This window comes from Pristiophorus japonicus, chromosome 5 (assembly GCF_044704955.1).
Source record: "Pristiophorus japonicus isolate sPriJap1 chromosome 5, sPriJap1.hap1, whole genome shotgun sequence".
In the NCBI taxonomy this organism is placed as follows: domain Eukaryota; kingdom Metazoa; phylum Chordata; class Chondrichthyes; family Pristiophoridae; genus Pristiophorus; species Pristiophorus japonicus.
Window position 1 is genome coordinate 163,405,619 of NC_091981.1, and position 72,089 is coordinate 163,477,707.

The window sequence follows — 72,089 nt, forward strand, 5'->3', positions numbered from 1 at the left end:
GGGTCACCGGGAGTTACCAGGTTGGCAGTGAGGCGCTGGCTGAATAGGGCTTTCTTAGCAGGATATTTGAATGTCCCAGCGTTGATTTTCCTGCGGCATTGTTTCTGCTGCCGGCGCTGCTTTGGGGCTACATTAATGTTGATGACAGAACGGATGAAGCGGTGGTCCATCCAGCATTCGTCAGCTCCTGTCATGGCACGGATGATGCGCACAAGGGGAACAACGGACATGATCTTTGCAGCATGACAACTGCAGGAAAAATGCAGGGAGCAGCACCAGCCCTTATACATGGCCTTTTTCAACCTTACAAAGGCCTTTGACACTGTCGATCGTGAGGGCTTATGGAGCATCCTCCTCCGTTTTGGGTGCCCCCAAAAGTTTGTCAACGTCCTTCGCCTGTTCCACAATGACATGCAGGCTGTGATCCTTACCAGTGGATTCATTACAGGCCCATTCCACGTCCAAACTGGGGTCAAACAGGGCTGCGTCATTGCTCCAATCCTCTTTTCAATCTTCCTTGCTGCCATGCTCCACCTCACTGTCAACAAGCTCCCTGCCAGAGTGGAACTAAACTACAGAACCAGTGGGAAACTGTTTAACCTGCGCCGCTTCCAGGCCAGGTCCAAGACCACCCAAATCTCTGTCGTTGAACTGCAGTACATGGACGATGCCTGTATCTGCGCACATTCAGAGACTGAACTCCAGGATATAGTCAATGTATTCACCGAGGCATATGAAAGCATGGGCCTTACGCTTAACATCCAAAAGACAAAGGTCCGACACCAACCTGTCTTCGCCGCACAGCACTGCCCCTCAGTCATCAAGATTCACGGCGTGGCTCTCGACAACGTGGACCATTTCCCATACCTCGGGAGCCTCTTGTCAACAAAGGCAGACATTGATGCGGTGATTCAACATCGCCTCCAGTGCGCCAGTACAGCCTTTGGCCGTCTGAGAAAAAGAGTGTTCGAAGACCAAGCCCTCAAACCTACCACCAAACTCATGGTCTACAGTAATTCCCGCCCTCCTATATAGGTCAGAGAGATGAACGACTTACAGAAGACACATCAAGTCACTGGAGATATATCACCAACCTCTGTCTCCGCAAGATCCTTCAAATCCCCTGGGAGGGCAGATGCACCAACATCAGTGTCCTCACCCAGGCTAACATCCCCAGCAGTGAAGCACTGACCATGCTAGATCAGCTTTGTTGGGCAGGCCACTTAGTTCGCATGCCAGACATGAGACTCCCTAAACAACTGCTATATGCAGAGCTCTTTCATGGCAAATGAGCCAACGAGCCAAAGGTGGGCAGCGGAAACTGTTATATATGAATAAAGAGTCTGACTGGATACTGTGAACCCAAAGTAAAGTGTGACAGTCTTTTATTGCAGGTCTCCAGAGTGCCTCTCCAGCCTGTGAGGCCTCCTTAAGTACCTGTGCTCCCAAGGGATTGTGAGGTCCCTTGGGACTCCGGGGATGAGCCCTCTGGTGACTGTACAAGGTATATGCAAGTTTACATACAAAACAATACTCCCCCTAAAGTCAACAGTGTAACTATTTACAAGGTGAGTCGATCTGGGGCGTTTCTTTCCCTGGTTGATCATCTCGGTGCAAATGCTGGTTTTGGTGAATTGTTTGTTGGGCCCTCGCTGGGCTGCTGTGCAACTGGCCTTGCTGGGCTGACTGGTGTGGTGAGTCCTGCTGGGCTGCTGCAGGTGATGGGTTCTGCTTCATGGCCAACCGTGGTGTCGGTTGCCACTGGTGTGTATGTTGGGGGGTCAAAGAAGGTAGGGTCCAAAGTGGGTTGCTCAGGATAGTCTGTGAATCTGAGTTTGATTTGGTCCAAGTGTTTCCGGTGAAAGAGTCCATTTGAAAATTTGACCTGAAACACCCTGCTCCCCTCTTTGGCCATAATAGTGCCAGGAAGCCACTTGGGACCTTGTCCATAATTCAATACAAATACAGGATCATTGATTTCAATTTTGCGTGACACATTTATGCTATCATGATATGTTTGTTGAAGCCGCCTGCTCTTTACCTGTTCATATAGATCAGGTGAACTAATAGGATCAAATATGTTACATCTGCCCCGTTCAAAACCAGCATTTGCACCGAGACGATCTACCAGGGAAAGAAAGGCTCCAGATCGACTCACCTTGTAAATAGTTACATTGTTGACTTGGGGGGGACGGGGGAAGTGTTGTTATGTATGTAAACTTATATATACAAGTTGACTATTTACAAGGTGAGTCGATATGTAAACTTGTATATACCTTGTACAGCCACCAGAGGGCTCATCCCCTGGAGTCCCAAGGGATCCCACAATTCCTTGGGAGCGCAGGTATTTAAGGAGACCTCACAGGCTTGAGAGGCATTCTGGAGACCTGCAATAAAAGACTAAGGTCACACTTTATTTGAGCTCACAATATCCAGTCAGACTCTTTATTCAAACATAACAATTGGCGATGAGATACAGATGATGAACCCAATGATGCAGAGAACAGTGGGCATCCTGGAGACATTTTTGGAGGGAGATGATTGGGAAACCTTCATGGAGCGACTCGACCAATACTTCGTGGCCAATGGGCTGGAAGGAGGAGCGAACGCTGCCAAACGAAGGTTGATTCTCCTCACCGTCTGTGGGGCACCAACGTATGGCCTCATGAAAAATCTGCTTGCTCCAGCGAAACCCACAGAGAAATCATATGATGATTTGTGCACACTGGTCCGAGAGCATCTGAACCCGAAAGAAAGCATTCTGATGGCAAGGTACCGGTTTTACACCTACAATTGTCTGAAGGCAAAGATGTGGCGAGTTATGTCGCTGAGCAAAAATGCCTTGCAGGACATTGTGAATTTGAAGGACATTTGGAGCACATGCTCAGAGACTTTTTTGTACTTGGCATTGGCCATGAAGTGATACTTTGCAAACTTTTGACTGTAGAGACCCCAACCTTGAGTAAGGCCATAGTGATAGCCCAGCCATTCATTGCCACTAGTGACAAATACTAAGCAAATCTCTCAGCACGAGCGCTGCTCCAAGTTTACACACATAACAGAAATGGTACAACGACACCCTCAAAGCCTCCCTGGTGAAGTGCGACATCACCACTGATGCCTGGGAGACCCTGGCCTAAGACCGCCCTAGGTGGAGAAAGTGCATCCAGGAGGGCGTTGAGCTCTTCGGATCTCACGCTGCGAGCGTGAAGAGATCAGGTGCAGACAGCGGAAGGAGCTTGTGGTAAATCAGTGCCACCCCCAGCCTTCCCCCGACGAATATCTGTCCCACCTGTGACAGGGTCTGTGGCTCTCATGTTGGACTGTTCAGCCACCAAAGAATTCACTTTAGGAGTGGAAGCAAGTCTTCCTCGATTTTGAGGGACTGCATATGATGATGGATGTGCACATCCTTGCGGTCCTCGCTCGGACGATGACATAGTCGAGCAGATGCTATGCTTGGAGCAAGGGTGTGGCCATGAAGCCTTGTACTTATCTCTCTGATGGAACAAGGTGTTGGTGATGACAAGGCCATGTTCTCTGCATTTTGTCAGGAGCAGAGTATCGTTGGAGTTGAAAACCCACCACAAATGCACTGACTTCCGTTTTAAAGCGGGCGGTTTAGGGTCAGCCGAGTAACCCGGTCTACAGAGGCGGGTCGATAACCATAATATTTAAATGAGGCAGTGGTCCTCAGATTTTGTCATCAATTTAAATTTAACGTTGGCAGGCTGGGTTTCCTAAGATTTCCCAGGGCTTAGGAAACCCGGCAGTTAATGGGAGGCGGGAGCTGCCGACTGCAGCAGGTAAGTGATTTTCCAGCACTGCTTCATGAGAGGCTCGGGCGGTGCATGGAGGAGTGGCCTATAAAAGGCCCAACGTCGCTGAGGCTCGGGAGTTCGTGAGAGGTGCGCTTTTGCAGCTGCAGCTGGGTGAGAAGGCAAAATAGAAGCAGAAAGAAATCGAAAGGTGACATCACAGCCAAGGGGTTAAGTGATTGGCTGGTGATTGGTGAGTAGATTTTCTTTTTCTTTTCGATATCAGTAAGTAACCTTTAGCATTGTTGTTGCCAATTTAAGTTGTCTAGGGATTAAGTCATGGCAAGAGAGTTCGGACACGTGTTATGCTCCTCCTGTACTATGTGGGAAGTCAGGGACGCCTCCGGTGTCCCTGACGACTATGTGTGCGGGAAGTGTGTCTGCCTCCAGCTCCTGACGGACTGCATTGTGGAACTGGAGCAGCGGGTGGATTCATTCTGGAGCATGCACGATGCTGAGAATGACGTGAATAGCACATTTAGTGAGTTGATCTTAACGCAGGTAAAGGGTCCACAGCCAGATAGGGACTGGAAGACCAACAGGAAGAGCAGTGCAAGGAAGGTAGTGCAGGGGTCCCCTGCGGTCATCCCCTGCAAAACAGGTACACCGCTTTGAGTACCGTTGAGGGGGATGGCACTTCAGGGGAGAGCAGCAGCAGCCAAGTTCATGGCACCGTGGCTGGATCTGCTGCACAGGTGGGCAGGAAAAAGAGTGGGAGAGTGATAGTGATAGAGGATTCAATTGTAAGGGGAATAGATAGGCGTTTCTGCGGCTGCAACCGAGACTCCAGGATGGTATGTTGCCTCTCTGGTGCAAGGGTCAAGGATGTCTCAGAACAGGTGCAGGACATTCTGAAAAGGGAGGGTGAATAGCCAGTTGTTGTGGTACGATATAGGATGAGGTCCTACGAGATGAATTTAAGGAGCTAGGAGTTAAATTAAAAAGTAGGACCTCAAAAGTAGTAATCTCAGGATTGCTACCAGTGCCACGTGCTAGCCAGAGTAGGAATCGCAGGATAGCTCAGATGAATACGTGGCTTGAGCAGTGGTGCAGAAGGGAGGGATTCGAATTCCTGCGGCATTGGAACTGGTTCTGGGGGAGGTGGGACCAGTACAAACTGGATGGTCTGCACCTGGGCAGGACCGGAACCAATGTCCTCGGGGGAGTGTTTGCTAGTGCTGTTGGGGAGGAGTTAAACTAATATGGCAGGGGGATGGGAACCTATGCAGGGAGACAGAGGGAAACAAAATGGGGTCAGAAGCAAAAGATAGAAAGGAGAATAGTAAAAATGGAGGGCAGAGAAACCCAAGGCAAAAAACAAAAAGGGCCACATTACACCAAAATTCTAAAGGGGCAAAGTGTGTTAGAAAGACAAGCCTGAAGGCTCTGTGCCTCAATGCGAGCAGTATTCGGAATAAGGTGGGAAAATTAACTGCGCAGATAGCAGTTAACAGGTATGATGTCATTGGCATCACGGAGATATGGCTCCAGGGTGACCAACGCTGGGAACTCAACATCCAAGGGTATTCAGCATTTAGGAAGGAAAGACAGAAAGGAAAAGGAGGCGGGGTGGCGTTGCTGGTTAAAGAGGATATTATTGCAATAGTAAGGAGGGACATTAGCCTGGATGATGTTGAATCGGTATGGGTGGAGCTACAGAATTCCAAAGGGCAGAAAATGCTAGTGGGAGTTGTGTACAGACCACCAAACAGTAGTAGTGAGGTTGGGGACAGCATCAAACAAGAAATAAGGGATGTGTGCAATAAAGGTACAGCAGTTATCATGGGCGACTTTAATCTACATATTGATTGGGCGAACCAAACTGGTAGCAATGCAGTGGAGGAGGATTTCCTGGAGTGTATTAGGGATGGTTTCTCGACCATTATGTCAAGGAACCAACTAGAGAGCTGGCCGTCCTAGATTTGGTGATGTGTAATGAGAAGGGACTAATTAGCAAACTTATTGTGCGAAGCCCCTTGGGGAAGAGTGACCATAATATGGTAGAATTCTTTATTAAGATGGAGAGTGACACAGTTAATTCGGAAACTAGGGTCCTGAACTTAAGGAAAGGTAACTTCGACGGTATGAGGCGTGAATTGGCTAGAATAGACTGGCAAAGGATACTTAAAGGATTGATGGTGGATAAGCAATGGCAAACATTTAAAGATCACATGAATGACCTTCAGCAATTGTACATCCCTGTCTGGAGTAAAATTAAAACGCAGAAGGTGGCTCAACCATGGATAACAAGGGAAATTAAGGATAGTGTTAAAGCCATGGAAGAGGCATATAATTTGGCTAGAAAAAACAACAAACCTGAGGACTGGGAGAAATTTAGAATTCAACAGAGGAAAACTAAGGGTTTGATTAAGAGGGGGAAAATAGAGTACGAGAGGAAGCTTGCAGGGAACGTAAAAACTGACTGCAAAAGCTCCAATAAATATGGGAAGAGAAAAAGATTAGTGAAGACAAACATAGGTTCCTTGCAGTTGGATTCAGGTGAATTTATAATGGGGAACAAAGAAATGGCAGACCAACTGAACAAATACTTCGGTTCTGTCTTTGCAAAAGAAGACACAAATAACCTTCCGATTGTACTAGGGGACAGTAGGTCTTGTGAGAAGGAGGTACTGAAGGATATCCTATTAGGCAGGAAATTGTGTTAGGGAAATTGATGGGATTGAATGCCAATAAATCCCCGGGGCCTGATAGTCTGCATCCTAGAGTACTTAAGGAAGTGGCCCTAGAAATAGTGGATACATTGGTGATCATTTTCCAACAGTCTATCAACTCTGGATCAGTTCCTATGGACTGGAGGGTAGCTAATGTAACGCCACTTTTTAAAAAAGGAGGGAGAGAGAAAACGGGTAATTATAGACTGGTTAGCCTGACATCAGTAGTGGGGAAAATGTTGTAATCAATTAGTAAGGATGAAATAGCAGCGCATTTGGAAAGCAGTGACAGGATCGGACCAAGTCAGCATGGATTTATGAAAGGGAAATCATGCTTGACGAATCTTTTGGACTTTTTTGAGGATGTAACTAGCAGAGTGGACAAGGGAGAACCAGTGGATGTGGTGTATTTGGACTTTCAAAAGGCTTTTGACAAGGTCCCGCACAAGAGATTGGTGTGCAAAATCAAAGCGCGTGGTATTGGGGGTAATGTACTGGTGTGGATAGAGAACTGGTTGGCAGACAGGAAACAGAGAGTCAGATAAACGGGTCCTTTTCAGAATGGCAGACAGTGACTAGTGGAGCGCTGCAGGGCTCAGTGCTGGGACTCCAGCTCTTTACAATATACATTAACGATTTAGATGAAGGAATTGAGTGTAATATTTCCAAGTTTGCAGTTAACACTAAACTTGGTGGCGGTGTGAGCTGTGAGGAGGACGCTAAGAGGCTGCAGGGTGACTTGGACAGGTTTGGTGAGTGGGCAAATGCATGGCAGATGCAGTATAATGTGAAAAATGTGAGGTTATCCATTTTGGGGGCAAAAACACGAAGGCAGAATATTATCTGGATGGCGGCAGATTAGAAAAAGGGGAGGTGCAACGAGACCTGGGTGTCATGGTACATCAGTCGTTAAAAGTTGGCATACAGGTACAGCAGGCAGTGAAGAAGGCAAATGGTATGTTGGCCTTCATAGCTAGGGGATTTGAGTATCGGAGCAGGGAGGTCTTACTGCAGTTGTACAGGGCCTTGGTGAGGCCTCACCTGGAATATTGTGCACAGTTTTGGTCTCCTAATCTGAGGAAGGACATTCTTGCTATTGAGGGAGTGCAGCGAAGGGTCACCAAACTGATTCCAGGAATGGCTGGACTGTCATATGAGGAGAGACTGGATCAACTGGGCCTTTATTCACTGGAGTTTAGAAGGATGAGAGGGGATCTCATAGAAACGTATAAGATTCTGATGGGACTGGACAGGTTAGATGTGGGAAGAATGTTCCCAATGTTGGGGAAGTCCCGAACCAGGGAACATAGTCTTAGGATAAGGGGAAGGCCATTTAGGACTGAGATGAGGAGAAACTTCTTCACTCAGAGAGTTGTTAACCTATGGAATTCCCTGCCGCAGAGAGTTGTTGATGCCAGTTCATTGGATATATTCAAGAGGGAGTTAGATATGGCCCTTAGGGCTAAGGGGATCAAGGGGTATGGAGAGAAAGCAGGAAAGGGGTACTGACGGAATGATCAGCCATGATCTTATTGAATGGTGGTGCAGGCTCGAAGGGCCGAATGGCCTACTGCTGCTCCTATTGTCTATGTTTCTATGTTTCTGGGCCAGGAGAAGTGCTTCCCCAGCCCCTCAAGCACACCTGCAGTGATTTCTCCCTTCCACAGGATCGTCCGAGATTAAAAACCATAAATAACACAGAAAAATGCAAATTTGGAGCTTATAAAATGGAATGATCAGAGAATTTGAATGAAGTGATTTTGAATCAAGAGTGGAATGTATAAAGATAGTAAAGAGTAACAAAACTAAGTGTGTATAATAAAACAAGGAGTTTTATTTCCATTCGGAAATGCAAACAAGACAATACAGAATGAGACTGAAGATTTAACAGCTTTTAGTAGATTTTTTGATATAAAATTGTTGTATTTTTCTGAACAAGTACAGATATTTAGCTAAAATTTGTCAATTTAGTTTTGTTTTAAATATATTGAGCTCCAGCTTGTTATGAAAATCATCAAATATTTGGGCTAGACTTTCGGCATCCATCTGCCCATTTTCCGTCCATTTACTGCCCATTTTACCACTGAGAAGCTCTTTACCGCCCATTTGTGTGGTCAAATGAAAACTACCGCCCGTTTACCGCCCATTTATCGCTGGCAGTAAATTCGGCGTTCAATTACTGCCGGCAATGAGCAAAACTGCCTGCTCATTTTTTTTTCTTAAATCTGACGTCATCACTCATGTACCATCCGTTTCGGATGCCCCCAAAAATTTGTCAACATCCTCCGCCTGCTCCACGACGACATGCAGGCCGTGATCCTTACCAACGGATTCATTACCGGCCCAATCCATGTCCGGACCAGGGTCAAACAAGGTTGTGTCATCGCCCCAACCCTCTTCTCAATCTTTCCCGCCACCATGCTCCACCTCACAGTCAACAAGCTCCCCGCTGGAGTGGAACTAAACTACAGAACCAGTGGGAAGCTGTTCAACCTTGGCCGCCTCCAGGCCAGGTCCAAGACCACCCAACCTCTGTCTTCGAGCTACAGTACACGGACGAAGCCTGCATCTGCGCACATTCAGAGACTGAACTCCAGTATATATTACTGAGGCCTTATGCTAAACATCCGTAAGACAAAGGTCTTCCACCAGCCTGTCCTCGCCGCACAGCACTACCCCTCAGTCATCAAGATCCACGGCGCGGCCCTGGACAACGTGGACCATTTTCCATACCTCGGGAGCCACTTATCAACAAAAGCAGACATTGATGAGGATATTCAGCACCGCGTCCAGTGCACCAGTGAAACCTTCTGCCACTTGAGGAAAAGAGTGTTCGAAGACCAGGCCCACAAATCTACCACCAAGCTCATGGTCCACAGGGCAATAGTAATACCCGCCCTCCTGTATGGCTCAGAGACATGGAGTATGTACAGTAGACACCTCAAGTGGCTGGAGAAATACCATCAACGATGCCTCCACAAGATCCTACAAATCCCCTGAGAGGACAGACACACCAACATTAGCGTCCTCGACCAGGCCAACATCCCCAGCATTGAAGCACTGACCACACATGATCAGCTCCGCTGGGCAGGCCACATTGTCCGCATGCCAGACATGAGACTCCCAAAGCAACCGCTCTACTCGGAACTCCTTCATGGCAAATGAGCCAAAGGTGGACAGAGGAAATGTTACAAGGACACCCTCAAAGCCTCCCTGATAAAGTGCAACATCCCCATCGACACCTGGGAGTCCCTGGCCAAAGACCGCTGAGTGGAGGAGGTGCATCCGGGAGAGCGCTGAGCGCCTCGAGTCTCGTCGCCGAGTGCGTGTAGAAAACAAGCGCAGGCAGCGGAAGGAACGTGCGGCAAATCTGTCCCACCCTCCCTTACCCTCAACGACTGTCTGTCCCACTTGTGGCAGAGACTGTGGTTCTCGTATTGGACTGTTCAGCCACCTAAGGACTCATTCCAAGAGTGGAAGCAAGTCTCCCTCGATTCCGAGGGACTGTCTATGATGATGATGACCATCCAGAAGACTATTTATAATGGAAACTACCTCCCAAATACCGCCCAAAATATCGGCGAGTGCTACTTTCGGCAATTCGCCCATATATCGCCCAAATTACCGCCCACCCCAAAAAACGCTCATAAAAAGTTGCACTCACCTGACCTTAACACGACGGTATGGACGCCATGTTATAAATTGGATTAAGTTGAAGAAAAGGCTGCTTAAAGTTGATGGGAGCATTGAAGTAATTTGTGAGTGATTTTAAGGGCGTTTTAAAATCTTGAAAATTATCTGAGCACATTGTGGTCAATTTTGAGTAAATTTGTGGTTGTTTAAGGACAGTTCAAGAATTTTGAAGACAGATTAGTAATGGGGCCTGTAATTTCTCAGCCAGTATTGCTGACTACTCACATGCTGCAGAATAGAGATGGGAGAAGGTTCATTGAAGAGCATTATGTGCCCAATCAAAGAAGTGGCAGACTACAATTTTACTAGGGCTCCTTGATGCCACACTCAGCCAAATGCTGCCTTGGTGACAAGGGCAGTCACTCTCACCTCACCTCTGGAATTCAGCTCTTTTGTCCATGTTTCGACCAAGGCTGTAATGAAGTCTAAAGCCGAGTGGTCCTGCCGGAAACCAAACTGAGCATCAGTGAGAAGGTTGTTGGTGAGTTAGTGCGCCTTGATAGCACTATCGATGTCACCCCCCCCCCCATTACTTTGCTGATGATTAAGAGTAGACTGATGGGGCAGGATGAGATTTGTCCTGCTTTTTGTGGGCAGGACATAACTGGGCAGTTTTCCACATTGTCGGGTAGATGCCAGTGTTGTAGCTGTACTGCTTGGCTAGAGGCATGGGCTAGTTCTGGAGCACATGTCTTCAGCACGACAGCCAGAATATTGTTGGGTGCATAGCCTTTGTTGTATCCAGTGTGTTCAGCCATTTCTTGATATCATGTGGAGTGAATTGAATTGATTGATGACTGGCTTTTGTGATGGTGGGGATCTCTGAAGAAGGCCGATATGGACTATCCACTCAGCACTTCTGGCTGAAAGTGGTTGCAAATGCTTCAGCCTTGTCTTTTGCACTCGCATGCTGGGCTCTGTCATCGTTGAGGATGGGAATATTCATGGATCCTCCTCCTCCCATTAGTTTTCTTATTGTCCATCACCATTCATGACTGGATGTGGCAGGACTGCAGAGTTTTGATCTGATCCATTGATTGTAGGATCGTTTATTTTTGTCTATAACATGCTGCATGTAGTCCTGTGTTGCAGCTTCCCCAGGTTGACACCTCATTTTTAGATACTCCTGTGCTGCTCCTAGCACGCTATTCTGCACTCCTCATTGAACCTGCCTTGATAGTAATGGGAGATTGGTATGCCTGGCCATGAGGTTACAGATTGTGGTGGAATATAATTCTGCTGCTGCTGAGGGCCCACAGATCCTCATGAATGCCCAGTTTTGAGCTGCTAAACCTGTTCTGAATCTCTCCCATTTAGCACGGTGCTATTGCGACAGTGGAGGGTGTCCTCAGTGTGAAGACGGGACTTCATCTCTGTTGTGTATCTGTAAAGCATGCACTCCCATGTTCCGCCAACAGGGAACGCATCCCCTGAAGACCCAAGGGAGCCCAGCATCCCTTGGGAGCACTCTATATAAGCCGGCCCCTAAGGCCTGTTACTCACTCTGGAGTGTCTTAATAAAGACCGAGGTCACTGTCACTTTAACCTCACTGTATGCAGTCTCATCTCTGTTAGGAACACAACAACTGGCGACGAGTAAACGAATCCAACACAAAGATGCAGCAAACTGTGGGCATCCTGGAGAAGTTCTCAGAGGGTGAGGATTGGGAGCCTTATGTCGAATGGTTAGACCAGTACTTTGTAGCCAACGAGCTGGCCGGTGAAGGAAATGCTGCAAAAAGGAGAGCGGTCCTCCTCACGGTCTGCGGGGCACCGACCTACAGCCTCATGAAGAATCTCCTGGCTCTGGTGAAATCCACAGATAAGTCATATGAGGAGCTGTGTACACTGATTCGGGAGCATCTTAACCCGAGGGAGAGTGTGCCGATGGCGAGGTATCGGTTCTACACGTTCCAGCGATCTGAAGGTTAGGAAGCGGCGAGCTACGGCGCCGAGCTAAGGCGACTTGCAGGACAATGTGCGGTTAATGGCTACCTGGAGAAAATGCTCAGAGACTTTTTTGGACTGGGCATTGGCCACGAGGCCATCCGATGAAAACTTTTGACTTTAGAGACACCCACCCTCAGCAAGGCCATTACGAAAGCACAGGTGTTTATGTCCACCAGTGATAACACCAAACAAATCTTTCAGCGCACAAGTGCTAGCAATGTTCATAAATTAACTGGAACTGTGTTTGCGAGCAGAAATGTACAGGGCAGAAACCACGAGTCTGTAACTGCCAGTAGGCCTCAGGTGACCCAAATAACTCAGAGTACGCAACAAAGGATGAATGCAAGGCAATTCACACCTTGTTGGCGTTGTGGAGGCTTCCATTCAGCCTATTTATGCCGCTTCAAAGGGCATGTTTGCAAGAGCCGTGGAACAATGGGGTACCTCCAACGAGCTTGCAGATGAGCTGCAAGCTCTGCAAAACCTGCTAACCACCACGTGGCAGAGGAAGATCGGTCCATGGTGGACCAAAGCAATTTCGAGCCTCAGAGAGAGGAGGCAGATGCTGAAGTACACGGGGTGCACACATTTTCGACAAAATGTCCACGTATAATGCTAAACATAAAATTGATTGGCTTACCCATAGCCATGGAACTGGACACTGGCGCTAGCCAATCCATAATGAGTAAAAAGATATTTGAGACACAGTGGTGCAACAAGGCACTCAGACCAGCCCTGAGCCCCATCCACACGAAACTGAGAACGTACACCAAAGAGCTTATCACTGTCCTGGACAGCGCCATGGTCAAGGTCACCTACGAGGGCACGGTGCACGAACTGCCATTCTGGATTGTCCCAGGTGATGGCACCACACTGTTTGAAAGGAGCAGGCTGGGTAAAATCCGCGGGAACTGGAATGACATCCGAGTGCTATCACATGTCGATGAGGCCTCATGTACCCAGGTTCGTAACAAATTTCCTTCCCTTTTTGAGCCAGGCATTGGAAACTTTTCCGGGTCGAAGGTGTGGATCCACTTGGTCCCAGAGGCACGACCCATTCACCACAAGGCGCGAGCGGTATCTCACATGACGAGGGAGAGAGTGGAAATCGAGCTGGACAGGCTGCAACGCGAGGGCATCATCTCCCCAGCGAGTGGACCAGCCCGATTGTTCCAGTACTCAAAAGTGATGGCACGGTCAGGATTTGTGGCGATTATAAAGTAACTATAAATTGTTTCTCGCCACAGGACCAATACCCGCTACCTAAGGCAGACAACCTATTTGCGACGCTGGCAGGAGACAAGCCGTTCACCAAGCTTGACCTGACTTTGGCCTACATGACGCAGGAGCTGGAAAGTCTTCGAAGGGCCTCACCTGCATCAACACGCACAAGGGACCGTTCATTTACAACAGATGCCCGTTTGGAATTCGGTCGACTGCAGCGATCTTCCAGAGAAACATGGAGAGCCTACGGTGGTTTTTCAGGACGACATATTGGTCACGGGTCAGGACACCGTCGAGCACCTACAAAACCTGGAGGAGGTCCTCCAGCGACTGGATCGCATAGGGCTGCGGCTGAAGAGGTCAAAATGTGATTTGATGGCAACAGAAGTGGAGTTTTTGGGGAGAAAGTTCACGGCGGACGGCATTCGGCCCACAGACACCAAGACAGAGGCTATCAGGAACGCGTCCAGACCACAGAATGTCACGGAGCTGCGATCGTTCCTGGGACTCCTCAACTATTTTGGTAACTTCCTACCGGGGTTAAGCATCCTTTTGGAGCCCTACTTGTGTTACTGCGTAAAGGTGAGAACTGGGTATGAGGAAAAAAAAACAAGTAATTGCTTTTGAGAAAACCAGAAACATTTTATGCTCCAACAAGCTGCTTGTATTGTATATCCCGTGTAAAAGACTCGTGCTAGCATGTGATGCGTCGTTGTACGGAGTCGGGTGTGTATTACAATAACCTAATGTTGCGGGGAAGTTGCAACCTGTCGCCTATGCTTCCAGGAGCTTGTCTACGGCCGAGAAGGCCTGCAGCATGATTGAGAAAGAGGCATTAGCATGTGTGTTCGGGGTAAAGAAAATGTATTGGTGCTTGTTTGGCCTCAAATTTGAGCTGGAAACCGATCACAAGCCCCTCATATCCCTGTTGGCTTAAAACAAGGGGATAAATGCTAATGCTTCGGCCCACATACAAAGGTGGGCACTCACGCTATCAGCGTATAACTATACCATCCGCCACAGGCCAGGCACCGAGAACTGTGCGGATGCTCTCAGTCGGCTACCATTGCCCACCACGGGGGTGGAAATGGCGCAGCCTGCAAACTTGTTGATGGTGGCGCAGCCCGCAGACTTGTTGATGTTCATGAAAGCGTTTGAAAATGATAAATCACCTGTCACAGCCCGCCAGATTAGGACTTGGACCAGCCAAGATCCTCTGCTGTCCCTTGTAAAAAACTGTGTACTGCTTTGGAGCTGGGCCAGCATCCCCGTTGAAATGCAAGAGCTAATCAAGCCATTCCAGCGGTGAAAGATTGAGCTGTCCATTCAGGCAGACTGCCTGTTGTGGGGTAACCGCATAGTGCTACCAAAAAAGGGCAGCGAGATGTTCATCTCGGATGTCCACAGCACACACCCGGGTATAGTAATGATGAAAGCGATAGCCAGATCTCACGTGTGGTGGCCCGGTATCGACTCTGACTTAGAGCCCTGCGTACGGCAATGCAGCGTGTGTGCTCAATTGAGCAATGCGCCCAGAGAGGCACCACTAAGTTTGTGATCCTGGCCCTCCAGACCATGGTCGAGAATCCATGTCGACTATGCGGGCCCGTTTCTCGGTAAAATGTTCCTGGTGGTCGTGGATGCTTTTTCAAAATGGATTGAATGTGAAATAATGTCGGGAAGCACTGCCACCACCACCATTGAAAGCCCGAGGGCCATGTTTGCCACCCATGGCATGCCTGACATACTGGTCAGTGATAACGGCCATGTTTCACCAGTGCTGAATTTAAAGAATTCCTGACCCGCAATGGGATCAAACATATCACCTCGGCCCCGTTTAAACCAGCCTCTAATGGGCAGGCAGAGCGGGCAGTACAAACAATCAAACAGAGCCTCAAAAAAATCCCAGAAGGCTTTCTCCAAACCCGCCTGTCCCGAGTACTGCTCAGCTACCGCATGACACCCCACTCGCTCACAGGGGTGCCCCCAGCTGAGCTACTCATGAAAAGGACACTTACAATCAGACTCTCGCTGTCATGTATTTCACCATCTTGCAATGACAATAGTTATGTAACTGTATCTCATGCACACTGTACCTGTACCCTTGAAATGCACAACCTGACCACAGGGGGTGAGTATGCGGGCAACACTCCTCACCTGGGTTTCCAGGTATAAAAGGGGAGGTCCCACCCAGGGTCAGCACTCCTTGGTCCTGGGAATAAAGTGAAGGTCACTGAGTGACCGTGCCTGATATATACATGCCTCGTGTGAGTTTGTAACGAAGTGCAGAGACACTACATTTGGTGACGAGAAACGGGAATCACCGAACCACGAAGATGGCCATCGGTGGCACAGAGGAACGCTACTGTGTGGGTGAGGACTGGGATGACTTTGTGGAAAGACTCCAACAGAGCTTTGTCACAAAGGACTGGCTGGAAGAGACAGCAGCTGAGAAGCGGAGGGCCCATCTACTGACCAGCTGTGGTCCACAGACATATGCGCTGGTGAAAGACCTGCTCGCACCCCAAAAGCCAGCGGACAAGTCCTTCGACGAGCTCAGCCAGCTGATCAGTGAGCATCTCAAGCCGGCAAGTAGCGTACACATGGCCCGGCACCAGTTCTACGCTCACCGGTCAAAACATCTCGGACTTTGTGGCGGAACTGCGGCGCTTGGCCAGTCTCTGTAAGTTCTCCGATGCCTGCAGGGGGGAGATGTTAAGGAACATTTTCATCGAGGGCATTAATCATGCCGGCATTTTCAGGAAGCTCATGAAGACCAAGGACCTGACTTTAGAAGGGGCGGCATTGATAGCTCAGACCTTTATGGCAGGGGAAGATGAGACCAAGCTAATTTACGCATGCAGCCCTGGTTTTAACGTTGCGATGAACCAGGGAGTTAATGTTGTAAAAATGATACAGAACCCCGCAGGCAGGCATGGGCAATTCGACACCACCCAGGCAGACAGTCAAGGGCAATTCGACACCGCCCAGGCAGCAACAAGCTCCAGGATGGGCCTGCATCAGGGACAATGGAAAGGGGATCGGCAATTCATGCCATCACGAAGAACAATGCATCCCGTGATGGGACCATTAACACCCTCCTGCAGAGTGCTTAGAAACAGCCAAACGGGCCAGGGAATAGTCCTTTTGTTAATAGCACTCTCAGCTCATGCTGGAGGTGTGGGGGTAGACACACTGCCAAAAGCTGCAGGTTCCAGCTTTATACCTGTAGGATTTGTAATGTCAGTGGACACTTGGCCAGGATGTGCAAAAAGGCAGTAGTGAGGCTAGTCTGCAAGACAGAGGAACCAGACGAGGGGTCTGTAATGCAAGATGAGGCCTGGGGAACAACCATGGATGCTGAAGTTCAGAGAGTTCATGTGGCTGACAGCTCGTACACTAAAATGCCACCCATGATGATGAAAGTCTTACTGAATGGCATCCCATTGCACATGGAGCTGGTTATGGGAGCTAGCCAGACACTCATGAGTGCCCAACAATTTGAGAGACTATGGCCACACAGAGCTAGCAGGCCCAAACTGGAACGCATTGAGACGCAGCTACGTAGGTACACCAAAGAGATCATCCCAGTGCTGGGCAGTGCAAACTTGGTGGTAACGCATAATGGATTACAGAACCGGCTGCCACTCTGGATTGTTCCGGGAAATGGCCCCGCGCTTTTGGGGAGGAGTTGGCTAGCTGAGATGAATTGGAAATGAGGATGTGTGCACGCCATTTCATCCGTGGAGTGAAGTTCATGCTCACAGGTATTGCAAAAATTTGAGTCATAGAAACATAGAAACATAGAAAATAGGTGCAGGAGTAGGCCATTCGGCCCTTCTAGCCTGCACCGCCATTCAATGAGTTCATGGCTGAACATTCAACTTCAGTACCCCATTCCTGCTTTCTCGCCATACCCCTTGATCCCCCTAGTAGTAAGGACCTCATCTAACTCCTTTTTGAATATATTTAGTGAATTGGCCTCAACAACTTTCTGTGGTAGAGAATTCCACAGGTTCACCACTCTCTGGGTGAAGAAGTTCCTCCGCATCTCGGTCCTAAATGGCTTACCCCTTTTCCTTAGACTGTGACCTCTGGTTCTGGACTTCCCCAACATTGGGAACATTCTTCCTGCATCTAACCTGTCTAACCCCGTCAGAATTTTAAATGTTTCTATGAGGTCCCCTCTCATTCCACTCTTTCAACCCGGTGTCGGAATGTTCAAGGGCACTAAAGTAGTGATAGGCATCACTCCGGACGCCAGACCAGTGCACCACAAAGCCAGAGCAGTCTCGTATGTGATGCGTGAAAAAATTGAATGTGAACTAGACAGGCTGCTCAGAAAGGGCATAATTTCGGCCGTTGAATTCAGCGACTGGGCAAGTCCCATCGTTCCTGTCCTCAGAACAGATGGCTCGGATAGGATTTTTGGATACTACAAAGCCACCATCAACCGAGTATCGCTGCAAGACCAATACCCGCTTCCGAGAGCGGAGGACCTCTTAGCCACGCTGGCAGGTGGTAAGCTGTTCACGAAGCTGGACCTCACTTCGGCCTACATGACTCAGGAACTGGCTGAAGATTCCAAGCACAAAGGATTATTTGTCTACAACAGGTGCCCGTTTGGCATTCGTTCGGCAGCGACTATCTTTCAGCGAAACATGGAAAGCTTGCTCAAGTCCATCCCTAGAACAGTCGTATTCCAAGACGGCATCCTTATAATGGGTCGAGACACCGAGGAACACCTCCGCAACCTGGAGGAGGTGCTACGCCGATTGGATCGGGTAGGCTTGCGGCTGAAAAAGGCCAAGTGCGTGTTTTTGGCCCCAGAGGTTGAGTTCCTAGACAGGAGGGTTGCCGCAGATGGGATCTGGTCCACTGAATCAAAAACTGAGGCAATTCGCCGGGCACCCAGGCCCGGCAACACTTCGGAGTTGCGATCATTCCTGGGACTTTTGAACTATTTTAGGAACTTTCTGCCGAACTTAAGCACATTGTTGGAGCTGTTACACATGCTCCTCCATAAAGGTTGTGAATGGTTTTGGGGGGATTGTCAAGAACGGGCTTTCAATAAGGCGAGGAACCTGCTGTGTTCCAACAAAATGTTAACTTTGTATGGGCCCTGTAAAAAACTGGTTTTAACATGCGATGCGTCATCCTACGTGGTTGGGTGTGTGTTGCAGCAGGGTAACAATGACGGCCGACTCCAACCAGTGGCTTACGCCTCCAGGTCGCTCTCACAGGCAGAGTGTGGCTACAGCATGGTCGAGAAGGAGGCAATCGCATGTGTGTACGGTGTGAAAAAGATGCACCAGTACCTTTTCGGTAGACAGTTCGAGCTAGAGACGGACCACAAACCATTAACGTCCCTGTTGTCCAACAGCAAGGCTGTCAACGCTAACGCGTCAGCTCGCATACAGCGATGGGCCCTCACGCTGGCTGTGTATGACCACACCATACGGCACTGGCCAGGCACCAAAAATTGCGCTGACGCACTCAGCAGGCTCCCACTGGCCACCACCAAGGGGGCGTCGGAGCAGAGCGCCGAGATGGTCATGGCCGTTGAGGCTTTTGACACATCACAGCCCGACAGATCAAACTCTGGACCAACAGGGACCCCCTCCTATCCATGATAAAGAAATGTGTCCTGACTGGGAATTGGGTGCCCGCACACAGGGCATGCCCCGAGGAAGTCAGGCCGTTTCAGAGACGGATGGACGAACTCTCCATCCAAGCTGACTACCTGTTATGGGGCAGCCGGGTAGTCATGCCCCAGAAAGGAAGGGAAGCGCTCATCAGGAAAATCCACAGCGAGCACCCTGGTATCGTGTTAATAAAGGCCATTGTCCGGTCATATGTATGGTAGCCGGGGATTGACTCAGATCTGGAACACTGGGTTCGCAGGTGCACGACGTGTGCCCAGTTGGGCAATGCCCCCAGAGAGGCTCCACTCAGCCCGTGGTCCTGGTCCACCAGGCCATAGTCACGTATTCACGTAGACTATGCGGGCCCGTTCATGGGGGAAATGTTCCTGATCGTAGTCGATGCATACTTGAAGTGGATCGAGTGCATCATATTGAACTCGTGCATGACATCCATCACAGTGGAGAGTCTGCGCACGGTTTTCGCGACCCACGGCTCGCCGGACATCATGGTCAGTGACAATGGCCCATGTTTTACCAACCATGAATTCCAGGAGTTTATGTCGGGCAATTGGATCAAGCACTTCCGGACATCGCCGTTCAAGCCGGCTTCCAATGGCCAGGCGGAAAGGGCGGTCCAAGTCATAAAGCAGGACATACTACGCATCCAAGGACCCTCCCTGCAGTACCACCTATTGTGCCTCCTGCTGGCCTACAGGTCCTGAGCGCAATCGCTCACGGGAGTCCCGCCAGTGAAACTCTTCATGAAACGCACGCTCAAGACACGGCTGTCCCTCATTCACCCAGACCTGGCAGACATTGTTGAGGGCAAGCGCCAGTACCAAACTGAGCTCCATGATCGAGGTTCAAGGGGGAGGTGTATAGAAATAGATGACCCTGTATTTGTTCTTAACCATGCTTTGGGACCCAAATGGCTTGAGGGCACCGTAATTGGCAAAGAAGAAAACAGGGTCATGATGGGCAGACAAAACAATGGGCAGAAATGCCGCAAACACTTGGACCAAGTAAAGACAAGGTTCAGCATAGACACGGAGGAACCTGAAGAAGAGCATGATGAGATAGCACCCACACCACTACCAGCGTACGAGCAACAAAGGCAGCCCTCAGCATGCACAGTCCCTGCAGCCAGCCTGGAATCACCTCAAGTGACAGAGCCGCGTGCTGAGACTCAGCCACCAGAGCCACAACTGCGGTGCTCCACGAGAGAGCGTCGACCACCCGATAAACTTAACCTCTGAAACTAAAAGACTCAAGGGGGGAGGTGATGTCATGTATTTCACCATCTTGCAATGACAATAGTTATGTAACTGTAACTCATGCACACTGTACCTGTACCCTTGAAATGCACAACCTGACCACAGGGGGTGAGCTTGCGGGAGACACTCCTTACCTGGGTTTCTAGGTATAAAAGGGGAGGTCCCATTCAGGGTCAGCACTCCTTGGTCCTGGGAATAAAGTGAAGGTCACAGAGTGACCGTGTCTGATATATACATGCCTCGTGTGAGTTTGTAACAAGGCACAGAGACACTACAGTCGCTGGTTCACCCCAACCTGCATGATCAGGGAGAGAGCAGGCGGCAGCAACATAATGTAAACGATGGTCGCGCCACTGTGTCACGGAAAATTGATCTGAATGACCCTGTGTATGTGCTAAACTATGGACAAGGTCCCAAGTGGATCATGGGCACGGTGGTAGCTAAAGAAGGGAGCAGGATGTTTGTAGTCAAACTAGACAATGGACAAATTTGCAGAAAGCACCTGGACCAAACGAGGCTGCGGTTCACAGACTGCCCTGAACAACCCACAGCAGACACTACCTTTTTTGAGCCCACAACACACACCCAAAGGATCAACGACATCACGCCGGACCTGGAAATCGAACAGATCACACCCAACAGCCCAGCAAGGCCAGGCTCACCCAGCAGCCCTGCAGGGCCAACAACACGCCAGCCCAGCGAGGGCACAACCAACACACCAGAACAGACATTTGTACCGAGGCAGTCCACCAGGGAAAGAAAGGCGCCCGACTGCCTCACCGTGTAAATAATTTCCACTTTGACTTTGGGGGGAGTGATGTTGTGAATCTGTAAAGCATGCACTCCCACATTCCGCCACCAGGGAGCGCATCTTGTGTATCTGTAAAGCATGCACTCCCATGTTCCACCACCAGGGAGCGCATCCCCTGAAGTCCCAAGGGATCCCAGCATCCCTTGGGAGCACTGTATATAAGCCGGCCCCTAAGGCCTGTTATTCACTCTGGAGTGTCTTAATAAAGACTGAGGTCACTGTTACTTTAACCTCCCCGTGTGCAGCCTCATCTGTGTTAGGAACACATCTGACCTTAACACGACGGTATGGATGCCATGTTGTAAATCGGATTAAGTTGAAGAAAAGGCTGCTTAAAGTTGATGGGAGCATTGAAGTAATTTGTGAGTGATTTTAAGGGCGTTTTAAAATCTTGGAAATTATCTGAGCACATTGTGGTCAATTTTGAGTAAATTTGTGGTTGTTTAAGGACAGTTCAAGAATTTTGAGGACAGATTAGTAATGGGACCTGTAATTTCTCAGCCAGTATTGCTGACTACTCACATGCTGCAGAATAGAGATGGGAGAAGGTTCATTGAAGAGCATTATGTGCCCAATCAAAGAAGTGGCAGACTACAATTTTACTAGGGCTCCTTGATGCCACACTCAGTCAAATGCTGCCTTGGTGACAAGGGCAGTCACTCTCACCTCACCTCTGGAATTCAGCTCTTTTGTCCATGTTTCGACCAAGGCTGTAATGAAGTCTCGAGCAGAGTGGTCCTGCCGGAAACCAAACTGAGCATCGGTGAGAAGGTTGTTGGTGAGTTAGTGCGCCTTGATAGCACTGTTGATGCCACCGCCCCCCCACCCCCCCATTACTTTGTTGATGATTAAGTGTAGACAGATAGGGCAGTAATTGGCTGCTTTTTGTGGACAGGACATAACTGGGCAGTTTTCCACATTGTCGGGTAGATGCCAGTGTTGTAGCTGTACTGCTTGGCTAGAGGTATGGGCTAGTTCTGGAGCACATGTCTTCAGCACGACAGCCAGAATATTGTTGGGTGCATAGCCTTTGTTGTATCCAGTGTGTTCAGCCATTTCTTGAAATCATGTGAAGTGAATTGAATTGATTGATGGCTGGCTTTTGTGATGGTGGGGATCTCCGAAGAAGGCCAATATGGACTATCCAATCAGCACTTCTGGCTGAAAGTGGTTGCAAATGCTTCAGCCTTGTCTTTTGCACTCGCATGCTGGGCTCTGTCATCATTGAGGATGGGAATATTCATGGAGCCTCCTCCTCCCATTAGTTTTTTTTATTGTCCATCACCATTCATGACTGGATGTGGCAGGACTGCAGAGTTTTGATCTGATCCATTGATTGTAGGATTGTTTATCTCTGTCTATAACATGCTGCATGTAGTCCTGTGTTGCAGCTTCCCCAGGTTGGCACCTCATTTTTAGGTACGCCTGTGCTGCTCCTATCATGCTATTCTGCACTCCTCATTGAACCTGGCTTGATAGTAATGGTAGATTGGTATGCCTGGCCATGAGGTTACAGTTTGTGGTGGAATACAATTCTGCTGCTGCTGAGGGCCCACAGATCCTCTTGGATGCCCAGTTTTGAGCTGCTAGACCTGTTCTGAATCTCTCCCATTTAGCATGGTGGTAGTGCGACAGTGGAAGGTGTCCTCAGTGTGAAGACGGGACTTCATCTCCATAATGGCTATGCGATGATCACTGCTACCAATGCTGTCATGGACAGATGCATCTGCAACAGGTAGATTGGTGAGGATGAGTTCAAGTATGTTTTTCCCTCATGTTAGTTCTCTCAACACCTGCCACAGACCCAGTCTGGCAGCTATATCGTTCAGGGTTTGGCAAGCTCAATCAGAAGTGGTGCTACCGAGCCACTCTTGGTGATGGACATGGAAGTCCCCCACCCAGAGTAAATTCTGTGCCCTTGCTACCCTCAGTAGTTTTTAACACGGAGGAGTACTGTTTCATCAGCTGTGGGAGGGCGATAGGTGGTAATCAGCAGGAAGTTTCCTTGCCCATGCTTGACCTGAATCCATGAGACTTCATGGAGTCCAGAGTCAATGTTGAGGATTCCCAGGGCCACATCCTCCCGACATTGATATGAGATATGAATTGGCTAGAATAGACTGGCGAGTGATACTTAAAGGGTTGACAGTGGGTAGGCAATGGCAAACATTTAAGGATCACATGGATGAACTTCAACAATTGTAAATCCTGGTCTGGAGTAAAAATAAAACGGGGAAGGTGGCTCAACCGTGGCTAACAAGAAAAATTAAGGATAGTGTTAAATCCAAGGAAGAGGCATATAAATTGGCCAGAAAAAGCAGCAAACCTGAGGACTGGGAGAAATTTAGAATTCAGCAGAGGAGGACAAAGGGTTTAATTAGGAGGGGGAAAATAGAGTATGAGAGGAAGCTTACTGCAAAAGCTTCTATACATATATGAAGAGAAAAAGATTAGTGAAAACAAACATAGGTCCCTTGCAGTCAGAATCAGGTGAATTTATAATGGGGAACAATGAAATGGCAGACCAATTGAACAAATACTTTGGTTCTGTCTTCACGAAGGAAGACACAAATAACCTTCCGGAAATACTAGGGGAGAGAGTGTCTAGGGAGAAGGAGGAACTGAAGGAAATCCTTATTAGTCAGGAAATTGTATTAGGGAATTGATGGGATTGAAGGCCGATAAATCTCCAGTGCCTGATAGTCTGCATCCCAGAGTACTTAAGGAAGTGCCCCTAGAAATAGTGAATGCATTGGTGATCATTTTCCAGCAGTCTATCAACTCTGGATCAGTTCCTATGGGCTGGAGGGTAGCTAATGTGACTCCACTTTTTAAGAAAGGAGGGAGAGAGAAAACAGGGAATTATAGACTGGTTAGCCTGACATCAGTGGTGGGGAAAATGTTGGAAACAATTATTAAAGATGAAATAACACCGCATTTGGAAAGCAGTGACAGGATCGGTCCAAGTCAGTGTGGATTTATGAAAGGGAAATCATGCTTGACAAATCTTCTAGAATTTTTTGAGGATGTAACTAGTGGAGTGGACAGGGGAGAACCAGTGGATGTGGTGTATTTGGACTTTCAAAAGGATTTTGACAAGGTCCCACACAAGAGATTGGTGTGCAAAATCAAAGCACATGGTATTGGGAGTGATGTATTGACATTGATAGAGAACTGGTTGGCAGAGAGTCAGGATAAACGGGTCCTTTTCAGAATGGCAGGCAGTGACTAGTGAGGTGCCGCAGTGCTCAGTGCTGGGACCCCAGCTATTTACAATATACATCAATGATTTAGATGAAGGAATTGAGTGTAATATCTCTAAGTTTAGAGATGACACTAAACTGGGTGGCGGTGTGAGCTGCGAGGAGGATGCTAATAAGCTGCAGGGTGACTTGGACAGGTTAGGTGAATGGGCAAATGCATGGCAGATGCAATATAATGTGGATGAATGTGAGCTTATCCACTTTGGTGGCAAAAAACACGAAGGCAGAATATTATCTGAATGGCAGCAGATTAGGAAAAGGGGAGGTGCAATGAGATCTGGGTGTTATGCTACATCAGTCATTGAAAGTTGGCATGCAGGCCTTCATAGCTAGGGGATTTGAGTCTAGGAGCAGGGATGTCTTACTGCAGTTGTACAGGGCCTTGGTGAGGCCTCACCTGCAATATTTTCAGTTCCTAATCTGAGAAAGGACGATCTTGCTATTGAGGGAGTGCAGCGAAGGTTCACCAGACTGATTCCCGGGATGGCAGGACTGATATATGAGGAGAGACTGGATCGACTGGGTCTGTATTCACGGGAGTTTAGAAGAATGAGAGGGGATCTCATAGAAACATATAAAATTCTGACGGGACTGGACAGGTTCGATGCAGGAAGAATGTTCCCGATGTTGGGGAAGTCCAGAACCAGGGGACATAGTCTAAGGATAAGGGGGAAGCCATTTAGGACTGAGATGAGGAGAAACTTCTTCATTCAGAGAGTTGTCAACCTGTGGAATTCTCTGCCGCAGAGAGTTGTTGCTGCCAGTTCATTGGATGTATTCAAGAGGGAGTTAGATATGGCCCTTACGGCTGAAGGGATCAAGGGGTATGGAGAGAAAGCAGGGAAGGGGTACTGAGGTGATGATCAGCCATGATCTTATTGAATGCTGGTGCAGGCTCAAAGGGCCGAATGACTTATTGCTGCACCTATTTTCTATGTTTTTATGTTTCTATTATATCTCTGTGCCACCATGCCTGGTGGGTTTGACCTGCCGGTGGGTGATGGACTCTGGGACATTGGCTGAAAGGCATGATTCTCTGAGTATGACTATGTCAGACTATTGCTTGACTAGTCTGTGGGACAGCTCTACCAATTTTGGCTCAAGACCACAGATGTTAGTGAGGAAGACTTTGCAGGGTTGACTGGGCTGGGTCTGCCGTTTTCAGTCCGAAATCGGTGCCTCGGTCGATGCTGGATTTATTCTTCTTAAAGTTTTTCATAGCAGTTTGTTACAATAGAGTGGCTTGGTGGGCCACTTGCTGGACCACCTCAGAGAGCAGATAAGAGTCACCCACATTACTGTCGGTCTGGACCCACATGTAGGCTAGATCAGGTGAGGATGGCAGATTTCTTTCCTTAAAGGATATTAGAGAACCAGATGGGTTCTTACAACAATCTGATAGTTTTCTATAGGCTCCGTTTTTTTTGGAACAACTTGATTTTTCTGGAGTATCTTAAAAATCCACATTTTACACATTCAATTTGCGCCAGTGCAAGTGAGTTAGTTAGGATTTTTTTAATTTAGTTTTTTTTTCAAAAGAGGGCATTACCAGCCACCTATGCCTGTTTTGGCCATTTAGGCTACTTTGGCATGCTAATAGTTACTCCAAACTAACTTAGGCGTATGTGGCCACTTGTGGCCACTTGTGGCCGCTTGTGAAAACCCTCGTGGAGAGTTAAGAAATCAGCGCAGGTAGGTACATCAGAGGCCAGCAGAACTTAATGACTTGACTAAAGAGTGTGAATAGGATCAAACAGCTATACAGGACATCATATGACAAACTTCGCAAAGTTAATTTACTATACAACAGAAGCATTCATGGAAGCTTAAACTACAAAAATAAAAGGAGTAAAGAGACAAAACATATTTACGTAATTTTTTCAAAATATCCAAATAAAAAATAGAAGTAAGTAAATCCTACCCTACTTTCATCTTCAGCCCAGGAACATTACATATTACTATAAACACTGACAGCAGCCAGTGACAATCAATCAAACCAAATGAAGATCCAGAATGGGGATTGCTTCTGAATGAATCCTCCCAGTGACGCAGCAAGTCCAGATTCCAATCCCAAGGATCTTCACTTTGGGATCAGCCTCAGGCCTGGGCTGATGAGTTTGAGGATGATTCTCCTTTTTCAGCACGGTTTGCTGGGCTGTAACCAGATTTCTTCTCTCCTCTCTTCTTCGACATAACGCCACCAATGACTATAGCAATCAGGGCGACGGCAGCAATCACAATTCCAACAATCAAACCGATATTTGTTCCCTTTGGAGATCCTGGAGTCACTCGGAACGTCCCGTCCCAGTCTCGGTTCTTCACTCCTGTGTTGTCACTCCAATCATACTGACAGGAATAGTTGGCTCCATCCGCGGACTCGATCTCAGCCCATCTCGTCAGCTGGTAGGCTCCATCGTGGTGGGGCAGGATGCCAGTGGATCCCATGTCCGATCGGCTCGCGATTTGTCAGGAGGGTGACTTCGATATCACAAGGGTAAAAGCCCGTGATGAGGCAGGAGAGTTGGGTCGGTTTAATATTTAGCCACTCGGCCTGGGGCCTGGGGGCGAGGAGCTACTGCGCATGCACTTACACTCCAACGCGTATGTGCAGATGCCCCGGCACTGTTTTCAGCGCAGGACGCTGGCTCCGCCCCCGACTCGACTGGCCACGCTGCGCAAAGACCCGGGAGAGGCCGGACAGCTGCCAATGTCGGGACTTTTTTTTGTCGCGCTTGGAAACGTAGAAAAGCTGCGCAACTCGGGTGAGTGCGCCAAAAATCAGCATGGACCAATTTTGAGCCCATAGCCACCAATTTTTAATTCCAGATTCTTTTTATTTACTGAAATTTAAATTTGCTAGTTTCTCTAGTCAGATTTGAACTCATGTTTCTGGATCATTGGTCTAGGACTGCTGGATTATTAGTCCAGTAACATAACCACTATGCTACTCATTACTGAGGGAAGTAAAGGTAAAAATTGTGGCAGCTCTGGTCACAATCTTCCAATCCTCCTTAGATATGGGGGATGGTCCCAGAGGACTAGAGGATTGCAAGTGTTACATGTCTTTTTGAAAAAGGGGAGCGGGATAAACCCGGCAGTTACAGGCCAGTCCGCCTAACGTCAGTGATTGGGAAACTTTTAGAGACAATAATCAGGAACAAAATTAATCGGCATTTAGAAAAGTATGGATTAATAAATAAATGTCAGCAAGAATTTGTTAAATTCAAATTGTGGTTAACTAACTTGATTGAGCTTTTTTATAAAATAAGGGGGAGGGTTGATGAGGGTAGTGCAGTTGATGTTGTGTATATGGACTTTCAAAAGGCATTTCACAAAGTGCCACATAATAGACCTGTTAGCAAAATGAAAACCCATGGGATTAAAGGGACAGTGGTAGCGTGGATACAAAATTGGCTAAGGGAGAGTAGTGATGAACAGTTGTTTTTCAGATTGGAAGGAGATATACAGTGGTGGATCGCAGGGGTTGCTATGAGGACCACTTCTCTTTTTGATATATAATAATAACCTGGACTTGAGTATACAGGGCATAATTTCAAAGTTTACAGTGACACAAAGCTCAGAAATATAATAAAGTGGAGGATAGTAACAGATTTCAGGAGGACCTAGACAGACTGGTGAAATGGACAGACACATGGGAGATGAAATTTAACACAAAGAAGTGCAAAGTGATACAGTTATGTCTTGGATAAGGAGTCAGACTAGATACTGCAAGCTCAAAGTAAGTGTGACCGTAGTCCTTTATTACAGACCTCAGAGTGTCTCCAGCCTCCTTATATATAGGTGCTCCCAAGGGATTGTGGGTTAGACATGGTCATTACAGGTTTACATACGTAACAACACTGGCTCCCCCCCCCGCCCCACCCCAAGTCAATAGTGTAACTATTTACAACGTGAGTCAATCTGGGGCCTTCCTTTCCCTGGTTGATCATCTCGGTGCAAATGCTGGTATTGGTGAGTCATTTGTTGGGCCTTCGCTGGGCTGCTGCACAGCTGACCTTGTTGGACTGTTGAGGGTGGTGAGTCTTGCTGGGCTGCTGCGGGTGATGGGTTCTGCTTCGTGGTCAACCGCTGAGTCAGTTGCCACTTGTGTGTGTGTTGGAGGGTCGAAAAAGGTAGAGTCTATTGTGGGTTGTTCTGGATAGTCCGTAAATCTGAGTTTGGTTTCGTCCTAGTGTTTTCTGCAGGTGAGTCCATTTGCGAGTTTGACCACTAATATGTCCTTACTATACAGTACAAATGCACACGAGGCCCATACTAGAGAGAAGGTCACTGTGACCAGTAAACTTTATTAGCCAGCACTGAAGAGGAGAAGATGGGTGGAGCTTCCCCTTTTATACCTGAAAGTCCAGGTTAGAAGTGTCTCCCACAAGTTCACCACCTAGTGTTCTCACGGTGTATAACTTAGGTCAGTTTATACATGGATTACAATGACAGTTGAATACATGACATCACATCCCCCCCAAAGTCTTATTGGGATCACAGGTTAAGTCTCTCTGGTGGTTTACGCTCCCTTGTAGAGCGCCTGAGTTGGGGCTCTGGTTGTTGGGCGCTGGCCTGAGTGTCTGCTATTTGTGGTGCTTCAGGCCTGTCCGGACTGCCCACAGTGACTGGGCTCTCCTCCACTTGGTTCCGGTGTTCGGTCATCTGTTGTGGAGCGAACTCTACATCGTGTTCTTCCTCTGCTTCTTCTATGGGGTTGCTGAACCTCCTTTTTGTTTGATCCACGTGTTTGCGGCAGATTTGTCCATTGGTAAGTTTAACTACCAGAATCCTATTCCCCTCTTTGGCAATCACAGTGCCTGCGAGCCATTTGGGCCCTGCAGCGTAGTTGAGGACAAAGACAGGGTCATTGACATCAATATATCGTGCCCTCGCATTCCTGTCATGGTAGTCACATTGTGACCGGCGCCTGCTCTCAACAATTTATTTCATGGTGGGGTGTATTAGGGATAACCTGGTTTTGAGCGTCCTTTTCATTAGCAGCTCAACGGGTGGAACCCCTGTGAGCGAGTGTGGTCGGGATCTATTGGCCAACAGGAGGCATTATAAGCGGCTTTGTCGGGAACCCCCTTGGATTCTGAGCATCCCCTGTTTGATTATCTGCACTGCTCGTTCCGCCTGGCCGTTTGAGGCCAGCTTGAACGGTGCCGTTCTGACATGGTTGATATCATTTCCTGCCATGAAGTCCTGGAATTCGATGCTTGTAAAGCACGGGCCATTGTCGCTGACCAAGACGTCCAATAGACCATGGGCAGTGAACATTGCCCATAGACTTTCTACCGTGGCAGAGGATGTGCTTGAATTTAAAAATGTCACACTCGATCCATTTGGAGTAGGCGTCTACTACAACCAAAAACATTTTTCCCATGAAAGGACCTGCGTAGTCCACATGGATGCATGACCATGGCTTGGCGGGCCAGGACCAGGGGCTAAGGGGGGCTTCCCTGGGCACATTGCCCAGCTGGGCACACGTGTTGCACCTGCGAACACAAAGTTCCAGGTCTGCATCTATCCCTGGCCACCAAACGTGTGACCTGGCAATTGCCTTCATCATGACAATGCCCAGGTGCTCATTGTGGAGTTCTCATATGAACGCCTCTCTGCCCATCTGGGGCATGACTACTCGGTTTCCCCATAGTAGGCAATCGGCCTGAATCGAGAGTTCATCCTTGCACCTGTGAAATGGTTTAAATTCCTCAGGGCGTGCTCCGTACGTGACTGCCCAGTCCCTATTCAGGACACATTTCTTGATTAAAGACAGTAGCGGGTCTCTATTTGTCCAGACTTTAATCTGACGGGCTGTCATGGGTGAGCCTTCGCTTTCGAAAGCTTCAACAGCCATGATCATCTCAGTAGCATGCTCGGTTGCGCCCTAAGTGGTGGCTGGTGGGAGGCTGCTGAGCCTGGGAGTTTTCAGCGCCCGGTCTGTGCCGAATTGTGTAGACATAGGCGGCTAACGTGAGTGCCCACCTCTGTATATGCGAGCCGATGCATTTGCATTTATAGCCTTGTTGTCGGCTAAAAGGGACGTTAGGGGTTTGTGATCTGTCTCCTGCTCAAATTTCCTACCAAACAGGTAATGGTGCATTTTATTTACTGCATATACACATGCTAGCGCTTCCTTTTCTACTATCCCGTAGCCCCTTTCTGCCTGGGACAGACTTCTGGAGGCATAGGCTACCGGCTGTAACTGACCCTTGGCATTAATATGCTGCAACACACACCCGATCCCATAGGATGACGCATCGCACGTTAAAACAAGTTTCTTACATGGGTCATATAGCATTAACAGATTGTTGGAGCATAACAAATTGCGTGCTCTATCAAAAGCCCTTTCCTGGCTGTCCCCCCAGACCCATTCACGACCTTTGCATAGGAGCACATGTGGCGGCTCTAACAGTGTGTTCAATTTGGGAAGAAAGTTACCAAAATAGTTCAGGAGCCCCAGGAACGAACGCAGCTCCGTCGTGTTACGGGGTCTAGGTGCTCTCTGGATCACTTCCGTTTTGGACGGAGTAGGTCTGATCCCGTCTGCTGCTACCCTCATCCCCAGGAATTCTACCTCTAGAGCTAAGAAGACGCACTTCACCTTTTTCAGTCGCAGCCCTACCCGGTCCAGTCTGCGTAGCACCTCCTCCAGGTCATAGAGGTGTTCTTCAGTATCGCAACCCATGATGAGGATGTCGTCTTGAAAAATCATCGTCCTTGGAATCGACTTGAGGAGACTTTCCATGTTTTGTTGAAAGCTCGCTTTTGCCGAGCGAATCCCGAACCGACATCTGTTATCCTCAAACAACCCCTTGTGTGTCGTGATGGTGGTCAGCTTCTTCGACTCACTCATCAGCTCCTGGGCCATATAAGCTGAGGTCAGGTCCAATTTTGAAAAAAGTTTGCAACCGGATAGCGTCACAAAGAGGTCCTCCGCTCTCGGTAGCGGGTACTGGTCTTGGAGTGACACCCGATTGATGGTGACTTTATAATCACCACATATCCTGACCGACCCATCCGCCTTGAGCACTGGTACAATCGGGCTCGCCTAGTCGTTGAATTCGACTGGCGAGATGATGCCTTCCCTCAGCAGGCGGTCCAATTCGCCTTCTATCCTTTCCCGCATCACGTAAGGCACCGCCCTGGCCTTGTGGTGTACTGACCTGGCGTCCGGGTTTATGTGAATCACTACCTTGGCCCCCATCAAAGTGCCAATGCCGGGTTGAAATAATGAGTCAAATTTGTCCACGACCTGTGAGCATGATATTCGCTCCACAGAAGAAATTGCATTGATAACGCCCTATTTCCAGTTCATGACAGCAAGCCAACACCTCCCCGGCAGTGCGGGACCGTCCCCCGGGACAATCCAAAGTGGCAACCTGGTCTCCGAATCTTTGTGAGTCATGACTACCGTGGCGTTGCCTAGCACCGGAATGATCTGCTTTGTGCATGTCCGTAGCTGTGCGTCAATCGGCAATAATTTTGGCCTCCTGGCCTTGGATGCCCACAACTTGTCGAACCGTTTGATACTTATCAGGGACTGGCTGGCCCCTGTGTCTAGCTCCATTGATACTGGGATGCCATTGAGGAGCACTTTCATCATTATCGGTGGCGTCCTGGTGTATGAACTGTAAATGTGCTCCACATGAACTCGCTGAACTTCAGCTTCCAGCGATTTCCCCCAGTGTCCATTTGGCCTCGTAGGGCTTACATCGGGCCCGTCCTCCTCGTACATCAACCTGACTGCAGGCTTCCTGCACATACGCGCCAAGTGACCGCTGACGTTGCAATTTCTGCAGGTATATTGCTGATACCTGCAAGCTCTGGCTGTGTGTTTGCCTCCACACCTCCAACATGAGCCGTTGTTGGAAATAAAAGGTCCATTATCAGTCAATCGTCTCTGACTGTCTCTGTAACTGTCCTTAAACGCACCATTGATATGTGTTGATGGCCCCATTACTGGCCGCACTGTCCCTTGCGATGGCATGAATTGCCATTCAGCTAGCCATTGTCTCTATTGAATTCCCCCTTTGCATTTGACTACTTGCTCGGGCATGTCCGATTGCCCCTGTCTGCCTGGTGAACTGTGTGCCGTGTTAACAATGTTGACTCTGTCCGTTTGCTGCATTTAAACCAAGATTTTTGTCAAACATCATTCTGGTCTCTTCCTCCCCTGAGATAAATATCTGGGCCATCAAAGCCGCCGTTTCCAGGGTCAAGTCTTTGGTCTCAATCAGTTTCCTGAAAACCCCAGCGTGCCCAATGCCCTCAATAAAAAAGTCTCGCAGCATCTCTGCTCTCATGCATCTGGGAACTTATATAGGCTCGCCAGTCAGCGGAGGTCTGCCACCAAGTCTGGAACGCTTTGCCCTTCTCGCCGCCGGTGCGTGTAAAACCGGTGTCTCGCCATGTGCATGCTGCTCGTCGGTTTAAAGTGTTCCCCGATCAACTTACTGATCTCTTCAAAAGTCTTACCCGCCGGCTTCTCTGGCGCTAGAAGGTCCTTCATCAGGGAGTACGTCCTGGATCCCCAAACCGTCAGGAGATGAGCCCTGCGTTTGTCGGCCGAATCCTGTCCCAGCTATTCCTTAGTGTCGAAACTTTGCTGTAGTCTCTCAATAAAATTGTCCCAATCATGACCAACACAGTACCTCTCATCTGTGCTGCTAGTGGTCATGCTCGCGTAGTTTAAATCCCAGTTTCTCGTCGCCAATAATATGTCCTTACTATACAGTACAAATGGACACGAGGTCCATACTAGAGAGAAGGTCACTCTGACCAGTAACTTTTATTAGCCAGCACTGAAGTGGAGAAGATGGGTGGAGCTTCCCCTTTTATACCTGAAAGTCCAGTTTAGGAGTGTCTCCCACAAGTTCACCACCTAGTGGTCAGTGTTCTCACAGTGTACAACTTAGGTCAGTTTATACATGGATTACAATGACTGTTGAATACATGACAACCACAAACACCCTTCTCCCCTCTTTGGCCAAAACAGTGTCAACAATCCACTTGGGACCTTTTCCATAGTTCAACACAAATATAGGATCATTTACTTTAATTTCGCGTGACACATTTGCATGATCCTGATATGTATTCTGTTGAAGCTGCCTGCTCACCACCTGTTCGTGTAGATCAGGGTGGACTAACAAGAGCCTTGTCTTAAGTGCCCTTTTCATGAGCAGTTCAGCGAGAGGGACCCCAGTGAGCGAGTGGGGTCTTGCGCGATAACTAAGCAGGACTTGGGATAAGCGTGTCTGCACTGAGACTTCAGTTACCCTTTTCAAACTCTGCTTTATTATTTGAACTGCACGTTCTGCCTGACCGTTGGATGTTGGCTTAAATGGGGCAAATGTGACATGTTTGACTCATTGAGGGTCAAGAATTCCTTGAATTCGGCACTGGTAAAGCACGGCCCATTATCACTTACAAGGACACCAGGCAGTCCGTGCGTGGCAAACATGGCCTGTAGGCTTTCAATAGTGGCACCGGATGTGCTTGCCGACATTATCACACATTCAATTGACTTGGAGTATGCATCTACAACACTAAAAACATTTTTCCCAAGAATAGGCCTGCACAGTCGACATGAACCCTAGACCACGGTTTGGAGAGCGATGACCATAAACTTAGTGGCGCCTCCCTGGGTGCATTGCTTAACTGGGAACATGTATTACATTTGTGCTCGCAGGACTCTAAGTCTGCATCGATACCGGGCCACCACAAATGGGATCTGGTTATCGCTTTCATCATTACAATGCCTGGGTGGGTACTGTGGAGATCACTAATGAAAGTGTCCCTGCCCTTTTTTGGCACAACTACCCGATTATCCCACAGGAGGCAGTCTGTCTGTATAGACATTTCATCTTTGCGCAGCTGGTACGGCTTTATTTCTTCCTGCATCTTCTACGGGACACTAGACCAACCCCCTTGGAGCACACAGTTTTTTACTAAGGACAGTAAGGGTTTCTGGCTTGTCCAGGTTCTAATCTGTCGGGCGGTAACAGGTGATCGCTCACTCTCGAATGCTTCCATTACCATAACTAAATCTGCGGGCTGTGCCATCTCCACCCCGGTGGTGGGCAATGGTAGCCTACTGAGAGCATCGGCACAGTTCTGGATGTGGCTGATGCATTCATATTTATCCACTTATTTTCAGAAAAGAGGGATATAAGCGGCTTATGGTCGGTTTCCAATTCAAATTTGAGTCCGAACAGATATTGATGCATTTTATTTACCCTGTAAACACACGTTAACGCTTCTTTTTCAATCATACTGTAGGCCCTCTAGGCCTTTGACAGACTTCTGGATGCATAAGCAACTGGTTGCAATTTCCCAATGTTGCAATACACACCTGACCCCATACGACGACGCATCACATGCTAGTACCAAACGTTTACATGGATCGTACAACACAAGCAATTTGTTTGAACATAACAGCTTCCTAGCTTTCTCAAAGGCATTTTCTTGGCTTTTACCCTATACCCATTCATCTCCTTTATGCAGTAAAGAGTGCAGGGGTTCTAACAATGTGCTCAGACCTGATAAGAAGTTACCAAAATAGTTCAGGAGTTCTAGAAACGACCACAGCTCTGTCACATTCTGTGGTCTTGGTGCGTTTTTGATTGCCTCCATCTTCGAATCGGTGGGCCTGATGCCGTCCGCCGTGATTCCTCTCCCCAGGAACTCCACTTCAGATGCTAGGAAAATGCACTTCTAGTGTTTTAGTCTGAGCCTCACACGATTAAGCTGACTAAGAACCTCCTCCAGGTTTTGCAGGTGCTCGACGGTGTCCCGACGTGTAACCAAGATGTCGTCCTGGAAGACCACGGTGCGTGGGACCAACTTCAGCAAGCTTTCCATGTTCCTCTGGAATATCACTGCGGCTGATCGAATCCCAAATGGGCATCTGTTGTAAATGAAAAGACCTTTGTGCGTGTTGATGCAGGTGAGGCCTTTCAAAGATTCCTCCAGTTCCTGCGTCATGCAGGCCGAGGTCAAGTCCAGCTTCGTGAATGTTTTCCCTTCCACCAGCGTTGCAAATAGGTCATCTGCCTTTGGTAGCGGATATTGATCCTGCAGTGAGAAAAGATTGATAGTTACTTTATAATCACTACAGATTCTGACAGTGCCGCCTCCCTTGAGGACTGGAACAATCAGACTGGCCAACTCGTTGAATTCGATCAGGAAAATGCCCTCTCGTTGCAACCTGTCCAGCTCGATCTTCACCCTCTCTCTCATCATGTAAGGTACCGCTCTCGCCTTGTGATGGATGGGTCACGCCCCCGGAATCAAATGGATCTGCACTTTTATTCCTTGGAACTTCCTGATGCCTGGTTCGAACAGTGAGGGGAACTTGCTTAGGACCTGGGCACATGACGTGTCGTTGATGGACGAAAGCGCTTGGACGTCGTCCCAGTTCCAGCGTATCTTTCCCAGCTAGCTCCGGTCGAACAGCGTGGGGCCATCGCCTGGTGCCACCCAGAGTGATAAATCGTGCATCACTCCATCATAGGAGACCTTTACAGTGGCACTGCCAATGATGGGAATCACTTCCTTTGTGTACCTTCTGAGTTTGTTATGAATGGGAGTCAGGACTGGCCTTGAAGCCTTGTTGCACCAAAACTTATCAAAAGTCTTTTTACTCATTGTGGACTGGCTTGCGCCCGTGGCCAGCTCCATGGACACCGGGAGTCCATTTAATTCAACCTTCAGCATTATCGGGGGACACTTTGTGGTAAATGTGTGCACCCCATATACCTCTGCCTCCTCAGTCTGAGGCTCTGGTTCGTCATGATCCACCGTGGATCTGTTCTCCTCTGCAACATGGTGGTTTGCAGGATTAGCAGTGTTTGCAGCTCGCCTGCACATACGTTGGAGGTGTCCCATTGTTCCACAGTCCTTTCAAACATATCCTTTGAATGAAATGGATGATCGCCCCCGCAACGCCAACAAGGTGTTAATTGCCTTGTATTCATCACCCTTGATGATGGACTCCGAGTCATCTGCGAACGTTCAGCTACTGGCGTGTAAGTCCTGCCCTGTACATTTCGATTCAAAAACAACTTTACTTTGTTCACAGTACTTGCAACAGCACTAGTGTGCTGGGAAATTTGTTTGGTATTGTCTCTGGTGGAGGTAAGCGCCTGGGCTATCGCTATGGCTTTACTCAAGGTTGGGGTCTCTACAGTCAAAAGTTTGCGAAGTATTACTTCATGGCCAATGCCAAGTACAAAGAAGTCCCTGAGCATATACTCCAAGTGTCCTTCAAATTCGCAATGTCCTGCAAGGCGCCTTAGCTCGGCGACGTAGCTCGCCACTTCCTGGCCTTCAGACCTCTTGTACGTGTAGAACCGATACCACGCCATCAGAACGCTTTCCTTCGGGTTTAGATGCTCCCGGACCAGTGTGCACAACTCATCGTACGATTTGTCTGTGGGTTTTGCTGGAGCGAGCAGGTTTTTCATGAGGCCATACGTTGGTGCCCTGCAAACGGTGAGTAGGATCGCCCTTCATTTGGCAGCATTCCCTTCTCCTTCCAGCTCGTTGACCACGAAGTATTGGTCAAGTCACTCCATGAAGGTTTACCAATCATCTCCCTCCAAAAATTTCTCCAGGGTGCCCACAGTTCTCTGCATTGTTGCACTGGGGTTGGTTATCTGTATCTCTTTGCCAGTTGTTATGTCTTGGATAAGGAGTCAGATTAGAAACTGCAAGCTCAAACTAAGTGTGACCGTAGTCCTTTATTACAGATCTCAGAGTGCCTCTCCAGCCTGTGAGGCCTCCTTATATACAGGTGCTCCCAAGGGATTGTGGGATCCCTTGGGACTCTAGGGGATAAGCCATCTGGTGGTTAGACATGGTAATTACAGGTTTACATACATAACAGATACATTTTGGTCGGAAGAATGAGGAGAGGCAATATAAACTAAATGGTACAATTTTAAAGGGTGTGCAGGAACAGATTTGAACTCATATCTCTGGATCATTAGTATGTATGCTGTGAGATGTATGTACACAAATCTTTGAAGATGGTAGGATAAGTTGAGAAGGCTTTTAAAAAACATATGGGATCTTTGGTTTCATTAATAGAGGCATAGAGTACACAAGCAAAGAAGTTGTGCTAATCCTTTATAAAACACTGGTTATAAAAAGCTGGAGTATTGCATTCAATCCTGGGCACACTTTGGGAAGGATGCCAAGGACTTAGAGGAGGTGCAGAAAGGATTTACGGGAATGGGACCAGAGATGAGGATCTTCAGTTATGTAGAGAGACTGGCTACTTTGGGGTTGTTCTCCTTAGAGCAGTGAAGGTTGAGGAAATTTGATAGAGCTGTTCAAAATCCTGAACAGTTTTGATCAAGTAAATAAAGAGAAACTAATTCCAATTGGATTCCGTGATCAGGCCTGAGTTAAAAAGACAGACGGTTTCAATGATGTAATCAGGCCGCAACAAGTATATGTAAAGAAAGACCCTGTTGGCTCCAGGTGCGTATACTTGCTGCCTGCTCAGGAGAGCAGGTTAAAATTGCAGATGTTGCAATCATGGTGCCTTTCAGATAGGTAAGAGCCAGGGCAATTTTAGCTGCCCACTCACTAGGTTTCTGCTGCGCAAGTAGGGTTAAAATTGCCCCTAATTTTCTGTGGCAGAAGAGTCGGTAGCCAGGACATACAGATTTAAGGTGATTGGCAAAAGAACCAAAGGAAACATGAGGAAATATTCTTTTTACAGTTTGTTGAGATTGTGAATGTACTGCCTGAAAGGGTAGAAACATAGAAACATAGAAAATAGGTGCAGGAGTAGGCCATTCGGCCCTTCGAGCCTGCACCGCCACTCAATGAGTTCATGGCTGAACATGCAACTTCAGTACCCCATTCCTGCTTTCTCGCCATACCCCTTGATCCCCCTAGTAGTGAGGACTACATCTAACTCCTTTTTGAATATATTTAGTGAATTGGCCTCAACAACTTTCTGTGGTAGAGAATTCCATAGGTTCACCACTCTCTGGGTGAAGAAGTTTCTCCTCATCTCGGTCCTAAATGGCTTACCCCTTATCCTTAGACTGTGTCCCCTGGTTCTGGACTTCCCCAACATTGGGAACATTCTTCCTGCATCTAACCTGTCTAAACCCGTCAGAATTGTAAACGCTTCTATGAGATCCCCTCTCATTCTTCTGAACTCCAGTGAATACAAGCCCAGTTGATCCAGTCTTTCTTGATATGTCAGTCCCGCCATCCCGGGAATCAGTATAGTGAACCTTTGCTGCACTCCCTCAATAGCAAGAATGTCCTTCCTCAAGTTAGGAGATCAAAACTGTACACAATACTCCAAGTGTGGCCTCACCAAGGCTCTGTACAACTGTAGTAACACCTCCCTACCCCTGTACTCAAATCCCCTCGCTATGAAGGCCAACATGCCATTTGCTTTCTTAACCGCCTGCTGTACCTGCATGCCAAGCTTCAATGACTGATTTACCATGACACCCAGGTCTCATTGCACCTCCCCTGTTCCTAATCTGTCACCATTCAAATAATAGTCTGTCTCTCTGTTTTTACCACCAAAGTGGATAACCTCACATTTATCCACATTATACTTCATCTGCCATGCATTTGCCCACTCACCTAACCTATCCAAGTCACTCTGCAGCCTCATAGCATCCGCCTCGCAGCTCACACTGCCACCCAACTTAGTGTCATCCGCAAATTTGGAGATAATACATTTAATCCCCTCGTCTAAATCATTAATGTACATTGTAAACAGCTGGGGCCCCAGCACAGAACCTTGCGGTACCCCACTAGTCACTGCCTGCCATTCTGAAAAGTCCCCATTTACTCCTACTCTTTGCTTCCTGTCTGCCAACCAGTTCTCAATCCACGTCAGCACACTTACCCCAATCCCATGTGCTTTAACTTTGCACATTAATCTCTTGTGTGGGACCTTGTCGAAAGCCTTCTGAAAGTCCAAATACACCACATCAACTGGTTCTCCCTTGTCCACTCTACTGGAAACATTCTCAAAAAATTCCAGAAGATTTGTCAAGCATGATTTCCCTTTCACAAATCCATGCTGACTTGGACTTATCATGTCACCTCTTTCCAAATGCGCTGCTATGATATCCTTAATAATTGATTCCATCATTTTACCCACTACCGATGTTAGGCTGACCGGTCTATAATTCCCTGTTTTCTCTCTCCCTCCTTTTTTAAAAAGTGGGGTTCCATTGGCTACCCTCCACTCCATATGGAATGTTGGAAAATGACTGTCAATGCATCTGCTATTTCCAAGGCCACCTCCTTAAGTACTCTGGGATGCAGACCATCAGGCCCTGGGGATTTATCAGCCTTCAATCCCATCAACTTCCCCAACACAATTTCCCGACTAATAAGGATTTCCCTCAGTTCCTCCTTCTTACTAGACCCTCTGACCCCTTTTATATCCGGAAGGTTGTTTGTGTCCTCCTTAGTGAATACCGAACCAAAGTACTTGTTCAATTGGTCTGCCATTTCTTTGTTCCCCGTTATGACTTCCCCTGATTCTGACTGCAGGGGACCTACGTTTGTCTTTACTAACCTTTTTCTCTTTACATATCTGTCGAAGCTTTTGCAGTCCGTCTTAATGTTCCCTGCAAGCTTCTTCTCGTACTCCATTTTCCCTTCCCTAATCAAACCCTTTGTCCTCCTCTGCTGAGTTTTAAATTTCTCCCAGTCCCTGGGTTCACTGCTATTTCTGGCCAATTTGTATGCCACTTCCTTGGCTTTAATACTATCCCTGATTTCCCTTGATAGCCACGGTTGAGCCACCTTCCCTTTTTTATTTTTACGCCGGACAGGGATGTACAATTGTTGTAGTTCATCCATGCAGTCTCTAAATGTCTGCCATTGCCCATCCACAGTCAACCCCTTAAGTATCATTCGCCAATCTATCCTAGCCAATTCATGCCTCATACCTTCAAAGTTACCCTTCTTTAAGTTCTGGACCATGGTCTCTGAATTAACTGTTTCATTCTCCATCCTAATGTAGAATTCCACCATATTATGGTCACTCTTCCCCAAGAGGCCTCACACAACGAGATTGCTAATTAATCCTCTCTCATTACACAACACCCAGTCTAAGATGGCCTCCCTCCTAGTTGGTTCCTCGACATATTGGTCTAGAAAACCATCCCTTATGCACTCCAGGAAATCCTTCTCCATCGTATTGCTTCCAGTTTGGTTAGCCCAATCTATATGCATATTGAAGTCACCCATGATAACTGCTGCACCTTTATTGCATGCACCCCTAATTTCCTGTTTGATGCCCTCCCCAACATCACTACTACTGTTTGGAGGTCTGTACACAACTCCCACTAATGTTTTTTGCCCTTTGGTGTTCTGCAGCTCTACCCATATAGATACCACATCATCCAAGCTAATATCCTTTCTAACTATTGCATTAATCTCCTCTTTTACCAGCAATGCTACCCCACCTCCTTTTCCTTTTATTCTATCCTTCCTGAATGTTGAATACCCTTGGATGTTGAGTTCCCAGCCCTGATCATCCTGGAGCCACGTCTCTGTAATCCCAATCACATCATATCTGTTAACATCTATTTGCACAGTTAATTCATCCAACTTATTACGGATACTCCTTGCATTAAGACACAAAGCCTTCAGGCTTGTTATTTTAACACCCTTTGTCCTTTTAGAATTATGATGTCGTGTGGCCCTTTTTGTTTCTTGCCTTTGTTTACTCGGCCTTCCACTATTGCTTTTTACCTTTCTACCGTCTGTTTCTGACTCCATATTACTTCGCCCTGTCTCGCTGCATAGGTTCCCATCCCCCTGCCATATTAGTTTAAGTGATGGACATTGATTCAGCACTAACATTCAAAAGAGAATTGGATAAATACTTGAAGGGAAAAATGAATTACAGGGCGATGGGGTAATAGCAGGGGATTGGGATTAATTGGATAGCTGAACCAAAGAGCCAGAATGGGCACGATGGGCCAAGTGGCTTCCTTCTGTTATGTATCATTCTATGATTCTATGAATCTATGATCTAAAATTCTTAAACTGGTGATGCTGTAATGTCCCCAATCCATTGTAATAAATAGGTACTGTTTTCAAATTGGCTGTTATATTTGCTTACTTAACAATAATAATGTCAAAAGTACTTAATTGGCCATGAAGTACTTTGCGATATTCTGAGGACGTGAAAGATGCTATTTAAGTTCAAGTCTCTCTTTCTTCAACACTGTGATAATAACTGTAACGGCAATGCCTGTAAATATTAGTTTATCCACACGAGGGCACTGTCCTTGGTTGGAGTGGGGCATCTCACAGCATACATACCATGTTAGATTAGTCCTCACCCATCAGCTCAAAAATATTTTGAACTGCAAATTGCTGGAAGTGTAAGCTGATAATGGCGTGGCGAGAACAAGGGGGCATTTAGGACCTTGCAGAATGGGACCAACAGTCTATCTCCTTAACCAATGAGATTTAAGGATTGAGAAAGTAATTGAGGAATGACGGAAAAGTAAATAGGGTCAATTAAAGTTCAATCAGGTACAGAAAAGGGAAATAATGAGAGGAAAAGAAAAGATTTGATTAAATGAGTGAGGAAAAAGAGTTGGAGTAGTAACTTCTCTAAACCTGCTACGACACATACAGGTAAAGGATGTACCATGCCCTATGTGTAACTGTGAACAAGGCCATTGAAAATTCACTAGGAATATATTAAAAGCCTTGAGTTGGTCATATTTTTTTATTGAAATCATTATTTGAAATCATTGGTAACACTGTAATGATAACACCTGTTAGTCTTACTTACACCAAAGGTGGCACTATAAAAACTTATAAATAAACAATGACAAGAAAGCCTAGATGCTTACCCGCTCCGGTTAACAATGTGTAGAGAGCCACTGGTGATTCACTAGTATGTCCGTATGTTTGTCTATCCATACAGCCAATCATACAAACATATGAAAACGTGAGACGGAAAAGGCTGTCCGGTCCATCTAGCTTATCCAATACAGTTATGATGTCTTATGCATCAGGTCAAAAGACTCCTCACCCAGTAGGTGTCATGCAGTCTCCTTGGAGAGGCAAAATCTCAGATCAAAAACCCAAGGCCAATTAGAAAAAATAAATTGGAAAATTCTTCTCCGATCCTTCTAAGCGATCAAAACTAGTCCAGGAGACCAGGACGTATAGTAATCGACAGAGTGACATCTCTCCACATCAGCTCCTCTTCGTACTTACACTAGAAAACCTGGAAGGTCCACTGTGCTGGTGGAAGAGTGGTGGAATGGACCCTAAGTATGATTGAGAGGACAGGCCCAGACCCCATCCCAAATAATAGGGTCATTAGCATACGTGAAGCAGGCACTTTGTGCTGATAAGGGTGCATCAGCGGCACCTATCTTAATGACAGTGGGGCTGTTAGGAAAATTGGAAAGGCATGACACCACACCAAGGACTGAGGAGAAGGCTGAGGAGGACCTAACGGTACTCAAGGTATGTGACTATTCGGTGAAAGAGCGCAACTGGAAAATCTGCTCCCACTGCAAAATGGGAGAACAGCAAACACAAGGCAGAATCCCAGCAAAGCCGCGTCCCGCTCCATTTCCCAGTCCACCTGTGGGTTGATCCACACTTGTTTTGCCTAGGGCCCAATGGGAATTTCGATTCCATCATCTCATCACATTAATTGAAAAGGTGCTTCCAATTGTAGAAAATCTTTCCCCCTTGTCCTTACTACAATTTTTTGCAGCACATACGCAGTTTTACTAAAGTTATCTTTCAAATGCCGTTCAGCTTAGATGAATCAGTGCTACCAAAGTTTATTTTAATGGTTTGGTGGTAAATATTGTGTGGTAACATTTTCAAACAAGGATTTAAGATATATGAAAATAACTCACAGGCATCCAACATTACTTTCATAATGCTCCAAATTATCTGTGCTTATCAACTCTGCAATATTGCTGGGCCTGAATGCCTCAAAAGTGCTTAACTGAAACTGAGAAAAATTGCCTTAATTTGGGGGATCTGGGTAAACTGTTTGAGTAAAACCTGGAGAACTGGGATTTCCACGGGGAGTTTCCCAATCTACCACTCTAACTTCACCAGAAGATTGGGAGAATCCCCAAAGAAATGGCGTAAATGGCTAAAAATGGTTAAAATCAGACGTTTCCACCATTGGCTTCCACCAATCTTCCACTGAAGTTATAGGAGGTCAGGAAAAGCTCATGGAAACTCTCCCCCAGAACATTTAGCCATTTTTTATGACCTGTAAGAAATGAGTCACAATATTCTGAAGTTGGCATTACCATTACTCTTTATCAAAAGGTCTGTGTTTTTTTTCTTTTTGACCCTCAAACTCCTGCCATATTGAGGGTAATTCCTGTTTCCATGGCTTATTGGTTTTGTTTGTTTTCTGCTCATGCATGCAACATTGAAATTAATATTACAAACCTATTGAAACATCAAAATAGCTTTATTACTGCAATATTAACCTTAATTTACTAGAACAAACACTATGGGCTAAACTTTCCATCATTGTGCAGATCACCCAAAAATGGGCGTTATTTCCAGCGTTGCCATTTATTATGGGTTTTGAGATCATCAGATTATCGCCTGTTTCCAAAACCCCAGTTTCCATTTTATAAAATGGACGTTAGCGGGAGCGATGTGAAATGGGCGTTAGCAGTAATTTATTTTTCTTCTGCTGTAAAATGTCGGCATCCATAGCAACACCATAGCAATGGTCTTTTCCCGCATTTCAGGAGATCAGAGGTTATCAATACATGCGCAGAAGAGGAGAGAGAGAGAGCAGAGAGGAACAGAAAGCATGTGTGGGTTTCTTGTCTGGTTCTTTGTCATTTGTTAGGCTGTTGTGGGAGGTAGTAATGATTTTTGTGAGGAGTAAGAAGAAATTAGAGCACTATTTAGTTCGGTGACACAGAAATATTGGCAACAAAAAAAATAATAACATGGAAGGTATGGAGGAGGCGAGACAGCACGATGTGGAGGGGGAGGAGGCTGGTGAGAGCAGTGAAGTTGGAGAGGAAGTGGAGTTGGGAGGATGAAGACGAGCTAGGAGATTCTCCGATGAGGCAAATGCTGCACTCCTGCAGGATGTGGAGTTACGTTGGGGTCAGTTGACCCGGGGTGGGCATGGGTAGCCCAGCCCAAAGGTTTACCAGAAATTTTGGACCGACATAGCTGAGGTGGTCTCGTCGGCGACGCACGAGGTGCGTGAGAGCAACCAATGCCGCTAGTGCTATAACAACCTTGTCGGCTCCGGCAGTGTAAATATTACATTTATTTATATATTTATATAATTAGAATTGTAAGTGTAATGAGTGAATAAATTCAGATCTGATGTATTGCAGTTAGACCGGGAATATTTTACTCAACGCCTACGTTTATGGTGTACGTCTTTAGGTTTATAATGATAATAATAATCATCATAATAAATGTAACATCTGTCGGTTATGTGTAGTATCAGTATCTGTGACAGTACCTAGCAATGACCTTATGCAATGATCTTATGCCATGTCGTGTTGTTGTTACCTTTTGCAGAGTGTAGGGTGTTTGTTTTTTCACTCTACTCTGATTCTTAGGCCTCGGAACTTATAGTGGGAAAGGACAACATGTGGCACAAAATTTTAGGTTTAACCCAGTGTTCGTTTTATTACACAACAAAAACCAACAAAAAACTACAGGACTAGACTGCCGAGAGAAATTGACTTTAGACATACAATCACCATTCCTGGCTGTAGCTATTGTAGGTTCGTGGTCATTGGTGTCATGATCGGTTGGTTCTTCAGTCCGTTCTCTGCAGCTTCTTGCTGTTTCTTTTCCTTCTGTGTCTGCTTGCTGTTTCTTCTTATGTACTTCTTCCTGATTCTGCTTTCTTCCTGTGTTCTCTGCTCTTCTTGCTTGTCTGTGTCCGTATATTTATATCCTGGTTTTGAATAAGTTTCCCACTGTGACAAAATTTGATTATTAGTCCGTTTAATTGTTTGGTGATGAGGTTAAATTGTTCCTGATTTGTATACGGAGTTGACAATGCAAAAGATATTTCCATATGCTGAAATGCTGTTAGCCCAAAAATTTGCACCTTGGGCGGGGTCCTTTGTTATTACAGACTTGATGTCTCCAAATGGCTATTTCGCCTCCCTGGTCAATCAAGTTTGGGGCTTCGTGTAACATTCCATTGTTGTTATGCATGAAGTTATGCATGAAGTCCATTTTTTTGGTTCCTGACCACCAGTTTAATTCCAAATGTCCAGTTTAATTCCAAAGCTTGTATCAATCAATTTTTAGTTCATGGTCTGTGTTTGTTCTGAAGATTAGTAACCTTACAAGAAGAAGCTTTCGAAGAATAGGGCCAAGCAGCGGTGCTAGGGTGGCGGCCCACTAGTGATGTGCGAGCTGACTGACCTTGAGGAGCGGGTGCTGACACTAGTGGGTATCCACCACCGGTCGGTCACACATGCCGCAGTAAAACCAGATGTGATGCCACGTAAGTAAAGTATACACCATTGCGTGGTGTAAAGTCAATAGATGCCACACCCACTCATATCTGAACAATATATGATAGATGATTGATGAAAGTGTTATCTAATTAATGATGGGCTCATGAAAATCATTGTAATGCAGAATTTGGTTATGTTCATTAAATATGATGTCTGTGATTATTTTGAAAGTGGTATTGCAATTCTTGTGCATATGCTGTGTGTAGCGTTTGAATCACCCTGTGACCCTAGTACCCCCTTCTTCTCTATTAACCTCATTTATGTTTTGTAACTCAGCCAAGAGCGCAGTCACAGGCAACACCACCGAGGCATGGCGCAGATCCGACGTCGACATCAGCAGGGCGGGCCCAAGCACTTTGCCGCAGGGCACCCCAAGTGTCTCCATGCAGGCGCCGACCCCATGGAGGTTGGTTTGACGCAGCAGAACTGCTCCACGAGTGGCAGATCTAAGTGGGGACATGGTTCATTTGTCCAGGAGTGTTGACATAGGTCAGCAGATCCTCCAGACAATGGGGGGCATATCCCAACAGCTGACCACCATATCCACGACCATGACAGAGTAGGTGCCACGGATAGCAGTGGCCCTGGAGGTGATAGCCAGGAACACTGGTGCCACAGGGCTACCAGTGTTCCCGGAATGCGGCACTGTACCCCAAGGTGCCGCACCCCCATTGCCAATGACACATGCGAGCCAGGAGGAAGATCTTGCTTCTGGCTCGGAGGAAGTTTTCTCCTCGGGACCGTCCTCTCCAGCATCCGGCCAACCAACGGATCTGCCGACATCCCCCCCAATGAAGCAGCGCCTGAGGAGCAGTGCGGCAAGGCGGCTTGGAGTCGGGAGGGGAAGGGATAGAGCTGGGGAGAAGCGGGGGGGAAAAGGAAAGTGAGGTGCATGGCCGCAGGAGTTGTAGTTGTGAGAGTATTGATGTTGTTGTTGTTGCTATTGAATAAATGTTGGGAGCTTTGGGGAAAGGGGAGAGGGGGGTACCTTGTATTTTTGCACTTGTGTTCTCTGTGTTTGAAGTCTTGTTGGAAATGTTAAAATGTAATAGATGATATAAATGTTCTAAATTTGTTGTGGGGTGGGGTGGGGTGTTTTGTACAGTTATCAGTATGATTTTATGCACATATTATCATTACATTTATTTGATTTAACATAACATTGTTGCGCATTTTCTCAGGTAAGACCGCTTCTCCCGATAAGTGCGTCAGGTGTAAGTTCTCGTCCTCCTCCTCAGTCTGTCACCCCTTTGACTGGGCACATAATGCTCTTCAATATACCTTCTGCCATCTTTAGTCTTCAGCATGTGCGTAGTCATCAAGACAGGCTGAGAAATTACAGGCCCCATTACAATAACTATCAGTATTATACCGATTGTTCACAAACAATAAATTTACCTGCTAAAACAAATAAAATAAATGCAGATCGTCCACAGCATGATAAGATGTTTGTTCAGATGTTCAAATCACCTTAAAATAACTCTAGATTACATCAAAACTCCCCAGAAGTTGAAGCAGCCTTTTATATGAAAAGTCCTCTGATTTACAACATGGCGTTCATACCGCTGGGTTTAGTTCAGGTGAGAGCAACTTTTTCTCAGCGTTTGTTTCAGCGAGCGATGTTTTCGGCGATATGTGGGCGAGAAGCCGAAAGTAACGCGTGGCGATATTATGGGCGTTAGTTTCCATTTTTCTGATTTTTATGGCAGAAAAAAATGGGCGGGCAGTATTATTAATTCTCGGCGTTAACTAAATGCCGAAAGTAACGCTGGGCGATAAGTGAGCGATAAATGGGCGTAAGTTTCCATTTTTTTCCTAAATGGGCAATATCTGGGCGTTAAACTCATCTCAGCGTTAAAATGGACGTTATGTGGGCGGTAGCGATGCAAAACTTATGGAAAGTCTAGCCCATTGTAACTAAAAGTAAAAAGACCCACTCTGGGATAGAATTTCCCCGGAGTTCTCCCAATCATTCTCTGTAACTCCAGAACTTAGGGCCTCCAACAAAATAATAGCATCTGTTTACTCATCCCCAATTTCCACTTCCTCTTTATTTTACAATTCTCTAACTGTCCTGGTGCTTTTTTAAACTTCAATTTTACTTCTGTCAACCTAATGCAAGCTATTCTATCATTTATATTTCTTTTCCCCTAAAATGTTAAATTTAAAATCTTTACATAGAGTTATATTCAACCCAACTGGTTGGTGCTGGTGTTTATGTTCCATATGCCCTACTCCCACCCTACTTAATCTAACCCTATCAGCATATACTTGCCTGTTTCTTCCTTGTGTTCCCAACGTTGGGTGTTGAAAGCAAGTTTTGAAAATTTTCCTTGGCTGAAAACTGCCTTCAAATTCTGCTAACTGTCTTCAGGCAGAGGATTGAGGTGGAGTGATACAACTAATCGTGGCATGGGATCTTTTATATCCATCTGAGTAGGCAGATAAAAAAGGGGAGGTGCAACAAGACCTGGGTGTCATGGTACATCAGTCATTAAAAGTTGACATACAGGTACAGCAGGCGGTGAAGAAGGCAAATGGCATGTTGGCCTTCATAGCAAGAGGTTTTGAGTACAGGAGTACTACAGTTGTACAGGGCCTTAGTGAGGCCACACCTTGAATATTGTGTACAGTTTTAGTCTCCTAATCTGAGGAAGGACATTCTTGCTTGAGGGAGTGCAGTGAAGGTTCACCAGACTGATGCCTGGGATGACAGGACTGACATATGAAGAAAGACTGGATCGACTATATTCAATGGAATTTAGAAGAATGAGAGGGGATCTCATAGAAACATATAAATTCTGACGGGATTGGACAGCTTAGATGCAGGAAGAATGTTCCCGATGTTGGGGAAGTCCAGAACCAGGGGTCACAGTCTAAGGATAAGGGGTAAGCCATTTAGGACCAAGATGAGGAGAAACTTCTTCACTCAGAGAGTTGTGAACCTGTGGAATTCTCTACCACAGAAAGTTGAGGCCAGTTCGTTAGATATATTCAAAAGGGAGTTAGATGTGGCCCTTACGGCTAAAGGGATCAAGGGGTATGGAGAGAAAGCAGGAATGGGGTACTGAAGTACATGGTCAGCCATGATCATATTGAATGATGGTGCAGGCTCGAAAGGCCGAATGGCCTACTCCTGCATCTATTTTCTATGTTTCTATGTTTCATCTGATAGATAGGACCTCTACAGTACAGCACCTCCTCAGTATTACATTGAAGCGTCAGCTTAGATAATATGCTCAAGTCTCTGGAGTGGGACTGAAACCCACAACCAGCTGACTCCAAGATAAGGATGTCACCACTGAGCCAGGGCTGGCACCTCGGAGAACGTCACAGACGAGCTTGTCCTGTTCTCAGATCCCGACTGCTGTCCCGCCAGAGATCAGCTAACTCAGCATGCGGTATTAAAGACTCAGGTCCCGATATTGGTGGCCTTACCACCCACTGCTGCCCACTGCCGCCGACTGCCGCTGAGCTTTGCTGCCATTTTCTTCCCTTCGCCATTTTCCACTTGGGCTGGAGCTGGTGGGAGCAGAGTACCGCAAGGAACGGCCCGCTGACATCCTCTGGCGGCCAAGTAGCGTAAGTGGCCTTCCGCCCGCCATGCTGCTAGATTGGTGTGGTTGGGAGTCGGCGGGAGTCGGCGCCAGCAGGGGGAAGGACCGCTGCGAGGAGGCTGTTCTAACCTCGACGGTAGTTTTGAAGAAGGGAAAAATAAATTAGTGAAAATATTTTAAAACATTTTTTTACAGCGACATATCTGGATGGGGTCCCCTGAAGGTGTTCCGGTGTTTTTTGTTTCCTGTGATTTTTATTTGCAGGTCTTCTACCCTCCCTAGGCCCGACTCCATCCTCGGCGGCACTTAGGCAGCAAAAGCTTTTGCCACCGAGATTGAGAGCTCCCGCAGGCTGCCACCCAGATTGACGGCGTAAGCCATTGTTTGGCCGCTGGGTGGTACTGCCACCTCTTTCAGAGGAATCTTCCTGGCAAAGTACCACCCGGTCTCTCGGCAGCCATCGGCGGTCCTTTGGGCAGCACTTGGGCGGGTCTTGACCTTCATCAATTCCGGCCCCTTAGAAAAACAGCTGTGCAGCACAGTACAATTCAAATACTGTACAATGGAATGGTTAGGCATACGTTTGTGCCTGTGAGTTTCAACTCTAGGATCACTCATCACTCACTCACTCATAGGCAGTCACTCGAAATGAGGATGACTTGCTTTTACGCCAAAAAAGGATGAGTTCACAGGTGTTTCTATGAAGGACCTGAACTACATACTGAAGAGTGGAAGATGCCTGTGCGTGGATTTATTTAACGTGTGGTGGCCGTTGCACACCAGCCACATGGGCTTGACAGAGCTAGGTGTTTGTTATGTATGGAGCAAGAGTCAGACTGAACACTGTGAGCTCAAAGTAAAGTGTGACCTTAGTCTTTTATTGCAGGTCTCCAGAGTGCCTCTCCAACCTGTGAAGTCTCCTTTAATACCTGTGCTCACAAGGGATTATGGGATCCCTTGGGACTCCAGGGGATGAGCTCTCTGGTGGCTGTACAGAGTAAATAAAAGTTTACATATATAACAACATTCCCCCCACCCCCCCCATCCCTGATTTTAATCACTGCACCATTGATAGCCATGCCTTCAACCGCAAAGGCCCTAACCTCTGGAATTCCCTCACTAAACCTCTCCACCGCTCTACCTCTCTTTCCTCCTTTAAGACACTCCTTAAAACCTACCTCTCTGCCCTCATTTCTCCTTATTGGACTCGGTGTCATATTTTGTTTGATTATGCTCATGTGGAGTGCTTTGGGACATTTTACTACATTAAAGGTATTATATAAATACAAGGGGGCCAAAATTGGTTGACATACCACCCGCTACTGCCTGCATACTGTTGACATACTGCCTAAAATGCGATTTTGGTCAAAAATCACCTACATACCGCCGACATACCGCTCGGCGGTATATTCATCATTGACATACCGCTGAGCAGTATGCACATCATCCAGCATGCAGGACCGCCTGCATACCACCCAAAAGGTCCGATTTTCATCGCATACCACCGACATACCACCGGAGCAGCATACCGTCCTGGAAAAGGTGGTTTTACGCGATGGTAAGTGGGCGGGAATGGGTGGTGTGCACGGAGCCGCCATTTTGGAAATTGGGAACTGTCAGCGAAAGCAGCACCTCTGTATCATCTGGACAAAGTGGGACTCAGACTGAAATGCCCGAAGTGCGTCTTCATGGCACCGGAAGTCGAATTCCTGGGAAGGAAAATTGCTGCTGATGGTATCAGGCCTACGGACATGAAAACCAAGGCCATCAACAATGCACCCAAGCCTCAGAATGAAACAGAGCTGCATTCGTTCCTTGGCCTACTCAACTATCTCGGTAATTTCTTACCTAGATTGAGCACCTTATTAGAGCTACTATACATGCTGCTAAGAAAAGGCGACAACTGGGTTTGGGGTGCGTCTCAAGATAGAGCTTTTGAGAAAGCTACTAATCTGCTTTGCTCTAACAAGCTGCTGGTACATTATGATCCGTGTAAGCGCCTAGTATTGGCCTGTGATGCTTCGTCATATGGAGTTGGTTGCGTGCTCCAACAAGCTAATGAGTCGGGCAAATTACAACCTGTTGCATATGCTTCAAAAAGTTTGTCAAAGGCGGAAAGAGCCTACAGCATGGTAGAGAAGGAAGCACTAGCCTGTGTGTATGGGATTAAAAAGATGCATCAGTACCTGTTTGGTCTTCTGTTTGAACTAAAAAAGATCACAAGCCACTCATTTCATTGTTTATGGAAAACAAAGGTATCAATACAAATGCATCATCCCGCATCCAGAGGTGGGCGCTGACATTATCTGCCTATGATTATGTCATTCGCCATAGACCTGGCACTGAGAATTGTGCCGATGCATTGAGCCGTCTGCCTTTGCCAGAACCACCACAACCGACAGACCTACTGTTAGTCATGGATGCTTTTGAAAGTGAAGAAACCCCTGTCACGGCCCAACAAGTTAAGACCTGGATCAGCCAGGACCCGATATTATCGGTTGTGAATTGTTGTATCATTAGTGGTGATTGGTCTGCCATACCCCAGCAAATGTGTGAGGAGAACAAACCTTACATCCGTCGCAAAGACGAACTATCCATTCAATCAGGTTGTATACTGTGGAGTAATCATGTTGTTATGCCCAAGAAAGGCAGAGAGAAATTTGTGCATGATCTACATAGTATGCATCCCGGTATTGTCATGATGAAAGCCATTACTAGGTCTCATGTATGGTGGCCTGGAATTGACTCTGATCTGGAATCATGTGTGGATCAGTGCAACACTTGCATGTAGCTTAGTAAAGCATCAGCGGAATCGCCGCTGAGTCTATGGTCGTGGCCATCTAAACCATGGTCCAGGATCCACGTCGACTTTGCAGGTCCCTTCCTGGGAAAGATGTTCTTAGTTGTGGTGGATGCTTATTCCAAGTGGATAAAGTGTACAATCATGTCATCCAGCACATCCACAGCTACAATTGAGAGACTTAGTGTCATGTTTGCTATGCATGGTCTGCCTGACATAATTGTAAGCGACAACGGAACTTGCTTCACCAGTATGGAGTTTCAAGAGTTCACGAAACTCAATGGTATCAAACATGTGAGGTCAACACCATTCAAACCCGCATCCAATGGACAAGCAGAGTGTGCGGTCCAAACCATCAAGAAGAGTATGAAACGTGTAACTCAAGGTTCACTGCAACCTCGCTTGTCACGCATATTGCTTAGTTACAGGACAAGACCCCATACGCTTAACGGGGTCTCCCCTGCTGAACTATTGATGAAGAGAGGTCTCAAGACCAGGCTCTGTCTTGTCCACCCTGACTTGAATAATCGTGTCGAATACAGACGTCAAAGTCAGCAAGGCTATCATGATCGTGCTACTGTGTCACGCGACATTTCTATCAATGATCCTGTGTAGATACTGAATTATGGTCAAGGTCCCAAATGGATTGTCGGTACTGTTACAGCCAAGGAGGGTAACAGAGTGTTTATCGACAAGCTCAAGAATGGGCAAACATGCAGGAAACATGTCGATCAGATAAAGCTGCGGCACACAGATGAACTGGAACAGTCTGAGGAAGACACAATCAGTGACCAACCAACCTACCCTCAGTCATCAGAGGACTCCGCTGTCATCAATGAATCTGGACTTTCAATCCCTGACGTGGTCATTGCCACTCCCATCAGATCGGCTACCCAGTCCCTAGTCATAACAGACTCAGAACACTCGCCCAAGGCTGGAGTTGAACTGAAACGTTCAACTCGGGAGTGGAAAGCCCCGGACTGTATCAATTTGTAAAAAGACCTTTATTAATATCTTAAAGGGGGATATTGTCATGTATGTATGCTTGGGTTTACTAGCCACCAGGTGGTGCCACTGTCAGAGGTCATTAGGCTGTGCGCACGTGTGTGCAGCTCAGGTATAAAAGGCCAGCCATCTTGTAATGTGATCAATTTGGGCCCTAATAAAGCAGAGCCAGGTTTGTACCTGTGTTAGATTACAGTATTCAGTCTATCGAGTTATTACATACATAACAGCTGACAACCTGTCTAATGGATTAAGCAGATGTGAGGAAGTTTATTTAGCGGAGTTATAAGGGTAATGGAAGAGGTCGCAGAATGATGAAGAGAAGGAGGAGACCTTACCCGCAAAGGATCTTCAGGGAAAAGTTTCACACTGTACAAGAGTGCTTAAATTCAATTCAAACGTTTATGTAAAAATGTAAAAAATATATAATTTTAAAACTTTTTAAAACTTATAACTATAAAACAACTGTAGCAACTTTAATAACAACTTTAACAAAACTTTAAAAACTTTAATAAATGTTTACAAATAAAACTTCAAGTACAACAAAAAGACCCTTCACTTTCCCCGCTCACGCCCTTTGCCCCTTCCACGCCCACGTGATACACCACCCTTAGGACTACTCCCCCCTTTCTTACTCCCGCCCTCTGTTTCCCAGTGCCCGTGGGCATGGACCTCCCCTATTGATACCAAGTCGGCATGCAGTATCGTACCCCAAGTGCCATTGCTGTTATTGTGGGGGGCGGGAGATCAGACATTGCAGGCGCAATAACTGAGGCCTCAGGAGAAGCTCGCAATGTGGAAGGCGAGGCTTCAGGGTTGGGTGATGATGTCAGCTCCTCACCCTCAGGTGCTGTTGACCTCACTACAACGGCATGGGGGGGGTTCTGCGCCCTGTCCCAATCCCGTCAATTGCCGCATGGCTTAGACGGCGTCGGTGGTTTGATCCATCGCGGCGATCCTCCGACTGCCGCTCTAATAGAACCGTGATGTTTGTGGCTATTGCAGTCATGGCTTTGAACAGCTCTCGACCTATGTCGATGCTGGCCTGTGACAGACGACCCATGTCCTAGTACACGCCTACAACAACCGACCTTTCCTGCACCAACCTCCGTCGTTGTGGCAAAGGCTGGGGGTGCCTTGCTGCGCACGGCTTGGTCCGGCAGAATCAGAGGATGTATGGGGACATCCCCTGGATACAGACTCCATGGTGGAGGATGTTCCAACTGTTCCACATGGAGCTGATGCATCCTCCTCCGTCTTCACCCCAGCTCCACCTCCACTCGTTGCCGGATCAACGGCTATTCCTGTTCCTCTTCCCCTTCATCTTCCTCGTCAAGAGAGGGCTGAGTGATGCCAGAGGTAGAGGCAGTGGGTCTGTTGTCTGTATCGTCTGGTCTGAATTATCTGAGTCTGGAAGTACAAAACAATATTTAAAAAAGCTTGGCACCAGGAAAGGGGTCAGGGTTATATTAGTACATAGCACAGTGACTTATTGTAGTCTTACTTAAATGTCCACCACAGCTGCTGTACAGCATTACATAGCACAGACTGAATACATATATGCATTGCATTACATGCTCCCAACATTCCAGCACATCACATGAGGCCACCATTACAGTGCAATAAACTTACATTACGTTACATCAGGCCAACATTACAGTACAATAAACTTACATTACATTACATCAGGCCAACATTACAGTTACAGTTACATTACATGATATGAGAGGACCACAATGCAGAATGCATTTTATTCAATTTACCATCTTCTTGTGTGAGTGGGTCAGCTCCAATGCCGGTGGCACGGTTGCTATCCTCAACCAGGGACAGCGCACGGATCTCAATATCAGTAAGAGGCTCTTGGGTTGTGGGTCGTCCCCCGTGCAATGCTGATCGGCTGCTATTGCAGATGTCCTCTTCTGCAGAAAGTAAAGTAAATCAAAGTAAAAATCTTCAATCCAATTAACATCACATACACACACACACATAAAAAAGCACTGCGTTGATCCTCTTGTCATTGCCTGAAAAGCACGAATACATCGCCATAACCTTAAGATAAATAACATCATCCGTGTGACACTGAACCTACATTTACATGATACATGGTACATGGGAGTGTATAAATAAATATTATTACTTACTCTTGCTACCCTCACCAGGTCGTTCCACCTCTTACGGCATCTTTCCCCGGTGCGTACTATTGTACTTTTAGAGGACACAGCTTCCACGATCTCATCCCATATTTGGTTTTTACTTCTTTGTGGTGGGGGGGGGGCTTTCCACGACCACCCTTGGTTAGCTCAGAGTACCTCTCTGTTATGTGCTCCAGAAGGACAGGTAATTCCATCTCATCGAAGGCAGGCCTCCCCTCCCCTCCCCTCCTGCTTGATGTTCCTGCACTTTGATGTCTTTTTTAACATTGCCATAACCTTTTTACAAGTATGAATTTTGGTTTGTTAAGTATCTCTTCTTGTCTTCAAAGTGAAGAATTATTAGTTGTTAGCAATATATTTCCACTGTGCTGTGTATTTTTAAACTCACTGCCCGTCGACTACCTTGCTGCTCCTTCTCACTCTCTCTCTTTCCTCCTCAATTCACTGCGCATGCGCGGGTGACCCCTGACCCCTGAAATCGCGGGTAAAATGCTTGTGTAAAAAAAAGGGGGAAAAAAATTTGCGCATGTGCAGTTCCGTGCCACACCGCCCATCAAACAGAAAGTCGATCTGGATCGACTACTAAGATACATACCACCCGATGTAGACCATTGACATACCGCCGAAAAAATTATGACCAATTTTGTCCTCATCGGTCTTGGTGGTGTGAAATGACATATCACAGAGAAATGGGCGGACCTTACGTATCAATCAATTTCGGGCCCAAGGTGTTGTGCTTTAATGCCTGTAAGGCTTGTTTTACCTTGCTTTGTCTGGCATTAACGGCCTCACAATGAAGTTGGTAGCCTTACTGCTCTGTTAACCTCAACAATGGGACTGACAACAATGGATGCCCAAAGTGCTTACTTGTTTCAGGCAGTAGGTACCTTTTAATAAATCGGGGGTCACAGGAACACGATTGCCATTTTAGGTTGGATCTGGTCAGAGCATGTCCAACCAGTTCCATGGGTGATAGAGCCGATAGGTCAGCAAAGGTAAGTTTGGAATTATTCTTGTGGGAGGACCTTCCCCCTCTGCGATCGTGACCCCCATCCACCTCCTGTTTACTATGTTGGTGACCAGGGTGGCCAAATATTGACCACATTTAATCCGGCACCTGTTTGGAATGCCACAGTTAGGCAGCCTGATGTAAGTAAAGCCTGGGCCTCAAGATCGCAGCCTCTTCTTCGCTGTGACATGTTCTACTGTTTGGTCAAAATCCACCCCTGTGTTATTGGACCATAAAAGTTCATAGGAAATATTACAGGAATTTGGCCAAGCATTTGTTTCATTAATCACCCACAGAGCACTGTTTAAGTAAACTGATGCTCTGATATAGCATAAAAAAATCACAGAGCTCGAGAATTCAGTTCATAGTTTTTTGCATTTGCATAATTTTTTTTAACTAGCTCTTTACCCTCATGATGCACTTTACATTTTGTGTTATTCTGCATCTAGGCACTTTCGCTTTTTTCATCTATTTTTTGTTTCGCTTCTTCCTGAAATGCTTTGATAGAGTGTTGACATTGCTAACCTTTGACTTGCCTTACCTCAAAAGCCTCTTTTACATTACTGCACAAAAAAAAATTCTTTTATCATTTCTTTTCAACGTTTTAATTAGCTTCAATTTGGTATGGAATAATGGGTATCCAGAATGAATTACAGATGTGTGTGTAGTCCTGAGTTGGTTTGTGGCCAATACGTGCTGTGCATACAAATACAGTTCCAACATACTCCTGTCACATCTCCCATCACCATTCATTATTCTGTACAACGTATATTCAGCTTCATTGCTTATTCAGTTTCTTTTTCTTAAATGGCTGGTATCATGTTGGACAGTCTGCTACCACCCACTGTGAAGATTCCTTGGGTAAAGTATCAGAAGTAACCATTACCCATGGAGTTGGTACTCCATAAAGGAAGTTAATGTATTCAGGAGGCAGTGAAAGGAAAGAAAATTGGAGGAGGAAAATTAGAGCAAAAAAGAGCTCTTTTGATAGTTTTGTGACATGACTGCAATGGTGTCCTGCCACATGCCATGAAGTTGATAGCTATAGTGGATCCACGAATCAGAGGAGCAGATTCATTAATCAGAGGAGCAACCAGGTATAAAGAGTTGTGCGATAACAAAGGCAGTTCAGGGGTTTGAAGTGTGGAGAGAGGGGGCATAGATTTGGGGAGAATTTTGCCTTTAGTCCCCCCCCCCTCCCCAATCTCTGTAGTTATTCCTATGTAATGTAACAAATTAGTTGAGCATTAGTGTTGTGATTTGTGATATCTAATACACCTAGTACACTTCAGAACAACAGCAACAGCAGATTTATAAAGCATATGTACTTACCTATTGTATTTTAAAAATCTTGCATCTAGCACACACCCCTCACATTTTATGGTGTCACAATTTGTTACAAATGTTAAATAATCTTTTTTTAAAAAGAGAATGAATTTGACCTGGGAAATAGTGAAGAATGGCACATCATGGGAGAGCGCGGGCTCCAAGGTTTTCCGACGCTGTACTGGAGGCCTTCATGGAGGAGGTGGAATGGAGGGTTCAAGCTGCACGGACCTGGATGCAGTGCAGTAAGAAGTTCAATGATCTCACATGAGTGGTCAAGGTCAGTGAATGCATCTTCAAATGCCATATTCTACTGAATGCACCACTAGCCTCAGCCACTGTTAAATGCACCACTCTCCCATCACTCACCTACCAACAATCTCTATCAATCAGGACTCATACCTAACCTCATAGCTTCACCTCACCCTCACACACTTAGCACTGCTGCAAGCCTCACACCCACTTCTCACAGATCACACACACTACCAGCTATTCAACCATGACAGCCACATCGCCCAATCAGATTGCATGATGCTCACTGACACACTTCCCTCTATCTTGCAGGAAAAGAGAACGCACAACTGGAGGCAGCAGGAATAACCGGCATGGGACTGCTGTGCCTGCATGTCCTAATCCCCATGTTGAAATGCTGAGGCCATGGATAGCGGCAAGGTTGAAGCCATCGAAGATGATGGTAACCTCACACCTAATCCTCCTTCTCACATCCTACTTCCCCCTCATCCCACAATCTCTTCTGATTTACAAGCTGCAGATGGTGTAAGCATGCACCTCTTACTTTCCCCCCACCACAACCTTACCCATGCCTTTCTCTTTTCAAATAAGAACTGCAACCCGACCAGGCAGTGGTGGAAGAGCAAGAAAACAGTCACGATGAAGACACAACATCACTCGAGTTAACACTCACAGCCACCAGCTCAAATACTGACACTACATGTAATTTAGAGGATAGTATAGAGGCAGAATCTGTACATGTTGAGGCATCAGGTATGAGTGGCCTGCAGCCAGATGTTAACGTTATGGTTTTCTGGCCAATTAACCCTTTCACTCCTAAGTTCCAAAAGATTAGACTTGACCCGTATTGATGACAGTGATTACATTTTATTCAGTCTAAGTGAGACTTGATACATTACAGCATCTGAGCAGTAGTGATACAAGGTGCAATCAAGATCTATATTACCCATTATGACCTGGGTATAATGTCTCACGCATTGTTACTCCCTGAGGTTCAGGTAGGAGAATTGCTCCCTGAACACCCTGGGTGGATAGGGCCTCCTGCTGAGAGCTCTTCTCCCCCTCCTCCTCCTCCACCTTCCAGCAACAAGGCCTGCTTTGCGTGACTTCTGCTCATTCTCCAAGTCATACTGTATTCCAAGGGGAATTCCTGCTAGTGCATCCATGTCTGGCAGAAAGTGTTTTGTGCAGAACCATTGAAGTCAGGAAAAAGTCCTTCAGCACCTGCCACACCACTCCCTGTAGATGTTTGCAACTTGAAGCAGCTATAGAAAGCACCAAACACTTGTAGAATCATACCAACAGGCAGAATAAATCAACCAGCAACTAACCTGTAAGTAATTGATGATCCCTTTAAATAGCATGGTGGGGATTCCTTCCTTCTCTCTGCGAGCATAAGGGAGGGCATTAGCTGGAGCGTTGAGCTCCGAAATGGCGCTGGTGTCAAATCAGCGTACACGTCATGATCTGCCTACTCTTCATACTTCCAGCGGGCATTCACTATGCGCATGCCAACGCCCTCACCAGTATGCGTGCACATCTCGGATGCCATTTTGGACCTCTAAGGGCACTTGTAGCACCCAAAAAACAGGTGCTACAGATCCGAATTTTGCACCAACACTATATATAGTTTTCAGGAATTCAGTAGCTCTGTACTTGTGTGTTATGTTTGTAGGAAAGTAGATCAACATCACCTGAAATGGCTGGGAGACATTAAATGCAATTGTTGGGAGCATTGCTCTTTGAGTCCTGCATGTGCCTGTGATGCTCTCTGCTGACCTTGCACCACATGCACCATTTCAAATGATGCTTTATTTTGCACATGTGGAGATGACTATTGCTTAGTGCATGATGTGTTGGGAGTGCTACGGATTTAGGGTGGGCTATCTGGTACCAACAATACTTAAAGAGCTGCTGATGACCCTTAGATCTGTCCTGCAACTGAAGGGAAAAAATGGGGAAGGAGACAAAGGGGGAAACTACACCATGCAGTTGCACTGCTTTGGAGGCCCAGTAAAGAAGAGTAACTCTTTTCGAAGGTCACCTCCTAGCCAGGACAACTGGTTCTGGCTGCAGGGAGTGAATGCTGTCTCATTGCAACCAGACCAGTTGAAAAAGAAATGTTGTGAAGCGCACAACACAAGTGAGAAGGAACAATTGCAGGTGAAACTGCAAAAAGCACTACCTGCTGACAGCTTGAGATGTCCTTCAGGTGCTGAGCCAAGAGATTCAAATCTCATAGGATTTGCATACAAACATAGTTTGGTAACTCACTATCAGTCCTCCATGGAGTCATTTGAGAGTGTGCCAAACAATCTTACAGTTTGGGGGCATCACCTGACATCAGATTACTTGAGGGAGCTCCAGAATAGCATGGAGAATGGAGCCATCTCCATAATGGCTCTCTGCAGTCCTTGGAAGAGGACTTAAACACATTTGTTTCCATCATGAAAGCTTTGACTGGGACTCTTGAGAGCTTGGGCTTTAATCCATAGCAGTCTGCCTTGTCTGGATTCGCCATATTGGAGAACCAGATAACGCAGAGCTACAACAACTTCATTGCTGCCTGAGCTCTGTTCCTAACCAGATCTTTGGAAAGGATAATCTCTCAGTGCATTTCCACATTTATAGCATCTAGTCACCATGCTAAAATGACACCAAATGTGCTAAATATCATGTAGGTCGCAGAAGGCACCATAGCAATACCCATGGTACCTACACATCCAGTGCCATATCTTAACCCAACACAAGAAGGTACTGGATGACCTCCATATTTAAAGACAGACAGTGATATCCAGCAGCCATTAACTTCACTTCCTCTTTCCATTTGAGAACCAGTTAGAAGTTTCACTAAGGGCAAGCATTAGGGAAAAGCACACTGAATAATCTACACTACACACTGTATGGGTTAAAAGAAGCTGAGCTCATAGTAGAATCTGTCTTGATAATTCTTTTGGTCTGAGGCAGATTAGGGTTTTTGGGGAGAAATTATGTGGTATCCATGTCTCACCATTGCAAATGATGCTTTATTTTGCACATGTGGAGATGACTATTGTGCATTGGAGATATAATGCACTTAATTAAAAGTTTGGTTGATTAGACCTTGTCTAATGAATCCAATTTATTGAGCTGTTTGTTGTGTGGGCAAATCTGTTATCTTGTGGTTAGGCTTGTCTTCTTTCTCTGGTTGCTGCTGACTTTCTTTTCCTGCCTGTTTCATGTCCATGCCCCTCTATAGAGCAAAATTGTGCTGGAAGAAGCAGGCTATAATAATCTTTGAGGTGTTGTCTGAGCTTTACTGTAGAACTCCCTGATCTGACATTTGAATAATTGCACAGGAATGTTGATGGCATTCTAATGATGTGCTGATCTAAGGCCCTCGTGGATGAATGTTCCACATTGTACATCTCCTTAAGTCTTGTCCTTGGATTCTGCAATGGAGTCAGACCCATGGCTGCAGTGAAGATCCTTGCCCCCACCCTCCCTCCACCCCCGTCCTCCTCAGAGACTTTGTGGCTCTTCAAATAATGCTGATAGAGTTGACTGCTGCAGAATGTAGGAATCATGGGAGCTGTTAGGTTAATGGACATACACATGCACAATTCTGTTCCCAAAAACCAACTACACTTTCATGGAGTAGTAACTCTTTCTGTTCATGAATGGAGTAGCATTGAAGTAGGGCCATGAATGCAATCAATAATGTGCTCACAATGGAAAATGATGAATGCACTGGCTCTGGCAAACAATGCGCTGGTGATCTACGTGATACAATCGTATCCCGCCGTAGGCAACTAGGCTCATACAGCAGTGCCTGGTCTCCAGTCATCTTGGACCCCCTGCCACTGGACCTTGCTCTGCTAAGCTGGTTATGGTAGCCGGTGTGCAACGGCCACCCCATATTAAAAAAACTCACGCACAGGCATCTTCCACCCTTCACAATGAAGTTCAGGACCTGGAACATCAGGACCCTCATGGCCAACTCCAACAGCGACAGACCGGAATGTTGCACCATCATCGTTGCCCAGGAACTTAAATGGTTCGATGTCAACACCGCCACCCTAAGCAAGACCCGGCGGGCAGGGGAAGGCCAGCTCAAAGAACAAGGTGGCGGTTACACCTTCTTCTGGAAAGACAAACCTGAAGAAGAACGCCGCCTCCACGGAGTCAGTTTCGCCATCAAGAACGAGCTGGTCGACTGCCTCAGAGACTCCCCCTGCGGGATTAACGAACGTCTCATGACTCTCCGGATCACCCTATCCCGGAACCAGTGCTCCACAGTTATCAGTGCGTACGCCCCAACATTCGACGCAACAGATGAGGCCAAACAGATATTCTACTCCAGCATTAAACAATCCCTGTCCCACGTCTCTACTCACGACAAACTGATCCTCCTCGGCGACTTCAACACCAAAGTCGGTCAGGCCACAGACCTCTGGGGAGGCGTGATCGGCAGAGGGGGCATAGGGAAAACCAACTCCAGCAGTACCCTGCTCCTGACAAAATGACTAGGACACGACCTTGTCAACACCAACACCTTATTCCGCCAGAGCGACAAATACAAGGCATCGTGGCAACACCCTCGCTCCTAGCACTGCTTGACTACGTCATTGTTCGAGCAAGGGATCGCAAGGACGTGCGCATCACCCATGCCATGACAGGAGCCGACTGCTGGACGGACCACCACCTAATCCGTTCTGTCATCAACATTAATATAGCCTCAAATTGACGACGGCAACAGAAGCAATGCCGCAGAAAAATCAACGCCGGGGCACTCAAAGACCCAGCTAAGAGAGCCCGATACAACCAATGCCTCACTGCTAACCAGGCAACCCTCGATGACCCTGAGTCGCAGAGTGCCCACAGTGCTTGGTCTGCTCTCCAGGCCACCATAATCTGTGCATTCGAAGAGACACTCGGTCACTCAACCAGGAAACACCAGGACTGGTTTGATGAGAATGACCAGGAGATCCAAGAGCTAATAAACCGCAAGCGCAGGGCATTTCTGAACTTAAAGTAACAACGCAAGTCGGGAGCAGCAAAGCAGCTTTACAGACGGCTGAAGGCCAAGGTCCAACAAAAAACCCGCGATCTAAAGAATAGATGGTGGATGGAGAAAGCACAGGAGATTCATCAGCTGGCCGACAGCCATGATGTGCGAGGATTCTTCACCGCAGTCAAGTCCACCTATGGCCCAAGCACCCAAGGCCCCATCCCACTGCTAGCCAAGAATGGGGAGACACTCATCAAGGACACCGAGGCAATCAGGACCCGCTGGAAGGAGCATTTCAAAGATCTCCTTAATTGAGACTCTGCCTTTGACACGAATGTCCTTGACTCCATCCCGTAGCATGCTGCCCGCCACCATCCCAGCAAAACCTCAGCCCTGCATGAGGTAGAAAAGGCCATCCATCAGCTCAAGAACAACAAGGCATCTGGAGCAGATTAAATCTCCGCTGAGGCACGAAAGTATGGCGGAGAGGCACTATTGGCATGAATGCATGACCTCATCTCTCTCATCTGGAAGGAGGAGTGCATGCCTGGAAATCTCAGAGATGCCGTAATCGTGACCATCTTTAAAAAAGTGGACAAGTCCAACTGCGGCAACTACAGAGGAATCTCCCTGTTGTCGGCCACTGGGAAAGTCATCGCTAGAATCCTCCTCAACTGTCTTTTCCCTGTGGCTGAGGAGCTCCTCCCTGAGTCACAGTGTGGATTCCGTCCGCTAGGGGGTACAACGGACATGATCTTAATCGTGCGACAACTGCAACAGAAATGCAGGGAACAGCAGCAACCCTTGGACATGGTCTTCTTTGACCTCACAAAGCCTTTGACCCTCCTCTCGATCTTCCTCACTGCAATGCTCCATCTCACACTCAACAAGCACCCCGCTGGAGTGCAACTAAACGATAGAACCAGTGAGAACCTGTTCAACCTTCGTCACCTCTATGCTAGATCCAAGACCACCCCAACCTCTGTCGTCGAACATTAGCTTGGGATGATGTGGAATCTGTATGGGTGGAGCTGCGGAATACCAAAGGGCAGAAAACGCTAGTGCGAGTTGTGTACAGACCACCAAACAGTATTAGTGAGGTTGGGGACAGCATAAAACAAGAAATTAGGGATGCGTGCAACAAAGGTACAGCAGTTATCATGGGCGACTTTAATCTACATATATATTGGGCTAACCAAACTGGTAGCAATACGGTGGAGGAGGACTTCCTGGAGCGTATTAGGGATGGTTTTCGAGACCAATATGTCGAGGAACCAACTAGAGGGCTGGCCATCCTAGACTGGGTGATGTGTAATGAGAAAGGATTAATTAGCAATTTTGTTGTGCGAGGCCCCTTGGGGAAGAGTGACCATAATATGATAGAATTCTTTATTAAGATGGAGAGTGACATAGTTAATTCAGAGACTAAGGAAAGGTAACTTCGATGGTATGAGACGTGAATTGGCTAAAATAGACTGGCAAATGATACTTAAAGAGTTGACGGCGGATAGGCAATGGCAAACATTTAAAGATCACATGGATGAACTTCAACAATTGCACAGTGTTAAATCCAAGGAAGAGGCATATACATTGGCCAGAAAAAGCAGCAAACCTGAGGACTGGGAGAAATTTAGAATTCAGCAGAAGAGGACAAAGGGTTTAATTAGGAGGGGGAAAATAGAGTATGAGAGGAAGCTTGCTGGGAACATAAAAACTGACTGCAAAAGCTTCTATAGATATGTGAAAAGAAAAAAAATTAGTGAAGACAAACATAGGTCCCTTGCAGTCAGATTCAGGTGAATTTGTCATGAGGAACAAAGAAATGGCAGACCAATTGAACAAATACTTTGGTTCTGTCTTCACAAAGGAAGACACAAATAACTTTCCGGAAATACTAGGGGACTGAGGGTCCAGTGAGAAGGAGGAATTGAAGGAAATCCTTATTAGGTGGGAAATTGTGAGGGGAATTGATGGAATTGAAGGCCGATAAATCCCCGGGGCCATATAGTTGGCATCCCAGAGTTATTAAGGAAGTGGCCCTCGAAATAGTGGATGCATTGGTGATCATTTTCCAACAGTCTATCGACTCTGGATCAATTCCTATGGACTGGAGGGTAGCTAATGTAACACCACTTTTTAAAAAAGGAGGAAGAGAGAAACGGGTAATTATAGACCGGTTAGCCTGACATCAGTAGTGGGGAAAATGTTGGAATCAATTATTAAAAATGAAATAGCAACGCATTTGGAAAGCAGTGACAGGATCAGTCCAAGTCAGCATGGATTTATGAAGGGAAAATCATGCTTGACAAATCTTCTGGAATTTTTTGAGGATGTAACTAATAGAGTGGACAAGGGAGAACCAGTGGATGTGGTGTATTTGGACTTTCAAAAGGCTTTTGACAAGGTCCCACACAAGAGATTGATGTGCAAAATTAAAGCACATGGTATTGGGGGTAATGTACTGACGTGGATAGAGAACTGGTTGGCACACAGGAAGCAGAGAGTCGGGATAAACGGGTCCTTTTCAGAATGGCAGGCAGTGACTAGTGGAGTGCTGCAGGGCTCAGTGCTGGGACCCCAGCTATTTACAATAAACATCAATGATTTAGTTAAGGAATTGAGAGTAATATCTCCAAGTTTGCAGATGGCACTAAGCTGGGTGGCGGTGTGAGCTGTGAGGATGACGCTAAGAGGCTGCATGTTGATTTGGACAGGTTATGTGAGTGGGCAAATGCATGGCAGATGCATTATAATGTGGATAAGTGTGATGTTATCCACTTTGGGGGCAAAAACACGAAGGCAGAATATTATCTGATTGATGGCAGATTAGGAAAAGGGGAGGTGCAACGAGACCTGGGTGTCATGGTACATCAGTCATTGAAAGTTGGCATGCAGGTACAGCAGGTAGTGAAGAAGGCAAATGGTATGTTGGCCTTCATAGCTAAGGGATTTTGAGTATAGGAGCAGGGAGGTCTTACTGCAGTTGTACAGAGTCTTGATAAGGCCTCACCTGGAATATTGTGTTCAGTTTAGTCTCCTAATCTGAGGAAGGATGTTCTTGCTATTGAGGGAGTGCAGCGAAGGTTCACCAGACTGATCCCCAGGATGGCAGGACTGACATATGAGGAGAGACTGGATCGACTGGGCCTGTATTCACTGGAGTTTAGAAGGATGAGAAGGGATCTCATAGAAACATATAAAATTCTGACGGGACTGGACAGGTTAGATGCAGGAAGAATATTCCCGATGTTGGGGAAGTCCAGAATCAGGGGACACAGTCTAAGGATAAGGGGTAAGCCATTTAGGACTGAGATGAGGAGAAATTTCTTCACCCAGAGAGTTGTTAACCTGTGGAATTCCCTACTGCAGAGAGTTGTTGATACCAGTTCGTTGGATTATATTCAAGAGGGAATTTAGATATGGCCCTTGCAGCTAAAGGAATCAAGGGGTATGGAGAGAAAGCAGGAAAGGGGTACTGAGGTGAATGATCAGCCATGATCTTATTGAATGGTGGTGCAGGCTTGAAGGGCCGAATGGCCTACTCCTGCACCTATTTTCTATGTTTCTATGTTTCTATGAACTACAGTACGCGGACGACGCTTGCGTCTGTGCACATTCAGAGGCTGAACTCCAAGCCATTGTCAGCATCTTCACCGAGGTGTACGAAAGCATGGGCCTTACACTAAACATCAGTAGACAAAGGTCCTCCACCAGCACTGCCACACAGCACTGCCCCCCAGTCATCAAAATCCACAGCACGGCCTTAGACAATGTGGACCACTTTCCATACCTCGTGGGCCTATTATCAGCAAGGGCAGACATCAATGACGAGGTCCAAACCTGCCTGCAGTGCGCCAGCGCAAACTTCGGTCGCCTGAGGAAGAGAATGTTCGAAGATCAGGCCCTCAAATCTGGCACCAAGCTTATGGTCTACAGGGCTGTAGCGATACCCACCCTCCTGTATGGCTCAGAGATGTAGAATATATACAATAGGAACTTCAAATCGCTGGAGAAATATCACCAACGATATCTGCGCAGTATCCTGCAAATCCCCTGGGAGGATAGACGCACCAACGTCAGTGTTCTTGATCAGGCCAATATCCCCAGCATTGAAGCACTGACCACACTCGACCAGCTCCGTTGGGCGGGCCACATTGTCTGCATGCCCAACACAGGACTGCCAAATCAAGTGCTCTACTCAGAACTCCTAGACGGCAGGCGATCCTCAGGTGGGCAGAGGAAATGTTTCAAGGACACCCTCGAAGCCTCCTTGATAAAGTGCAACATCCTTACCGACACCTCGGAGTCCCTGGCCAAAGACCACTAAGTGGAGGAAGAGCATCCAGGATGGCGTTGAGCACCTCGGGTCGCGTCGTCGAGAGCATGCAGAAACCAAGCGCAGGCAGCGGAAGGAGCGTGCGGCAAACCAGACCCCCCCACCCATCCTTTCCTTCAATGACCTAGTTGCATAAAAGGTCAATATAGCTAAAACCTTCACAGCCACTGACAGAGCATTCCCTGCCTGAGAAGTGGTTCCCAATAGCTCTTTGGGAATCTTAGGCTCAGCATGCAGTTGTCTTTAGGCATATCCAGACTGGAGAGCCTAGCACTGTAAGCATGGGCAAAGGTTGAGTAGGTTGGGCCTCTACTCATTGGAATTCAGAAGAATGAGAGGTGATCTTATCGAAATGTATAAGATTATGAGGGGGCTTGACAAGGTGGATGCAGAGAGGATGTTTCCACTGATGGGGGACACTGGAACTAGAGGGCATGATCTTAGAATAAGGGGCCGCCCATTTAAAACAGAAATGAGGAGAAATTTCTTCTCTCAGAGGGTTGTAAATCTGTGGAATTCACTGCCTCAGAGAGCTGTGGAAGCTGGGACATTTAATAGAATAGAATTGCTGGGACAGAAAGAGACAGTTTCTTAAACGATAAGGGGATAAGGGGTTATGGGGAGCGGGCAGGGAAGTGGAACTGAGTCCATGATCAGATCAGCCGTGATATTGAATGGCAGAGCAGGCTCGAGGGGCCATATGGCCTACTCCTGTTCCTATTTCTTATGTTCTTATGACTGTCTGTCCCGTCTGTGACAGAGACTGTAATTATCATATTGGACTGTACAGTCACCTGAGAACTAACTTTTAGAGTGGAAGCAAGTCTTCCCCGATTTCGAGGGACTGCTTATGATGATGATGACAATCGCAATGAGATGTGATAGGGATCTCCTGCAGATGCTTGGAATGACCTAGTTGCAAAAAAAGGTCAGAGCATTTCCTGCCTGAGAAGTGGTTCCCAATAGCTCTGTTATGGAGCAATTTGGGAATATTAGGCTCAGCATGCAGTTGTCTTTGGGCATATCCAGACTGGAGAACCTAGCACTGTAAGCATGGGTGACAGTAAAGGGTGAGTCCTATCATCTGGGGCATCTAAGGCACAAATTCATCTGGATTGCCTTTTCTGATCTTTCTCTTTCCCAATCTGCAAAGAGAGGGATATACCCACAGTGATGCCCATAGCACCTTGCACATCAGCATACCAACAGTATTTATTAGGCAAACAAGTCTAGTACAAACTGTCAGGAAGGTTCCAATACGTTTAATAAGCTTATTTAGTCCAACAATGGCAATATAGCCAAGAAAGAGTGCCTTGTGAACAGATATATAAAAAAAAGATAGCTTTAAGAACAAGGCCCCAACTGATGTGAAGAGGCCATCCTTGTTGCTCCCATGTTCAGGCATTCCACTCACATTATGGGAACTTCTCCTCATTTGTATTAAAATTGGACCTTTAATAAGCCTACTGCATGACCGGTGTGCAGGCCTTAGCTCCTGAAATGCTTTCCAGTCACACTATCAAGTACTCTGAGCATCAGGTGTTCCATATGTCTCAAAGCACTAATACGTGGGGCAATGGTACCCAATGTACAGCGGTGCTAAGGGCGCGAAGATCACATTATTGGCATTTAGAAGTCAACCAAGCTCAGTACAGGTACTTCATGATGAGCTTTCACTTTACATCTTTCACATGAAAGAAGTTCATCTGGAGTTGGATTAAGATGCGGCAGAGGCCAGGAAATACAAAGAGAGGGACAGTAAAATCCAAAAATGTATTAAAAAGGCAAACACTGCTGAGAAGGAAGATAGGCAGCTTTCAACAGTGAGGAGGCCCTGGTGAAAGTTTCCAGATCCTGTTGTGTTGTGCAATACTCCTTAAATGACAGTATAGGAGTGAGCATACAGCCAAGAAAAAAAGAGTACACATCAAGGAAAACATCCATGTCTGGTGGAAAAAAGATACAAGCAATGGAAAAGATCAAGCCAGTGAAATAGGAGTACACAGATGGAAAAGGAATACTATACCCACTGCAGAGATTGCATTTTGCTACGGCTTAAACCTATCCCCAGCACTTTACATTCAAAAACAGTGGTCTATATTTTTTTACAATATATTTTAAAAATATAATTTGTATCAGTGCAAAGGGATTCATTGACACTTTACAACATCATCAAACTCATTGTTCTGATTAACTTTTTTAAATGTCTCAAGACTCTGAGACTAGTGACACATTAGTTAAGTGTGCATTGGGAAACACAGAGATATAAATTTGTCTTGGGCCGTCGTGCAAAAAGAGTGGTCATGAATCAGCAGCCCATTTTACACTCCGCGGAGCACAGAACAATCCATTTCACTATCGGCCATTTTGTGCTCTTGCCCAAGACCAATTTATACCTCATTTTCATTGCTGCTCATTTCATTGCTGTTGCTGAGGATAACAGCAATCTCATGTAGCAGGGCACATAAAACAACAAATTATATTAATAGTTGAATATGTAAATCATGGCTCAGCAGGTAAATGCACCATTAACTATGGTACCGATCCATATATATTGGAAAGGTCACAGATTGAATCCTGTTCTGTGCTGAGTGAGCCAATATTAGCTGAGGTGGCAATAGGACACTGCAATTGGCATCTGTATTCCCAAGCTGGACAAAAGAAAAATTGAACAAGGCTCTTGTTATTGATTCAGTGACCCCTACTGAAATCATTGTATCAACATAAGGTGAGGATAGGTTTGGGCTTAGTTGTGATGCACACCAAAGCCAAATAATCTGAAAACGTTAATTATCTAGACTTACTCGTAAAGAATGGAATCACGTGAAGTACTTGAGGGTGGATGGAACTTTAGCCCAGCATAAATCAGTGCCTTCCAAAAAGGAGATTGGTCACATAAATGTGGGGAAAACATATAGGCCCCGATATTAGTGGCCTTACCGCCCACTGCCGCCGACTGCCGCCAACTTTTGCCACCGGTCTCCCCAATGTGCCAGTTTCCACTCGTGCTGCAGCGGGCAGGAGGGGAGTACCGCCGGGAACCGCCCACTGACGGCTGCTGGCGGCCAAGTAGCGCAAGTGTCCTCCCGCCCGCCAAGCTGCCAGATCGGTGCAGGCAGGAGTCAGTGCAGTCGGCGACAGGAGGGGGAAGGACCGTTGCATGGAGACAGGTCTAACCCCGATGGTGTGTAAAACGACCTGCAAAAAAAGGTGAGCGAACATCTTTAAAAACATTTTTTTACAGCGTCTTACCTGGATGGGGTCCCCTGAAGGTGTTCCAGTGTTTATTTTTTTTTGGTAATGGTTTCTATTTCCAGCTCCTCCAACCTCCCTGGGCCCGACTCCATCCTCGGCGGCACTTGGGCAGCGAGCGCATTTGCCGCCGAGATTGAGAGCTCCCGCCTGCTGCTGCCCAGATTGACGACGTAAGCCGTTATTTTGCTGCCGGGCGGTACTGCCACTTCTTTTAGAGGGATCTTCCTGGCAAAGTACCACCCGGTCTCTTGCCAACTATCGGCGGTCCTTTGGGCGGCCCTTGGGCGGGCTTTGGCGTTGACCAAGTTCGGGCCCATACTAGAAACATAGAAACATAGAAAATAGGTGCAGGAGTAGGCCATTCGGCCCTTCTAGCCTGCACCGCCATTCAATGAGTTCATGGCTGAACATTCAACTTCAGTACCCCATTCCTGCTTTCTCGCCATACCCCTTGATCCCCCTAGCAGTAAGGACCTCATCTAACTCCTTTTTGAATATATTTAGTGAATTGGCCTCAACAACTTTCTGTGGTAGAGAATTCCACAGGTTCACCACTCTCTGGGTGAAGAAGTTCCTCCGCATCTCGGTCCTAAATGGCTTACCCCTTATCCTTAGACTGTGACCCCTGGTTCTGGACTTCCCCAACATTGGGAACATTCTTCCTGCATCTAACCTGTCTAACCCCGTCAGAATTTTATATGTTTCTATGAGGTCCCCTCTCATTCTTCTGAACTCCAGTGAATACAAGCCCAGTTGATCCAGTCTTTCTTGATAGGTCAGTCCCGCCATCCCGGGAATCAGTCTGGTGAACCTTCGCTGCGCTCCCTCAATAGCAAGAATGTCCTTCCTCAGGTTAGGAGACCAAAACTGTACACAATACTCCAGGTGTGGCCTCACCAATGCCCTGTACAACTGTAGCAACACCTCCCTGCCCCTGTACTCAAATCCCCTTGCTATGAAGGCCAACATGCCATTTGCTTTCTTAACCGCCTGCTGCACCTGCATGCCAACCTTCAATGACTGATGTACCATGACACCCAGGTCTCTTTGCACCTCCCCTTTTCCTAATCTGTCACCATTCAGATAATAGTCTGTCTCTCTGTTTTTACCACCAAAGTGGATAACCTCACATTTATCCACATTATACTTCATCTGCCATGCATTTGCCCACTCACCTAACCTATCCAAGTCGCTCTGCAGCCTCACAGCATCCTCCTCGCAGCTCACACTGCCACCCAACTTAGTGTCATCCGCAAATTTGGAGATACTACATTTAATCCCCTCATCTAAATCATTAATGTACAGTGTAAACAGCTGGGGCCCCAGCACAGAACCTTGCGGTACCCCACTAGTCACTGCCTGCCATTCTGAAAAGTACCCATTTACTCCTACTCTTTGCTTCCTGTCTGACAACCAGTTCTCAATCCATGTCAGTACACTACCCCCAATCCCATGTGCTCTAACTTTGCACATCAATCTCTTGTGTGGGACCTTGTCGAACGCCTTCTGAAAGTCCAAATATACCA